The sequence below is a fragment of the Macaca mulatta genome, chromosome 1 (genome assembly GCF_049350105.2).
Source record: "Macaca mulatta isolate MMU2019108-1 chromosome 1, T2T-MMU8v2.0, whole genome shotgun sequence".
Classification (NCBI taxonomy): domain Eukaryota; kingdom Metazoa; phylum Chordata; class Mammalia; order Primates; family Cercopithecidae; genus Macaca; species Macaca mulatta.
Window position 1 is genome coordinate 129,286,406 of NC_133406.1, and position 72,089 is coordinate 129,358,494.

At 39.3% G+C, this 72,089-nt stretch overlaps 1 protein-coding gene across 2 annotated transcripts; it reads right to left on the reverse strand.

Annotated features, from left to right (window-relative positions):
• Positions 1-15,940: 15,940 nt before the first annotated feature.
• CD53 (CD53 molecule) lies at positions 15,941-43,089 on the reverse strand. 2 transcript variants are annotated; one of them, XM_028830501.2, is made up of 9 exons: positions 42,989-43,089; positions 36,054-36,104; positions 24,686-24,765; positions 23,626-23,814; positions 21,779-21,853; positions 21,125-21,220; positions 19,132-19,212; positions 17,966-18,049; positions 15,941-16,742 (listed from the first exon to the last, which is right to left on the reverse strand). In XM_028830501.2, exons 3-9 carry the CDS (start codon positions 24,746-24,748, stop codon positions 16,671-16,673), a joined length of 660 nt encoding a protein of 219 aa, XP_028686334.1. In that variant the 5' UTR covers positions 24,749-24,765; positions 36,054-36,104; positions 42,989-43,089; the 3' UTR covers positions 15,941-16,670. The 2 variants fall into 2 exon arrangements, with proteins under 2 accessions (XP_028686334.1, XP_015003517.2); XM_015148031.3 differs by lacking the exon at positions 36,054-36,104.
• Positions 43,090-72,089: the final 29,000 nt, after the last annotated feature.

Genomic DNA, 72,089 nt, shown 5'->3' on the forward strand with positions numbered 1-72,089 from the left:
CATTCTTATTTTTTGTTCCTGTCTTACTACACTGTCCTGATCTTCAGGACAATGCTGAGTATTAGTGACAGCACACAATCTTATCTTGACACCAGTCTCAAAGGGAATTGTTCAGCGCTTCATCGTTAAACAAGGTGTTCGTTGCAGAGTTTAGGATTTCTTTTGGTTTTGTATGTGTGTGTATTTATGTTTGTGTAGTGGAGGGAAGGTAGGTGTTTTTAGGTACTTTTTATAAATTTAAGAAAGCCCATTTAAACGATAATTTTGTTAAAAGTTTTTATTATATTTTAAATTTCATTCAATGCATTTCCATATATTAAGATAATCATACATATTTAATCTATCAACAAATAAAATCATATTTAATGATTTTTAAAACTAATATATTTAATTTCTGAGACAAAATTATTTGAGCATAAAACACCATTTATATGTTGCTGGACAAATTTTGTTAGTATTTTGTTTAGGATTTGTATGTTTTGAATAAGATCGTGCTATAATTTTCCTCTCTCATATTGTTCTTTGCAAGTTATAGACCTCAAACTAATTCCAGTCCCTTACCTATATTACCCCTGAGCTGATCTAATTTTTTCCATAGCACATATAACTTTATAACATACTATAGAGTTTAACTGTTTACTTCAGCTTTTTTTTATGTTGACCTCTCTCCAAAAAAAAAAAAATATATATATATATATATAAGCTCCTTAAGGCCAGGGATTTTTGTTATGTGCATTGATATATGTCAAGCACCCAAATTCCTGGCATGTCATAAATTTTGAGTAAATATTTTAAATAAATTAATTGAAGACAGAGATTGTGGTACAAATTACCCTATGCCCCCAATTGTGGTCAATTTCTGCAAATGTTTCATGTGCACTTGAATATACAAATACACAGATAATTTGTTACATAAATTTTACTTACACAATTGTGGGAGATGGTTAAACAATCTCTGAAAAGACATTGTCTTCCTGTCTGATGTTAGAGCTGAAAGTCTGCAGGGTAAGCAATTGGGAAGGAAAGTTGGATGTAAATTGGGAGAGAGTGGAAACAAGTAGGAACCAACTAATGTAAGCTGGAATTTGTGAGAATACACGAACCCCTGTCAGTTCTCACTGCTCCAATAATGGATAATGTAGGTGTCCTGCGGGAGAAACTTTGTCCTGATGCTAAACATAACCCTAGCTCAGGAGTAGGAGAACCTGAAGGAGGATCCAGGAGAAGGGGAAACAGTTGCAGGACTGGCTGCTGCCCACACCCACAAGGTGAGCCAGCAAATATGGTGACTCTGCCCTGAACTCACTAGTGTAAAAAAACATGACTGCAGTTTCACTGTCATCCTCCAAATCGCATATGGAAATATGTCTGTGGCACACCCTAAGCAAGAAACATAATTTAGTTTAGATAAGTTGGACAAAGTCACAGCAGGAGTTTAAAAATTTGAAGTTTTATTTTTTTCCTTATGAGTTGACAATGTTCTCATTATAAAGTGACCCTCTTTATTTCTATAAATGCTGTTTGCCTTGAGGTCTATCTAATACAGCTTCACTGGTTTTTATTTGGTTAGTGCCTGTAAGACATATTTTTCCAACTATTCACTTTCAATTTCAGTATCTTTATATTTTAGAGCTATCTCTTATAAACAGCATATAGTGGAATTTATTTTTTAAACAGACAGTTTGGGGCAAGTTTTGTCTTTCTTATTTGTACATTTAGAATATTTACATTACTTATAATTACTAAGATGTTAGTGTTGACTCTTCTTATTTTTATTGCTTTCTATTTTCCAATCTTTTCAATATTTCGTTTTTGGTATCATTTTATATTACTTTGACTGAATTAGGTTTTACTTTTTATCATTTTTGAGTTTTATATGTTGTTTCTCTGCATTTACTGATTAGTTCATGTAACCACACATATTTAATGTTAGTTGATGTAATGTTATTCAACCCTACAAGTCTAAAATGAATCAATATGTTCGTCTTCTTTCCAACAATGAAATTACATTTAAGCACTTTAACTTCATTTGCCACCTTTCCTGTGTCTACAATACTCTTGACTTTGCAAGACATTATTATCACTGTTTATAAAGTCAAAATATATTTAGATTATTTATATATTTATCATTTTACTAGGCTCTTCATTTTTTTCTGGTTTCAGACTTTTCATCTCGGATCACTTTCTGCCTAAAGTACATATTTTAGAATTTCTTTTAGTGAGTAAAGGAAATTCCTTTACCTGCTCTTGATAAACACGTTCAGTTTTTGTTTTTTGAAGGTCTAATTTCAAATACATGCTAAAAGATATTTTCCACTACGTATAAAATGTTACATTGACATTTATTTTCTCCTACCACATCAAAGATAGGCAACAGTCATCAAAGATGTGCTGTTGTTAATCAGATATCTACTATTAGCTGTTGAGAAGACAGTTGACAATCTGTTGCTTTTTAAAAGTTAATTTGTCTTTTTATTTTCACAGCTTATATTATTTTTTAAATTTTTTACCCTTGTGTGACATAATATCTAAAAAACGAGTAAGACATAAATAACATTTGAACAAGTAGTGATAAAAGAAACACTGGCCTGTGTATAACACCAAGATCAAGAATGAAACATTACTGGCATCCCAAGAGTTTCCTGCATATTCCTTCACAATTACCACTTGTTCTACTCCTCCATGGATAGTCACTGCTCTGACTTTATGATAATGACTTTTCTTCCTTCACTTTTGCTGTTGGTGAAGGTATCCCTAAACAATATGGTTTTGTACATTTTTGAACATAATTAATAAATTTATTTTTATAGCCTTTTTATAGTTTAATATTTTATTTGTAGGATTCATCTATGTTGTTAGAAATATTTGTAGCTTATTTTTTACTATGTACTATAATTCCTTATGTGGCTGTACCATAATTTATTTGCCCATTCTAAGTTTATGATAATGTAGATTATTTCTAGTCACAGGTAGTTAAAAATAATGCTGCTACTGACATTCTTATACTTTCTTTTGGTGCACATAAACATGCACTTATGTTGAGTATATACTTAGGAATGGAATTGTTGGGTCATATCTTCAATTCTACTATATAATGACGTACTGTTGTGAAACATTGTTGTACCAGGAAACATTTCCACCAGCAGTTAATCAGGTTTCCTGAGGCTCCATATCCTTGGTAAGATCTGTATTATTTATATATCTGATCTTTTAATTATTTTCTAATAATTATTTTCTAATCTGATCAGTATTTCTTTTTTCTTTTTTTTTTTTTCTGTAATCCCGGCACTTCGGGAGGCTGAGGCAAGTGGATCACCTGAGGTCAGGAGTTTTAGACCAGCCTGGCCAACATGGTGAAACCCCATCTCTACTAAAAATACAAAAATTAGCCAAGTGTGGTGGCTTATGCCTGTAATCCCAACTCCTTGGGAGCCTGAAGCATGAGAATCGTTAGGTAGAGGTTGCAGTGAGCCAAGATCGTGCCACTGCACTCCAGTCTGGGCAACAGAGCCAGACTCGGTCTATAAATAAATAAATAAATAAAAGAAATGCTATTGATTTTTTACATTGGTTTTGCATCCTAAAACCTTACTTGTTTACCAATTCTAGGAGCCTTTGGGCAGAGACTGTGAATTTTTCTAGGTACAGAATTATACTGTCTATGAAGAGAGATAGTTTGACTTGCTCTTTTCCAGTTGGTTGTCTTTTATTTCTTTCTCTTGCCTGATTGCTCTGGATGGAATTCCAGTACTCTGTTGAATAAGAGTGGTGAGAATGGGCATCCTTGTCTTGTGCTGGTTCTCAAGGGGAATGCTTCCAGTTTTTGCCCATTAGTATGATATTGGCTGTGGGTTTGTCATAGATAGCTCTAATATTTTAAGGTATATTCCCTCATTGCCTAGTTTGTTGAGGGTTTTTAATATGAAGGGGTGTTAATTTTTATTAAAAGCCTTTTCTGCATTTCTTGAGATGATCATGTGGTTTTTGTAGTTCTGTTTATGTGGTGAATCACATTTATTGATTCATACATGTTGAACCAAACCTTTTATCCTAGGGATAAAGCCCATTTGATTGTTTGGTAGATTACCTTTCTGATTTGCTGCTGGATTCAATTTGCTCGTATTTTGTTGAGGATTTTGTGTTTGTGTTCATCAGGTATATTGGCCTTAAGTTTTCTTTTTTCTTTTTGTCTTTGCCATGTTTTAGTATGAGAATGATGCTGGCCTTGTAGAATGAGTTAGGAACAAGTCCCTCCTCCTCAATATTTTTGAATAATTTTAGTAGAATTAGTATCACGTCTTCTTTACACATCTGGAAGAATTAGCTGTGAATCTATCTGGTCCAGGGCTTTTTCTGGTTGATAGGGATTTTTTAAAAAATAGCTCATTCAATTTTGAAACTCATTAATTGATCTCTTCAGGATTTCAGTTTCTTCCTACTTCAGTCTTGGGAGGCTGTATGTTTCTAAGAATTCATCCATTTCTTTTAGGTTTTCCAGTTTGTGTGCATAGAAGTGTTCATAATAGTCTCCAGAGTTTTTTTTTTTTCCTGTGGGGTTGAGGGTAGTGTAACCTATGTCATTTCTAATTGTATTTATCTGTATCTTCTTCTTCTCATTTATTAATCTATAGTGAGCTATTGTTCTCGTTTATTCTTTTGATGGACCAACTCTTGCCTTCATTGATGTTTTGTGTGGATTTTCACATCTCAGTTTCATTTACCTCAGCTCTGATTTTGGTTATTGCTTTCCTTTTGCTAGTTTTGGGGTTGATTTGTTCTTATTTTTCAGTTTCTCTAGGTGTGATCTTAGGTTGTTAATTTAAGACCTTTCTAACTTCTTGATATAGGCATTTAGCACTATAAACTTTCCTCTTAACACTGCTTTGGCTGTGTCCCAGAGATTCTGGCATGTTGTATTTTTGTTTTTATTCATTTCAAAGAACTTTTTCAATTTTTGCCTTAATTTGATTCTTTACCCCAAAAGTCATTCAGGAGCAGGTTGTTTAATTTTCATGTAATTATGTGGTTTTGAGAGATCTTCTTGGTATTTATTTCTATTTTTATTAAACTGTGGTCTTTGAGAGTGTGGTTGGTATGATTTTCAGGTGTTTTTGTTTTGTTTTGTTTTTCTGAGACAGAGTCTCACTCTGTTGCCCAGGCTGGAGTGCAGTGACAAGATCTTGGCTCACTCCAACCTCTGCCTCCTGGGTTCAAGCAATTCTCCTGCCTCAGCCTCCCAAGTAGCTGGGATTACAAGCATGTGCCACCACGCCCAGCTAATTGTTTTGTATTTTTGGTGGAGACGGGGTTTCACCATGTTGGCCAGCCTGGTCTCGAACTCCTGACCTCAGGTGATCCACCCACCTCAGCCTCCCAAAGTGCTGGGATTATAGGCATGAGCCACTGTGTCTGCCCCAGGGATTTTTTTTTTATTTTTGAGAATTGCTTTAAGGCAATTGCATGGTTGATCTCATAATATGTGCCATGTGTAGATGAGAAGAATGAATATTCTGTTTTCAGGTGGAGCATTCTGTTGATGTCTGTTAGGTCTGTTTTTTTCAAGTGTCAAGTTTAGATTCTAGATATCTCTGTTAGTTTTCTGCCTTGATGATGTGTGAAACTGTCAGTGGAGTGCTGAAGTCTCCTACTAATATTATGTAGTTATCTAAGTCTCTTGGTAGGTCTCTAAGAACGTGCTTTATGAATCTAGATGCTCCAACGTTGGGTGCATGTATATTTAGGATAGTTAAGTCTTCTTGTTGAATTGAACCCTTTTTCATTATATAATGTCCGTTTTGATTGTTGTTGGTTTAAAGTCTGTTTTGTGTGATATAAGAATAGCTACCCCAGCTGGGCGCGGTGACTCATGCCTGTAATCCCAGCATTTTGGGAGGCAGAGCTGGGCGGATCATTTGAGGTCAGGAGTTCAAGTCCAGCCTGATCAACATGGAGAAACCCGTCTCTACTAAAAATACAAAAATTAGCCAGGTGTGGTGGTGCATGCCTGTAATCCCAGCTACCTGGGAGGCTGAGGCAGAACAATCACTTGAACCTGGGAGGGAGAGGTTGCGGTGAGCTAAGATCACGCCATTGCACTCCAAGCTGGGCAGCAAGAGCTAAACTCCATCTCAAAAAACAAAACAAAACAAAAACAAACAAACAAATAACAACCACCAAAAAAGCTACCCCTGCTCCTATATGTGTCATTGCATGTGAGATGAATCTCTTGAGGACAGTATGGAGTTGGGTCTTGCTTCTTTATTCAACTTGCCACTCTGTGTCTTTTAAGTGGGGTGTTTAGCCTATTTACATTGAAAGTTAATGTTAATATGTGAGAATTTTATTCTATCATGTTGTTGGCTGTTTGTTATGTAGACTGGTTGTATAGTTCCTTTACAATGGCAGTAAGCTCTATGTACTTAAGTGTGTTTTTGTGGTGACAGGTATTAGGCTTTCAATTTTATGTTTAGCCCTCCTTAAGGACCTCTTGTAAGGCAGGTCTGGTGGTAATGAATTTTCTTAGCATTTGCTTGCCTGAAATGGATTTTATTTCTCATTTGCTTATGAAACTTAGTTTGACTAGATATGAAGTTCTTGGTTGGATTTGTTTTTTCTTTAATGATGATGAATATAGGCCCCCAACTTTTTCTGTCCTGTAAAGTTTCTGCTAAGAGGTCCACTGTTAGCCCTTGTACATGACCTGCCCCTTCTCTCTAGCTGCCTTTAAGATTTTTTTCTTTCACATTGGCTTTAGAGAATCTGATGACTCTGTGGCTTAGGGATAGTCATCTTGCATAGTATCTTACAGGGGTGGTCTGAATTTCCTGAACTTGTGTGTTGACCTCTCTAGAGATGTTGGGAAAATTTTCATGGACGATATCCTTAAATATGTTTCCAAAGTTGCTTGCTGTCTCTCAATCTCTTTCAAGAATCCAATGAGTTTGGTCTCTTTTACATTATTCCATATTTCTTAGAGGTTTTGTTCATTTTCTTAAAATTATTATTGTTTTATATTTATCTGCCTGTGTTGATTCAAAAGAATGGTCTTTGAGTTCGGAGATTCTTTGAGTTCTGAGATTCTTACCTTAGCTTGGTCTATTCTGATATTAATGCTTCCAATTACATTATGAAGTTCCTGTGCTAATTCATTTTGGAAGTTCAGTTTCGTTCTCTCTTAAAATGAATATGTCATCTCTCAACTCTTGAACCATTTTACTGTTTTCTATGGATTGGGTTTCAACCTTCTGTATCTAAATGAGCTTCCTTGACATTGAGATTCTGAATTCTATGTTATTTCAGTCATTTCAGTCTGGTTGAGAACCATGGCTGGGGAGCTAGTGTGATCATTTGGAGGTATGAAGACACTCTTGCTTTTAGAGTTGCTGGAGTTACTGCACTCGCACTTTCTCACCTGTGTAGGCTGATGTTCCTTTAATCTTTGAAGTTATTGTCTTTTGAATGAGGTTTTTTGCTTTTATATTCTTCACCATCATGCCCAGCCTCCCCAAAGCTTTCTATGTTTGTCTTTTACATCTAAATATTTAATTCACTTGAAATTGATTTATAAATTGTTGTGATGTGAGATAGGAATCAAAACTTGTTCTTTTTATATAGAATTTCTGTTTTCCCAGGAACATTTGTTGAAAAGTCCCTTCTTTTATCATCTCTCTGAAAGGTCACTGTGATATAAATCAAGCATCATATTAGCATTTTGAAATATAAACAAGTTGGGCACTAGTTAAAGCAGTAAAGGCAAATTGTATTCAGTAATAACTATTGCAATAGGGGAGAGAACCATGTGTCATCTGAGTTCAACTCTGTTGAAACAAAAGGCAAGATATTTTTTAGCATCTAGAGTATGCTAATGGTAAGGTGCTGAAGGATATTAAAGTGGGTTGGTGTGTGTGACTAGGCCATCTGGGTTTACTAATTGGCACTTACTGGAAAAGAAACAAACTTCTCAAATCTTTTTTTTTTTTTTTTTTTTGAGATGGAGTTTCACTCTGTCACCCAGGCTGGAGCGTAATGGTGCCGTCTCACAATCTCAGCTCACTGCAACCTCTGCATCCTGAATTCAAGCAATTCTCTGCCTCAGCCTCCTGAGTAGCTGGGATTACAGGTGTGTGCCACTAAGCCCAGCTAATTTTTTTTTTTGAATTTTTAGTAGAGAGGGAGTTTCACCATTTGGCCAGGCTGGTCTTGAACTCCTGACCTCATGATCCACCCACCTCGACCTCCCAAAGTGCTGGAATTACAGGCGTGAGCCACCATGCCCAGCTCAAATCTTAGTCACAAGAGGCAATGGTGGAAGTTGGAGCAAGATGACCACCAAAATTAAGTCCTTATCCTCCCACAGAGACTGACAGCAAGTTATCTCCCTTAATGTTTGCATTTCTAAAATCTCTGAGAAGAAAATTCTGGTAGAACGTTCACATTTCAAAGGGTAGCAAAAAATATATAATTGCAAGCCTTCTAAAGTTAATGTTTTTAAGAGGAGGTTCAGGGATCTACTTACCTATCACCAGGTTTTGGCTGGAACAAACAGGAAATTATCCCATCAGTTTTGAGCTTTCTTAAAGCTCAAAAGGGGGATTCGGCTATTTTTCAAGACACGACCTTAGGCTGCTAGAAGCCATGCTAGAGTGTGGTCAGGTCTCTTAGTGCAGGGGTTTGGACTGAGTTGTTATATGCTGAGAGTTCTTTTGTACTTCTCAGCATAGGGCCTCTTTAAGAACTCTCTAATATATTCTACTGGTCTGTTTAACCTGTCCCTGAAACAAAATAAACTATTATAATTTCCATACTATTGTAATAACTTTAAAATATGTATCAATATTTTTAAAGTAAGTTCTCCAACTTGGTGTTTTTTCTTCAAGAGCATCTCAGTTGTTTTGACCTTTTGTATTTACATGTAAATTTTAGAATCAGCTTGTTCAAGTTCCGTTAAAAAAATCTGTTGGGATTTTTTTTGAGACTGCATTGAATCTATAACCCAATTTGGAAAGATTGGACATATATAAAATATTGAGTCTTCCTATTGGTGAGTATGGTAGTTTCCTGTGGGTATTCATCTTCAGGATATAGCTCTCTTCTTTAGAATTCCAATCAAATTAGAATATTTTCCGTGTAAAGGTCTTATACATCTTTTTCAGGTTTATTTATTTATTTTTTTGCTGCAGTCATAAATGTTCTCTCTTTTGAGACAGGATCTCACCCTGTCACCCAGGCTGGAGTGCAGTGGTATAATCATGGCTCACTGCAGCCTTTAACTCCTGGGCTCAAGTGATCCTCCTGCCTCACCTTCCTGAATATCTGGGACTACAGGCATGAGCCACCATGTTTGGCTAATTATTTAATTTTTCTTTGGTAGATATGGGGTCTCACTATATTGACTAGGCTGGTTTCAAGTACCTGGCCTCAAGCAATCCTGTGCTTCAGCCTCTCAAAGTACTGGCATTACAGGCATGAGCCACCATGTCTACTCTGTTATCTCTTATTTTATGTTTCTGGTAAGTAGAAATACAGTTGGCTTTAGTACATTGATTTTATATCCAATAACATTGCCAAAATCTCTTATTAATTCTTATAGTTTATCTGTAAACGTTTACATTTTATCTGGTTGTTTTGTGGTCTTCTCTTCCTTCTTTCTTTCCTTCTTGTCTTCCTTTAGTGAAAAAGATTTTTCTCTGATGACATGATTTAGTTTCTTGCTTTTTATTCTTTGTGTATCCATCATATGTTTTTGCATGAGACTTGCAAATACTATCTTATATCCCATTATTTTAACCTGATAACAACTTAACATTGTCTGCATTTTTAAAAAAGCAAAAAGAAAACTAATAAAAACTCTGTGCCTTAACTTCATCCTTCTGCTCTTTAACTTTTTGTTGTTTTTATTTATATCTTATTGTACTGTCTATGTCTTAAAAGTTATTATAGTTATTATTTTTGATTGGTTCATTGTTTAGTCTTCCTACTTAGGATAGGAGTAGTTTACACACCACAGTTATAATATTCTCTGTTTTTCTGTGTACTTACTATTACCAGTGAGCTTTGTACTTTGTACAGTGTACTTTGTACAGTGAGCTATGATTACTTATTGCTCATTAACATCCCTTTCTTTCTGATTGAAGTACTCCCTTTAGCATTTCTTGTGGGACAGATCTGGTGTTGATGAAATCCCTCAGCTTTTGTCTGTCTGGGAAAGTCTTTATTTTGCCTTCATTTTTGAAGGATATTTTTGCTGGTTATACTCTTCTAGGGTAGGTTTTTCTCCTTCAGCACTTTAAATATGTCATGCCACTCTCTCTTGGCTGGTAAGGTTTCCACTGAAAAGTCTGCGGCCAGATGTATTGAGCTCCATTGTATGTTGTTTGTTTTTTTTCTCTTGCTACTTTTAGAATCCTTTCTTTGTGCTTGAACTTTGGGAGTTTGATTATTAAATGGCTTGAGGTAGTCTTCTTTGGATTAAGTCAGCTTGGTGCTTTATAACCTTCTTATACTTGGATATTGATATCTTTCTCTAGGTTTGGGGAATTCTCTTATATTATCCCTTTGAATAAACTTTCTACTCCTATCTCTTTCTCTACCTCCTCTTTAAGGCCAATAACTCTTAAATTTGCCCTTCTGAGGTTATTTTCTGGATCCTGCAGACATGCTTCATTGTTTTTTATTCTTTTTTTAAATCTCCTCTGACTGTATTTTAAAATAGCCTGTCTTCAAGCTCACTAATTCTTTCTTCTTCCTGATCAATTCTGCTATTAAAAGACTGATGCATTCTTTAATATGTCAATTGGATTTTTCAATTCCAGAATTTGTTTGATTCTTTTTAATTATTTTAATCTCTTCGTTAAATTTATCTGATAGAATTCCGAATTCCTTCTCTGTGTTACCCTGAATTTCTTTGTGTTTCCTGAAAACAGCTATTTTGAATTCTGTCTGAAAGGCTGCATATCTCTGTTTCCCCTGATTGATCCCTGGTGTCTTCTTTAGTTTTTTTGGTGACATCACGTTACGTCATGTTTTCCTGGATGGTGTTGATTCTAATAGATGTCCTTTAGTGTCTGAGCATAGAAGAGTTAGGTATTTATTGTTGTCTTCACCATCTGGGCTTATTTGTACCTGTCCTTTTTGGGAAGGCTTTTCAGACATTCAAAAGGACTTGAGTGTTGTAATCTAAGCTGTATCTGCTTTAGGGGCACCCCAAGACCAGTAATGCTGTGGTTCTTAGGGACTCATAGAGGTTCTACCTTGATGGTCTTGGATAAAATCTGGGAGAATTCCCTGGATTACCAGGCAGAGAATCTTGTTCTTTTCCCTCACTTTCTCCCAAACTAAGGGATTCTCTCTCTCTCTGTTCTGAGCCACCTAAACCTGGGGGTGGAGTGGCACAAGCGTGCCTGTGGCCACCACCACTATGACTGTGCTAGGTCATACCTGAAGCCAGCACAGCACTGGGTCTCACCCAAGGCCTGCTGTAACCACTCCCTGATTACTGCCTATGTTCACGTAATGCCCTGGGGCTCTACAATCAGCAGATGGCAAAGCCAGCCAGGTGCCAAGTTCTTCTAGACCCTGGGTGGTTCCAGAGGTGCTGTCTGGGAGTCAGGGACTAGGGTGGTAAACCTTAGAACTCTAGCTGGTATTCTGTTGTACTGTGGCTGAGCTGGCATTCAAACCACAAGACTCAGTCCTCCCCACTCTTCCCTCCCCTTTCCAAAGGCAGAGGAGCCTCACCCTGTAGCCACCACCATCACAAGCCATAGGGAGTACTGCCAGACTACTGCTAATGTTCCTTTAAGGTCCAAGTACTCATAAGTCAGCTTGTGGTGAATGCTGCCTGGCCTGGGACTCACCCTTCAGGGCAGTGGGCTCCCTTCTGGCCCAGGACAGGTCCAGAGATGTCATTCAAGAGTCGAGTCCTGGAATCAGGGACCTCAGGAGCCTACTTAGCGCTCTATTCCCCTGTGCCCATGCTGGTACCTAAGGTGGAAGACAAAGTCCCCTTTACTTTTCCCTCCGCTTTTCTCAAGTAGGAGTTTCAGCCAATAACCACCACAGCTAGTAATGTGCTGAATCTCACCTGAAGCCAGCAAGTCTCAGAGGGTCACCAAAAGCCCTCGACATAGTAACTTGGTTTCACTGCTGGTTATTCAGAGCCTGAGGGCTTTTCACTTAGCAGGTAAAGAATGATGCTAGGACTGGGTTCTTCCTTTCAAGGCAGTGGATTCCCTTCTGGCCCAGAGGTTGTCTAGAAATGTCATCCAAGAGCTAGGGCCTGAAACAGGGGTCTTGCAACTCTGACTGGTGTCCTATCTGCTGTGGCTGACCTGGTATCCAAGATGCAAAACAAGTCCTTCTCTCTCTTCCCTCCCCTCTCCTTAAGCAAAAGGAAGGTGTCTCTTTTGGAGCTGTGAGCTGTGCAGCCTGGGGTTAGGGGAGGGGTGATGCCAGCACTCCGTTAGCCACCCCAGCTGGTGTTTTAGTAGGTCACATGCCCCTCCCAGTCCACTGTCTCTGGGCCTGGTTCAACGCTAGGACTTACCTAAGATTTGCCATCATTATGGCCTAGACTGCCTTTCAAGTTTACTTAGAAACACATAGCACTGTAGCCGTTGGTGATGAGGTTTGCAGGAACTCAAGTTTCGACAATTGGGATTGGCAATTTCCCTCTGGTTAGGGCTGATTTAAATGCTCCCTCCATGGGTAGGCGCCAGCAGAGTTTGGTCCAGTTTCCTTTCTGCTCTAATGGGATGGCACTGAGTTCAGTGCCTCACAATTGCTGTGTTCTCCCTCCCGCAGCACCCAGAGACGCTCTCCGCATCATGCTGCTGCTGCCGAGGGTCGCATTAGAGATTCAAAACTGTTTTACTCACCTCTCCAGCGTGCCTTTCAGTGATACAAACTTAACAGCAGGTCCTATGAGGACTCCCCTGATTTTTGTTTTTTGTAAAGGTGTTTTTTTGTGTGTGTTAGATAGTTGTTAAATTGGTGTCCTTGGGTGGGGAGGGGAAACTGGTATTCTATTCCACCATCTCGCTATACCTTCTATCTTTTGTTTATATTCAAGGAATACATTGTTATAACTTTTATAAAATCAGTGGTCATTTATATTTTCCACGTATTTACCTCTTCTCTTCTCTTTGATCCTTCTTGTGTTTCAGACTTTCCATCTGCGATCACTTTTTTTAATGCCTGAAATTTATTCTTTAGAATTCTTTCTTCTTTCTCCCTTTCAGTCTGTACTTCTTCTTTCTTTTTTTTTTTCTTTTTTTTTTTTTTAGTGATTGATTTGGTTTGATTTGTTCGCTGTAAGCAAGTGGGAGCATGCTATTAAAGGATGTTTCTTGCCCTTGTTCACAAAGCCTTATTATGAGAGGTTTACATATACCCATTTAAAATGTAAATCTAAGCATGCTTCTTTTAAGATGCACTATGTGCTGTATTCTCTTGGTGAGTAAAACAAAGTGAGAATGGCAAGAGGAAGGCTAGAGAGCTAAGAGTGGGCCATCCCCTGTAGGGCTTGACAGCTATAATCAATAAAAAAAAACTAGACTTTATCCTAAGAACAACAGAGTCATTGAAGAGTTTCAAGCATAAAAGTGTCATTACTACATTTATGTTTTAGAAATATTACTTTGGCTGCTATATGCAGAATAGTGTAGATAAGGGCCAGTGGTGAATACTAGAAGAGCAGATAGTAGACTGTTGAAGGAATACAGGCAGTTAATGAAATAGGGAGAATGAGTGAATTTAATGATACTTGGTGGGTGAATCCTTAGAGCTTCATGACTGATGGTGACTTGTTTTTGGGAGTAAAAGACAGGCTAGAGTTAAGGACAAAGCCTAGGCTTCTGGCTAGGAAAACTAGGTGGGTGATGTTATCACTCACTAATATGGGGAACAAAGAAGAGAAGCAGATTTGGAAGATAGAATGATAAGTTTCATTTTGTGTATGTTTAATGTGAGATACTTTTGAAACTTGTGACAATCAAGAGAATGTCTCACCATGGACGGTGGCTCACGCCTATAATCCCAGCACTTTGGGAGTCTGAGGCAGGTAGATCATCTGAGGTCAGGAGCTCAAGACCAGCCTTGCCAACATGGTGAAACCCATCTCTAGTAAAAATACAAAGATTAGCCAGGCGTGGTAGTGTGCACCTGTAATCCCAGCTACTCGGGAGGCCGAGACTGGAGAATTGCTTTAACTAGGGAGGCGGAGGTTACAGTGAGCCAAAATCAGGCCTCTGCACTCCAGCCTGGTGATAGAGTGAGGCTCCATCTTAAAAAAAAAAAAAAAAAAAAAAAGGCTGGGTGCGAGGTGGCTCACCCCTGTAATCCCAGCACTTTGGGAAGCCAAGGCGGGCAGATCACAAGGTCAGGAGTTCAAGACCAGCCTGACCAACATGCTGAAACCCTGTCTCTACTAAAAATACAAAAATTAGCCAGGTGTGGTGGCGTGTGCTTGTAATCTCAGGTACTCAGGAGGCCGAGGCAGGAGAATCACTTGAACCCAGGAGGTGGAGGTTGCAGTGAGCCAAGATCACGCCGCTGCACTCCAGCCTGGGCAACAAGAGCAAAACTCTGTCTCAGAAAAAAAACAAAAACAAAAACAAAAAACAGCGAGAGAGAGAATGTCTCCTCTGCTACTTCTTTGTCTCAGGAAAATGCAAAAGTTGTAGGCTTTTCTATAGACTACCACTGAAATGACTAATTTTTTTAAAGGGGGAGGGGAGATGATACATAAAACTTCAAGAACAGAAACCAGTTCTTCTCTATCCCTTTCTCTGCCTTCTCTACATTTGGCTGGCTATTAAATGTGGTCTTATTTTCTGCCTTACAAAGTGTAGTTATATGTAGATAATTAAATTTAGCTTATAGACAATTCAATTTAGCTTCTTTTTTTGACCAAACAAATATGGTGGGGTTGGCAACCTCTTAGATGACCTCCAATGATCTCTCTCCACTACAGATTTACACCCTTGTCTATAATCTCCCTTTTTTTTTATTTGAATGTGAGCTGAACATTTCAAGTCACTTTTTTTTAATTTTTTTTTTTTTTTTTAGTTATACTTTATGTTCTAGGGTACATGTGCACAATGTGCAGGTTTGTTACATATGTATACATGTGCCATATTCTCACTTTTTAAAAACAGTATATGGCAGAAATGATATGGTGGCACATCTGAGGTTATAAAAAAAACTGTGACGTGGCTCACGCCTGTAATCCCAGCACTTTGGGAGGCTGAAGCGGGTGGATCACCAGAGGTCAGGAGTTCAAGACCAGCCTGGCCAACGTGGTGAAACACCATCTCTACTAAAAATACAAAAAAAAAATTAGTTAGGCATGGTGGCACACACCTGTGGTCCCAGCTACTCAGGAGGCTAAAACAGGAGAATCACTTGAACTTGGGAGGCGGAGGTTGCAGTGAGCCAAGATTGCACCATTGCACTCCAGCCTGTGACAAAGCCAGACGCCGTCTCAAAACAACAACAACAACAACAAACTGTGGCTTCTGTTTTGGGTGCCAAATCTCATGCTCTTTCTTGGATGTCTTTAAATGCGGGGAAGCCAGCTTCCATGTCATAAGGAAGCCCTGTGGAAAGGCACAAGTGGCAAAGATCTGAGGCTTGACAACAGCCAGGTGAGAGAGCTTGAGAGTAGATCCTCTTTCAGTTGAGCCTTAAGGTTACTGCAGCCCAGGCTGACATGTTGACTGCAGTTACATGAGAGACTGTGAACCAGAATCACCCAGCCAAACTGCTCCTAGATTCCTGACCCACAAAAACCAGGAGATAATAAATGTTTGTTGTCCTCAGCCACTAAATTTTGGAGTAATATTTTATGCAGCAGTAGATAATATACACCTGGCTTGGTGCATTAATCAGGGTAATCAGGCTGGGTCATGGAAGGAGTGTTTGATATATAGGAATATTGTGATTCAGATAATAAACTGTTTTATTTATTGAAGAGTAAAATAGTACATTAACAAAATCTTATCTGATAGAGAGATAATACCAGAAGTCTTCTTACTGTGATTATCAGCTAAGTTACTGGTTGAAGTTAGGATATAAATCACTGGATAGTTTTTGTCTGGAAAGATTTAGAACACATCAATAAGGCCCTCTAATAAAGAAATTGAAATGAGATCTTGCCCTTTGGAGAAAGAGAACTGTGTAATTCCTGTAGCCAGGGCTCTTAGTCAAAGAGAAACAGAAGGTTGCGACAATGGTCCAGTGAGCCTGGCCCCAGAATTCCCTTCAACTTGTCTCTTGCTTGACGTTGGGGAGAAGACTGGGCATGATTTAGAGGCTGGAGACTAATTCGACAATGGGAAGATGCAAAAATTCATATCCTGGGTTCACCCTTTGATGTTGGGCCATTAGATCCAGTTTCTCTTTGCCTCTCATGTCTCAAAAATGCTCAGATATTAGTTTCACCACTTTGAGAGACATGGTTGCTGCCATCAGTGGGTGAAAGATTGTCTTGCTGCCTGAGGTGGGATGTGCATGGCCAACACCCATTTCTCTGGTTGTATAAGACAGGGACCTAAAAAGGGAAAGGCTGGGAGGAGGATCATCCAGCAGGTGATCATTTAGGACTTCATGCTATAAATGGTTTTGCATTTCCAGAGATGAAACAAGTCTCTTCACCACAGGACAACTGCAGATCATAGCCCTATGCTCTGACTGGTTTTATCAATCTGGCAGTTCAGGGTCAGTGCAAAGGACATCCCCAACACCTGTGAAAAGAGTTGGGAAAATTTGAAGTCTTCATAAGAAAAGCCATTTCTTTCACAATTCTGGGATTGGCCTCTGAGAAAAAGAATGTATCCATTACACTGAAACCACCCTTCCCACCATTACTTTCAAGTCTCTCTCAGGAGCTCTTTCCTTTAGTTAAAGAATAGCAGTGGGGAGAGAAACGGGGTCAATGATGACAAGATAATAGGCTGTAAAGTACTGGAGCATGTTTTATCTTCTGAGGAAGTCACAGAAGCCCTGCTACTAGGATGGTCATATTCTGCTCACTGAACACTGTGCAATGACTTATCTCTGTCCATGCTCTGTGCCTCCTTTGTTTCCAAGCAGAGAAAAGTCATTTTCTCTGAGCTTCCTGGTTGAGTTTTAACTAATCTATGATATACCCAACACTTGGGTGGAAAAATGTTAGAAATATCACATTATTTTTGTCCTTTTTTATTAAAAAGGACAAAAAACTACCCTCAATTCACCCATCACTTGTCAAACTAAGCACAGAAACAAAGAGGAAATTGATTACAATTTTCATCATCAGCCCCTTAACATGCAAGATCAGGTTTTCAAACGAAATACTTTATCAATTCGTCTTTTTGAGACCAGCTGAGGAAGGATCAAAGTGGGAGTCTGCTTGTTGGCTTTCTGTTTGACTGCGAATCAGGTGAATCACCCATATCTCTGAGGAATAAATTGACCAGAGAGATGTTCTTTTTTTTTTTTTAGGAGACAGAGTCTCGCTCTGTCGCCCAGGCTGGAGTGCAGTGGTGCGATCTCGGCTCACTGCAAGCTCTGCCTCTGGGGTTCAGGTCATTCTCCTGCCTCAGCCTCCGGAGTAGCTGGGACTACAGGCGCCCGCTACCACACCCGGCTAATTTTTTGTATTCTTAGTAGAGACGGGGTTTCACCGTGTTAGCCAGGATGGTCTCGATCTCCTGACCTCGTGATCTGCCCGCCTTGGCCTCCCAAAGTGCTGGGATTACAGGCGTGAGCCACCACACCCTGCCAAGAGATGTTCTTACAGCACATTTTCTATATACCTTAAAGTAAATTGTTAATTACATTATTTGCTACTTGGCTGGGGGAATTCAGATACTAGTAAAAATAGCTAACATTTATTGTGTAAATACTGTGTACCTGGTACTATTCTGAAACCTTTCCTGACTTAACTCATGTAATCCTCACAGTAACCCTGTGATTAAGCGCTTACCTCGATCACACATACACAGATGGTGATGATTCCGATATACAGGAAATTGGAATGAAACCACAGTCTTGCTTTCGCGTAGCAACCCTAGAAAACATTTCAGTTACAAATGATGCCACTCTAAACATTTCAGTTACAAATTCCACCATATCAAGAGGATTATTTGGAAGATACAGTGCTTTGCATTTTGCTTTATGTAATACAAAGAGACTTAGGTATTATATTTTTATTTTCTTTGCATGAATGAAGAAACAGGCATAAGGTGGGAAATATTAAACTAGAGACTTTTCTGGTATTGTTATCATTACAGTGGTACCTAATGTAGAAGTCCTAGATCCTTACCTGCTGAGTTAAACTAGCTTCTAAGAGGCAGGTCAGCAACCGACATCCTACTGTCTTTGAACACTCAGTGCTGATCAGAGATTAACATACGGCATGCAATACTAAAATTGGTTTGCATTTCACTTTCTGCTTCAACATTCAGTAAATCCATCATAGCCCCACCAAGCACCAGGGCAGCTGCTGGTCAGTGCGTGTCCTAGTCTTTCTCCACAAACCTGAAAAATCCTGGAGATTTCCAAACCCCTTCAGGAACAGATAACAGGAGGAGACAAGACCTCAGGGATTTGGTCTAGTTGGAAGATAGTTATGGCTTCTTCTCAGAGCCTATTCTGGAGATCCAAATTAATTGGACAGGTTGTTTCAGTAGTTCCACTAACTCTGTCTCCCTCAACTCCTTACTCCTTCACTTATGATTCATTTCCCTAAGGGGCTGGATTCTGCCATCTCCAAGGAAGAAGAGCAGAGAAAGAGGGAGAGGGGGAAACTTTTCTATCTTGACCTTATTCATTTCACTTTTAACCATAAGGAGACCTACTTCTTGCTTAAGAAATATCTAGACACAACCCTCTGCTACTTTCACACAAACTGTTCCCCTCTAATGTAATAGTCTAGTGTAGCAAGATCAATCATAGTCTCTAGTCTAAATGATTTTGTTCCTATGTTTTTCTGACTTTTCTAATTACCCAAGGTTGTTGCCTTGGCCTCTCTTTTATTCAAGGTCCCCTGTTTCTCGATAAAAAGTCTAGGTCTTCTATGACTGCAGTTTCCAAGGTAATTAAACATTTAAACAAAGAGGTCAGTAACAGAAACATTGCTAACAAAGTTACCTCCACATTTGGATCTGAGGGGCAAGATGCTGGTGGGCCACTGGTCCAATCACTCGTGCCATTTATACCACAGCACTGGAGCTAAAAGCCAAACCCCCAAAATGATGATGGTTAGAAAGTCGACAGTGAAAAAAAGCTGTGGACCTTAGAGGAAATGGTGGGCCCTTCAGAACTGACTCTATAGCAGAAGTCCAGAATTGGTCTGATTACTATGGGCTCCTTGAAACAAAGTGCTTTCTAATCTGTTATACCATTTCATTCCCATAAGATCCCTGTGGAGTAGAGACCCCTGTGCTTAATCTAGTCACATTTTACAGATCAAGAATAAGGCACCCAGGGACTGCATAGTGGAGGGATTAGGCTGACCACCCTTGGACTCACCAGACAGTCTTAAGATCACAGAAAGTAGGACCATCAAACATGATGTACCTGCTTACATGATGCAATAGGAAGTGACGGCTATTGCAATCTTATCACAAAACAAAAACCACATCAAACTTTTAAGTTCACGGGGCTTACGGGAGACAGAGACTCCCTGATACCAAAATACTCGAGGAAGCAACTAGCCAGATCTAGAGAGTGGAGAAGTCTAAAGAACAAACAGCCTAATTTCTTTCCACAAAAAGCAAGAACAAAGAGGGGTACTATTATAGATTAAAAGATAAATAGAGAGACCTATCATTCAAATATAAACACATAGGCCTTGTTAAGATCTTGATTTGAACAAGTCAATTAAAATTTTTTGAGAAAATTAGGGAAATTTAATTATATGCTTTATTAGTGGTATTAAGAAATTACAAAATTTTAGGTGTATTAAAAAGAAGTTCTTTTATATTTAGTGGGTGAAATAATATATTGTTGCCGGGCGCGGTGGCTCACGCCTGTAATCTCAGCACTTTGGGAGGCCGAGGCGGGCAGATCACAAGGTCAGGAGATCGAGACCACGGTGAAACCCCGTCTCTACTAAAAATACAAAAAATTAGCCGGGCGCGGTGGTGGGCGCCTGTAGTCCCAGCTACTCAGGAGGCTGAGGCAGGAGAATGGTGTGAACCCGAGAAGCGGAGCTTGCAGTGAGCCGAGATCGCGCCACTGCACTCCAGCCTGGGCGACAGAGCGAGACTCCGTCTCAAAAAAAAAAAAAAATAATAATAATAATATATTGTCTAGTATTTGTTTTAACATATTCTAGCAAAAAAAGTGTGGGGAATTAGAGGAGATGACACTGGAAAATATTAATTATTGAAGAGTTGAGAGATTCATTTTTCTGTTTTTCTCTTTACTTTCGCATATTTCTAAAAATTATATAATTAAAAGTTTTCTAAACTGAATTGAAAAAATAAAGAATTGGAGATCTAAAGAAGTTAGGGGACTTCCCCAAGGCTACCCAATTGTGGTCTCCAGGTTCTAATTCCTGTGCCATTTCTTCTACTCCACACTAAGCCAGCGTGCAGTCATAGTGGTACTGTTTTGAGACACAAATAGTTTATACCGGTGCAAGGCTCCATCTTTATCTCCCAACACATCACATCAGGAACGCAGAGCTTGTATATGCTGTACATATACATATACATGTTTGTGGGTGGAAACAGCGCATGAGGAATGGGGTGTTGGTGGGCTATGTAACAAGCCTGATTTGGGCAACTCAGGAATTCAATGGCAATTTCTTGTGTTATACAATGCTGTTTTCAGTAAAATTTTGGAAAATACATAAACTAATCCAGTTTGCTGTGTTTGGGTCTTCTTCACATCCTAGTAGAACTTAGATAATAAACCTATTCATGTTAGAAAAGGATGAAAGAGAGAATGTAGAGAACTTTGTACTAATCAGACTAATTACTGGGCTCCCATATTTGTGATAGCCAAGGCATTATTCTGGGATTCAGCAGTGTGGACCTTAGATTCTGAAACTTCCAGAAAAAGGAACTAGCCCCCAGGGTTTTAGACTTGAACATGAAGTCTGGGCTGATCTGAAGAGGATTCCACTTGTACTCACAAATGACTGGATGGAGTCCCACGCTGCCTTGGTGCTATTGTCTGAGTGGTAACGGTGGATGCTGTCGGTCAGACCCTTAGCCACATACTCATTCAGCTGGGCAGGCACATTCCAGCAGAGGAGACATGGTAAAAAGCAGGTGAGTTCAAGGAATAAGGAATTTCCAGTATAGGTTAGTGGTTCCACTCGCTCTTCCCTTCCAAATGGTCTCCTCAGAACTAAGGGTGAGGGGAGGCTGTTTATCTATGGGCATACATGCTGAGCATGAGATGACATTGAAAGAAGAAGTATTTAGTAGGCTTGCTTCCTTCTAGAGCTCTGGCTTTACAAGGGAGGAAAAGGGGCAATTAAAGCAAGGACTATCCTTAGGCACTGAGGCAGACATTCTCTCCTGCCAAACATACAGAGGAAAGCAAGTAGAGGAAGAGACACTTGTTTTACTGTTCTTTCCAGGCACCCCTCAAGATACCACTCAGATACAATCTCTTTCATACAAATTTTTTCTGCCCCCAATTACAATTACTCTCTCTTTCCTCTATCCTTCCATTTCATTTCTATATTATAGGACTTATTTTGTAATTTTGTAACAACTTCTCCACTGCATACTCCCCACTTTCAGTATTAAGACAATGAGTTGTGCTCTTTATAACTTACCTTCTGTTCATATACAAAGAGCAGGATGGCCAAGATCACCTCGGCAAGGAGGATAATCAGCAGCAGGATGAAGAACTGGGACAAAGCAGATACATTCTCACAGCACTGATCCCCATTCTCGTCCCACTCCCACTCAGCTCTGGGAGCATCCAGGAGTGTTTGCACATGTGCAGGATGTTCCTGTTCTGCCTCCTCAGGCCTTTGTAAGCCTTCTTTTGTTTTGTGAAAATATGTGTTTTTTTTCTACAATTAGACTCTAGAGGGCAGATCAGCTGTCTTCTTTGTTCTCTCCTACCTGCTGTGTCTATCAGAGCACGATATGCGTAATACATACACAACACCATTTGTTGAATAAGTTAAGCAATTTTGACATCTACCTATTGAAGCAGTTAAGTAAAAGCTCAATAAACTAGATCATTTGGGGCCTGGTCCTTTCTACAAGATCAGGATACCTCTGTGTGGAGGACTGCTGGTAGTGGCTGAGAGGAGCCCTATACAATGGTGAAAAGAAGGGTCCTAGCCATGGTTCTAACTCATATTTGTTTCCAGCTTCCGATGCTTACTCCCTTTATGCTAATAACACACAACAGAAAACATTTTCACTTATTCCTTCTCCTTTACCTTTTTTACCTCAACATTAATTTTGACTGCTTAAAACATTTACCTTACCCCATGTCTGCTATCTTCCATCCTTTGCCATTAGTCTGAGAACTATCTGAGAAGAGGGACTTTTTTTTATTCCTTCTCTTGGCTGCAGTTTAAGAGTTGACCCATAGCGACTGGGCGCAGTGGCTCACGCCTATAATCCCAGCACTTTGGGAGGCCAAGGCAGGCAGATCACATGAAGTCAGGAGTTAGAGACCAGCCTGACCAACATGGAGAAACCCTGTCTCTACTAAAAATACAAAATTAGCCGAGCATGGTGGTGCATGCCTGTAATCCCAGCTACTCGGGAGGCTGAGGCAGGAGAATGGCTTGAACCCGGGAGGTGGAGGCTGTGGTGAGCCGACATCGTGCCATCGCACTCCAGCCTGGGCAACAAGAGCGAAACTCCATCTCCAAAAAAAAAAAAAAAAAAAAAACCACGAAAAAGTTGAACCATAATGGAAAAAAAGATTAACCAGATGACTTAAGGAAGAGCCAAGGTGATTAGAAACCCACATCTATTGGTAGAGTGGCACTGTTACACCAAGCTCTGTTCTGGGAACACTAGAGAAATGCAGAGCTCAGTGTTCTACAGGCACTGTGCTTACAGGCAAAACCTAAGCCTTAACGTACTCCTCGGGATAGTACCTGATAGGCAATATGCAAAAGGCTCTAGCATCTCTCACATTAGACCTCAACGGCTGCAGCCAGAGCCCTCAACTAAGTTGGATCTCTATGGAGTATCTTGTGCATATATGAGTTAAGGAAGCATCCTCTGGCATTTGGGGAGGAAAGAATCTAGAAATTATTTTTCCATTAGTTAGTGACTCTGAGTCAGATCCTGAAAGTACATAATAATAGCTAGCATGAGGAGGATTTTGGAAGATAGATGACACCTGGTTTCATCCAGACATAAAGAAAAAATAAAATGCTATGAAGGGGAATTATAATAATGACAAAGGTCATTATTAGCAGTGTAAAATGGCTACCAAGGGGGATAGCAATGCCCTCTCTCACCTGTCCATGGGACCTTAGTCATACATAATATACTATTGGTCTGGGCAGACTTGGCTGATCTGAGGTACCAATCTCATTTTCCTAAGATCTTTCTGTGCCTATAAGTGACCTACCAAAAAACATCTTGCCTGGGACTTAGGCACCATCTCCCTTACTTGGGGCACCACATCTCTGTAAGGACTCACCGACATAAGCAGGCACTTGTTTTCCTTGATAGAGCCCATGCAGCCCAGGAAGGCAACTACCATGATAATGGAGCCCACAATGACAAACACATTGCCCAGCGTGAGGGAGGGGAGGTTATGGAAGAGCACTCCGAAGTTGTTGTGGATCAGCAGGTAGATCCCAAAGCCCAAAATGCAGCAGCCACAGATCTGAAAGGAAGAATCCCACAACATCCTGAAGCAAAATGTGGTTCTTGGGTATCTCCTCATATTCTCACTTCCTTGAGATCAGAATCACTTTATTTTTAACTGGCTCAATCAGAGTCTCATGAACAATTTTTTTACCAAACTTTTCCATGCTTACATTGGAGAGGCAATCTCAGCTTTCTCATGTGGAGACCTACTCACAACTCTTCCTACCCATTTCGAAATACCAAGGAAAAAGCACTCCTGTGAGCCGCACAATATCTTCACTATATATAGGTCTAACTTCCTGTTCCTTATTTCAGTCACTCACACATGGCTTTCCCTGTGGAAACCATGACCATGTAGAGAAGATGTCCTGCTTGAGGAAGCTCATCTTGCTAGGCAGAAAACTAGAGAAGCCAAACTTATAATAATCTTCTCATATACACAAGTACCAACCCATCCTGTATCTGAAATTCAATTGCTGAATTTTGTACAGTGAAACCTCCCCGGAAAGGGTGACTTTCCTTTCATTCACTTATTGTTTCAAGGAATCTAAAAAAAAAGACAAGAAAAACAGAGGCACTCAATACCCAAAGCACACAGTCTCAGGTTTCTCACCTATATATATGAGCTATAAGTAGTAGTAAACTAAAGCCCTCAGAGAGAAACAGCACCTCCATTAATAACTGCACTAGTACCTTTCAATTTTGCAGGTTTATTCTGTGGCAGGAAGAGGGGAAAAATTATTATTCCTTTGTTTCTAGGATGGTTGTGCTGGACATGACCCAAACATGCATGCATTTTACCCCACACCAGCCTCTTCAGTAGAGGAGAGAGGAGAGCTTAGCTGGGGAAAGGTGAGCTTAACCATGCTCAGAAGAGACACACTTACCCAAAAGAGCAAGTTGAAGAAAAACAGGACATACTTCAGCAATTTCAAGCTACTCATGCCCATGCTGTGATATTCTTGCCCTAAGGAATAAGGAAGAAGAAATTAAGTTACCTGGCTCTGTAAGGTAGCCAGAGATCAGAGTGCGCAAATGTTCAGGGATCTCTAGCATTACCTTGGGGTTGAGCTGTGGCTCTCCTCTGGAAAGTTTCCCCAAACTCTCCACTTTCCTAGTTTCTGAACTGAAATACCAACTGGCTCATCTTAGACATTCAGTTTTTGTCCAATTCAGTAAGTCAACAATGCTTAACATTGAATTAAGCACTGTAGAAGAAAATAGAGCCATTCTTAGAAGAGGATGGGTCACAGTGACAAAGACCAGGCCAGTGCTTCAGCTCTATCTGCAGCATTAGCAACTAGTGTCTGGGCACTTACTTAAGCCCTTGAAGTCAGGGATGAACTGGTCAATCAGCCATCAAGAAAGCCAACAGCTTGATGGGCCAGTTTCTTAAATACTCTATGATTCATGTACATACTACATTTGATAGTAAACTTCTCCACATGAAAGTGGGGAGAACATAGCCACGCCTCATTTATTCTTTTACTGCAGAAACATTTATAATGTTTTCTGTTCTAGATGTTGTGGAAAACACAACTGTGACTAAGCAGTAGCTATCCTCCAGAAGATAACAGTCTTACAGCAGAGATAAAACAAGCCAACAAATATGCAATGGGGAAGTAAAAAAAGATAGCAATGTAAGTTTTATTTTTTTTTTAAACTAGAATATCATTTTCTTAGTGAGGACATCAGTTTCCAATGTCTGGTCCTCAATTCTAGAAATCCAGATACAGAATTTTGACCTCCCCTCCCCTCCCCTCCCCTCCCCTACCCTCCTTTCTCTCTCTCTCTGTCTCTCTCTCTCTCTTTCTTTTTTTTTTCAGAGTCTCAATCTGTCACCCAAGCTGGAGTGCAGTGGCACAATCTCGGTTCACTGCAACCTTCGCCTCCCAGGCTCAAGTGATCCTCCCATCTCAGCCTCCCAGGTAGCTGAGACTAAAGGCATGAACCACCATGCCCGGATAATTTTTGTATTTTTAGTAGAAAGGAAGTTTCGGCCGGGCGCGGTGGCTCACGCCTGTAATCCCAGCACTTTGGGAGGCCGAGGCGGGCGGATCACAAGGTCAGGAGATCGAGACCACGGTGAAACCCCGTCTCTACTAAAAATACAAAAAAAAATTAGCCGGGCGCGGTGGCGGGCGCCTGTAGTCCCAGCTACTCAGGAGGCTGAGGCAGGAGAATGGCGTAAACCCAGGAGGCGGAGCTTGCAGTGAGCCGAGATCGCGCCACTGCACTCCAGCCTGGGCGACAGAGCGAGACTCCGTCTCAAAAAAAAAAAAAAAAAAAAAAAAAGAAAGGAAGTTTCACCATGTTGCCTAGTCAGGCCTCAAACTCCTGACCTCAAGTGATCCACCCACCTCGGCCTCCCAAGGTGCTGGGATGATTACAGGCATGAGCCACCGTGCCTGGCCAGAATTTTGAATTTTCTGTCAGAGGTAATGATATTCTATAAAGTGACTCATTTTTAAAACTGTGCACAGGACTGATATTTAAAGCAGAATGTTGAGGCAGTGTTCCATTAAAATTATGCCTTTTCCAGTGCATGGGTCACTTGTGCAATCCATAGTATCTTCTTTGCAGTTTCAAGGTACCCGGGAATCACATGGTCTTGAGGGAATAGTTCATCCAGGCTGTAGATAACCCTGGTGAGCTACTTCTCTTCCACAATAAAGTGAATTTCTCTGTTGTAAACACCAAAAACTTAGATCTATTTCATACCCTTTTCCTTTACTTTGTGCTTTTTTCCCCCTTTTTCTTCTTGTCTTACTCCTCAGGATTATCCTTAAATCTACATCATTACTTTAATAAAATTAAAATAAAATTAATTGGATTACAAATGCATTTGAATATATATCAAGAGTCAAATGTGATGATTTACTACCCAGGCTTTGAGGTCAAACTCGAATTTTCCTCTTACATATGCCATTAAACAGCTTTGTGAGAATTGGACACCAAACTTAACAGTTCTAGTCATAAGTTCTTCCTACCTATGTAAAACGGGCCAATACTTATCCCTCTTAGGGTGGATGTGAAGATTAAATGATCTTATCACACAGACTGTGATACAGCAAGACCGGTACTCAGTAAATTGAACCCATGATTATTTAGTCTTTTTTTTTTTTTTTTGACGGAGTTTTGCTCTTTAACCGAGGCTGGACTGCAGTGGCATGATCTAGGCTCACTGCAACCTCCGCCTTCCGGATTCAAGTGATGCTCCTGCCTCAGCCTCCAGAGTAGCTGAGATTACAGGTGCCCGCCACCACATCCAGCTAATTTTTGTATTTTTTTTTTTAAGTAAGGACAGGGTTTCACTATGTTGGCCAGGCTGGTCTCGAACTCCTGACCTTGTGATCTACCTGCCTCAGCCTCCCAAAGGGTTGGGATTACAGGCGTGAGCCACCGCGACCTGCCAATTATTAAGTCTTAAAGAACTATTCTGTTTATCAGGAGTAAATGATGAATTTGGGTGTTTCCCAGCCCTTTATCAGTATCAAAGTACTCAAGAAACAGTGATAAAAAGAAAATCTTAAAACAACCAGGGGAAAAAAGACCTGTTAAGGAATAAGGAACAATTGTAAGGATAATAGCAGACTTCTTACTGGAAAATAGGCAAGCTGGAAGAAAGTGGAGCAACACATTTAAAATACTAAAGAAAAAAAAATTGTCATCCTAAAAATCTATACCCAACAAAAATACATTTTACTAACTAAAAAAAGGACTTTAAGATATATAAAAGGTGAAAGAATTCCACACCAGTAGATCCATACTACAAGAAATGTTAAAGGCAATCCTCTAAGTAGAAGAAAAATGAGACCAGATGGAATTACAGATTTACACAAAGGAACAAAGAGCACCAGAAAAGGTGGCTACAGGAATAAATGCACAATACTTTTTTCTTTTTATTTAAATCTCTTTAATTTATTTTTATTTTTATTTATTTATTTTTTTTTTTTTGAGACAAGGTGTTGCTCTGTGACCCAGGCTGGAGTGCAGTGGCATGATCTTGGCTCACTGCAACCTCCGCCTCTCAGGTTCAAGAAATTTCCATGCCTCAGCCTCCTGAGTAGCTGGGATTACAGATATGCACCACCAAGCCCAGCTAATTTTTTGCATTTTTAGTAGAGAGGGGGTTTCACCATGTTGGCCAGGCTGATCTCGAATTCCTGACCTCAGCTGATCCGCCTGTCTCAGCCTCCCAAAGTGCTGGGATTACAGGCTTGAACGACCGCACCTGGTCTTAAATCTCTTTAAAAGATACTGAACAGTTCAAACAAAAATAATAACAATATTGCATTGCATTAATAATAAATGTAAAAGTAAACTTTACGATAATAATAGTGTAGAGGCTGGGAAGGGAGAAATGGAAGTATACCATTGGGAGCTTCTTATATGTGAAGTGGTAACCTCACTTGAAGGTAAAAATCTTTAAAAATACTAGATTAATCAAAAGAAGCCAGAAAAAGAGAAAAGGGGGAACAACAGATGGGAAAAATAAAGAACAAATAGAAAAATGGACAAATAAAAAACAAATATGCTAAAATCCCAACCATATCAACATCACAGTAAATGAAATGGTCTGAATACTTAAAATATGAAGCAGGAATAAATAGATGAATTATAAAAACAAGACCCAATTATGTTGCCTACAAAAAATGCATTTAAAATATAAAGAAGCAAATACATTTTAAAGTAAATCGACAGAAAAAGATATACCATACTAACACTAATAAAAGGAAAAAAAGGCTGGAGTGTCTATATTAGACTAAAACAAACACTATTACAGAAAAAATCATCAAGGATAAAGAAGATTATAATTATAAAGGGACTGATTGAGCTAAAGAACATAAAAATCTTAAGCGTTTTTGCACCTAGTCAAAATCTGAGACAGAAATGAACAGAACTGAAAGAAGAAATAGACAAGTATACAGTTATACTTGAATAGTTCAATATCCTTCTCTTAATAATTGATGGAATCAGTAGACAGAAAAGCAGTAAATATTTGAACAACAGCACCAATCAACTTAAACTAACTGATTGTGATAGAACACTCCACCCCACAACAGCAGAATATACATTCTTTTCAAGGTTACATGAAACATTTACCAAAATAGACCATTCTGGACATAAACCAAGTTTCAATAAATTTAGAAGGAATTGAATTAGAAATCAATAACAGAAATATCCCTAGAAAATCTCTTCAAATTGGGAAACTAAATAGCATACTTCTAAACAGTTCATAGATCAAAGAAGAAATCAAAGAGAATATTAGAATTCTGAATTGAGAAAAACTTTAAAAACATGTTGAAAATGTGTGAATGTCACTAAAGCAATATTTCGGGGTGAATTTTAGTGCTAAATGTCTATAGCTGAAAGGAGAGTGGTCTCCAATTAATGACTTCCGATTGCATCTTGAGAAACTAGAAGAAGTATAACAAATTAAACCCAAAATAAGCAGAAGGAAGTAGGTAATAAAGATAAACACTGAAATCAATTAAACAGAAAAACAAAACAAAACAAAAAAAACCTCACAAAAGTTGGCTCTTTTAGAAGACTGATAAAATTGATAAACTTATACACAGGTAATCAATTTTAAAATAAAGAACAAAAATTATCAATATTAGGAACGAGAGAACAACACTACAAATTCTATAGATATCAAAAGGATAAGTCAATATAATAAATGACTTGATGCCAATACAACTTAGATGAAATAGATGAACTCATCGAAAGGCACAAATTATCAAATCTCTCTCAAGAAATAGATAACCTGAATAATCCTATCTCTAATAAGAAACTGATTTTGGAGTTTAAAAATCTTCCCATAAAGAAAACTGCTAGTCCGGATGTCTTATTGATGATTTCTACTAAATATGTAAGGCAGAAATAATACTGATTCTATATCAAATCTTCCAGAAAATAGAAAAGGAGGGTACAGTCTCTAGCTTATCCTGTGAGGCCAGAATTTTCAGTTACTAAAAGCAGAAAGATATTACAAGAAATAAAACCACAGACCAACATTCCTCAGAACAAGATGTGAAAATCATAAACAAGATTTTAGTAAAAAACATCTAACAATATAGAAAAATGATAAGAAATTATGAACAAATGGGGCTACTCTCAGGAATGCAGGGTTATTTTAACATTGAAAAAGGTACTTAATCATATTAACAAACTGAAAGAGAAAACAAATTATCTTCTGAATAGATACAGGAAATTTATTTGACAAAATTCAACATCTATTTCTGATAAAAACTTAGCAAACTAGGAATAGAAGAACACTTACGCAAACTTATAAAAGGCATTTATGAAGGGCATAGAATTAAGAACATCATACTTAATGGTATAATACCAAATGTCTTACCCTTATATAAGGAAGAAAATAAGTCTGTTTACTCTTAACTACTCTATTTGGCATTGTACTAGAGTTTCTAGGCAGTGCAAATGAAATATGAAAAGAATGGCATCCAAATTGGAAAGAAAACGAAAGTAAAACTGTCTTTGTTCACAGATATCATAAATGTCTTTGTAGAAAATCTAAATAAATCTACAAAAAAAACTACTAGAACTAACAAGTAAGTGTAGCAAGGTTGCTAGACACAAGATTCAATCTACAAAAAATAATAGCATTCTATGCACTAGTAACCATTAGAAATCAAGTATTTTTTTAAAGTATCATTTATGATAGCATCATATATGAAATACTTAGGCATAAATCTGACAAAAGTTGTGAAATAATTGTACGCTGCAAACTTAAAAACAAACATTGCTGAAAGAAATTGAAAAGATGCAAATAATGGAGAGATATACCACATCCATCTACCAGGAATTCAATATTTTTAAGATGTCAATTCTTCCAAATTTATCTATAGATTGTAATCCCAATCAATACTACAGCAGAATTTTTTGTAGACTTCAAGCAATTAATTCTAAAATTCATTTGGGAATGCAGAAGACTTAGAATAGTAAAAATGAGTTTGATAAAGAACAAAATTGGAATACAAACACTACCTAATTACATTACTTTCTATAAAACTACAACAATAAAGACAGCATAGCACTGGTGTTAAATAAATATATCAGGAGAACAGAATAGAGAGTCCATATGTATATGGACAACTGATTTTCAAAAAAATACAAAATTAATACATTAGAGAATGAACAATACTTTTTTCAACAAATGGTGCTGGGAACAATTGTCTATTAATATGCAAAAAATGAACTTGCATTTATACCTCTCTCCATATGAAATCATAACTAGTAGTGAATCATAGATCTAAAGGTAAAATCCAAAACTATAATTCTCCAGAAGGAAATTTAGGAGAAAATATTTGCAACCTTGATTACACAAAGAGTTCTCAGATAAGACACCAAAAGTACAATAAGTTGATAAATTGGACTTCTTCAAAATTAAAAACTTCTGCTCTTCAAAAGACACTGTTAAGAGAATGAAAAGACAAGGCACATAAGGCAAAAAATATTTCCAAATCACACAGAAGATAAAAGGCATGTATCCAGAGTATAAAAACAACTCTTGAAACTCAATGGTAAGAAAATAAACAATCCAATTTTTAAAATGGGCAAAAGATCAGAACAGACACTTAAAGAAAGAAGATATTATATGGATGGCAAATAGCACATGAAAAAAAATCTCTACTTCATTAGTCATTAAGGATATGCAAATTAAAACCATGGTAAGATACCACTCCACATCTCCTAGAATGGCTAAAATGTTTTCAAAACCTGACCACACCAAGTGTTGGCGAGGATGTGGTGAAACTGGAAGTCTTACACACTGTTGGAGGGAATGTAAAATGCTATAGCTATTTTCAAAAGCAGTTTGCTGGTTTTGTACAAAGTTAAACATATACTTATCATATGATCCAGCCATTCTACTCCTAGGTATTTACCCAAGAGAAATGAAAGCATATGTCCATACAAGGACTAGTACAGGAAAGTTCATAGTTTTATTTGTCATAACCCAAACTGGAAGCAACCCAAATGTCCATAAACAAGTGAATGTATAAATAAAGAGTGGTATGATTTTACAATGGAAACTACTTAGCAATTAAAAAGAATGAACTATTGTTACACTCTACAGCATAAGTGAATGTAAAAATAATCATGGTGAATGAAAGAGGGTAAATAAAAAAGAGTATATTCTGTATGATTCCAGTTATATAACATTTTAGAAAATGAAAACTAATCTATAGCAACAGAAAGTAGATCAATGATTGTCTGAGGATGAAGGTAGGGGAGGGTAGGAGGTGAATAGAGGGAGCAGGGAAGGGTGAGAGAAAGGGATTACAGAAGGTCACAAGGAATCTGTAGTGACTGATGCATATGCTCAGTGTTTTGACTGTGGTGATGGATTTATGCATGGGTACATTTACGTCAAAGGCCCCTCCTAATTTACTCTTGTCCATCAATTCACACTCATGGCAACACCCCCTGTATTATACTTTAAACTTTAGCAAGCAATATTGAATCCTTGTCTTAATGTTTCCTTCTTTACTTTGCTAATGTGTTTCTTTGCTGAAATTTCCCCTTTTCTTTATGGTCTCTTATTCTAGTTAGTTACTGATCATCCTAATGATTCAGCTCAAGTGTCACTTTTCCAGGAAGTCATCTCTGTTTATGTCTAAGTGTTCACACCCAACCCTCACTTCTCCTAAGGAGTATCTGTAATACCTGTGTACCTCTGCCATTGTACTAACCATTCTGTTTTATAAATGACTATTCCCTCACTAGAATATGAGCTCCTTGAGGGTAAGATCTATGCTATTCATCTTTGGATTCTCAAAGCCTCATTACCTCAGAATTATCTGATGTAGTGGAATGAACATGACACTGCAGAGTCAGGAGCCTTGGGCTTGAATTTTTAGTCTACTAATAAACTGATGTTTTGGACATAGGCAAATAACTAACTTACCCATCAGTAACAGAAAGGAATTGAGCCAGATGCCTCCTAGAATCACATCAGCCCCAACATCCTGGTATCCTATGACAATTAGTTCAGGCCCCTGTAACCTGATTGTCCACAGAGCACCAACTGGCTAGGTGCCCAAACTTAGGGACATTCCTACTGATTCTTTCCTTCACAGACAGGAAGAAGAACCTCTTCTTCCTTCCTCTCCCACTTTCTACCTTTCCAGACTCAGACCAAATTGAGTAAGAAAATCTTCTCACCTGGTGAAGATTGTCACTACTTTTGCCACATGCCATAAGGGCCCCAGAGAGAATGCTGCTCCATTTCCCTTTCCCCTTCTTCACTGCTACTGGGCAGTGATTAAGCCTCCCACCCCTTCCAACTACCATCTAGAGGAACTGACACCCCTCCCACAGTCAAAGTCTATGACTCTCAGCTCCATGACTCATGGTTCTATGCAAAAACCACCAACATCAGTTTCCAGGAAATCTGCATGACCAAACTACACTTAGCTGTGGCTACCTTCCACAACTCAACATGGAGGTTAGGGATTAACTTTATCCTTTAGTTTCCTCCAATGGGCTTGAGCTGGTAGACCTGTGGATTTCTAATTCCATCCTGTCTTTTTTTGACCTGGACTAACAGCACCATGTAATCTACTCTTGAATTTAATCAAGCTTAGAAGTGGTTAAGGTTGGATAGAGGCTTCAAGAACCTCTGGGAAGTTGAGGTGGGACGAGCCCTTGAGCCTAGCAGTTCAAGACTAGCCAGAACGACATAGTGAAACCCCGTCTCTATTTTAAAAAATTTTTAAGTTAAAAAAAAAAAAAAAACCTCTATCAGTTCTTCATCTTCAGCCTTATCTGATCCAATGTTACAAGCTGGTCTGGAGCCACAGTAAGACAGCTTTGGTGCTACATAGACCATTACACTTATGAGATATTAATAAGTGCTCTTCAAACAAAAGCCAAGATAAAGAAAAAAACAGTGTAAGAGAAAAGCTTCTTATATGCTAATGTGCGCTGTGAAAAGAGAAACATATATAACTACAAACCTATTTTTATGTTGGAGATTACTTATTAACAGCTCAAAGAATATAGTATTCCGTGGAACACAGTTTGATAAACACTAGCTTTGGAATCAGACAGGTCTAGTTTTGAATTCTGGTAGTACTACTTATCAGAAGTGTGATCTTGGGCAACTTGCTTAACCTGTCTTTCACTATATCTTTGAAATAGGGCTATTAATACTTACCTCAGAGGTTGTTCTGAGGGCTAAATGAGATACTATTTCCAGGATGGCCCAGTCCCTGAGTATCTGCCTTATTCAGTGAATACTCACTGAAAGATCAAGTTCAGAGCTTACCTACCAGTCCATTCCTAAGGGTAACCCTTAGCTTCTAATAGATTTTTAGGAATAAAATATACATGGGGCCAGAATAATCCTTTGCTTGTTTCATAACTTTTAAAAAGAGATTTCTTGTGCCATTTGTAAAAAAATTTTAAAAAATCAAACAATAAAGAAAAGTACATGTTTCTTTCTCCATTTGTACCTATTAGGACAAATTGAAAATTTCAAATTTCAGTAATAAAAGATAAATAAATAAATGTAAGTATAGTTTCTGTAAGACTTCCTTTCAGTGAAGAAAAGTGTTTAATAGAAAAACACCTTTGTATGCTAAGATTGAGAATACATTATTAGAACACATTTCTTTCTCCACTGAAATCTGTTAAGACATGTTGGGAAATCCCAGCAATAAAAGGCAAATGTAAGCACACTTTCTTTAAGATGCATAATTATTTTCTTTCAGTGAATGGAAGAATTTGGTAGAGCAACACCTTTGTAAGCTAAGAGTGAGAATATATATTATTAGAACACATTTCTCACTCCATTGAAATCTATTAGGAAAAGTTGAAAAATCCAGCAATAGAAAGCAAATGTAAGCATGCTTTCTTAAAGAAAAAAAAAAATCTACATTTAAAAAATAAAGAAAAGTATAAAGAAGAAAGCATAAAGTCTTCTGAAATCCCACCTCCCAGAGATAACCATCATTAGCATTTTGGCAAACATCTTTCCAGACACTTCTCCATATACATTTCTCTATATACAGATTTGTCAATTTACATACAAGAGCATTTGCGAGGTAATTATGGCTCCCTATCCCTTCCTACACAGAGCCTGTAGCACTCTTTGTTCCTTAGCAAAGAAAATTGAGGCTGTGATTAAGAAAATTTTTTTCTAAATAGGAGCGAAAATCTGTTCCCAATGAGGGCTCCCAAATTTAGGCTTTCTTGCTCAAACAAATTTAGATACATAATAGATAGTTCACTGAATCCCACAAAATACTGAGTTCCTCATAAATGTCTTATTTATAATCCTCAAATCAGCCTGACAACATAGGTGTCATTAGCCCCATTCTGCAGAGAAGTCAAGGACTGGCACAAGGTCACCCAGCTAAGAATCATCAAAGGCAGGGTGAAGGCCAAGGTCTTTCAGCCTCCAAAGCCCAAGCTCTTTCCACTATCCCAGGCTCTGGTTTTGTGCCTGCTACTTCCCAATTCATTTGGTGCAATGTGTTGAGCATCCAGGAGAAGGCCTTCCATTTTTCATCAGCTTGTGCCTCTGCAGTTTGAACTCCTATGAGCAGTGGCTGAGATGCAATCAGAGTTATGGCTGTACGTCCTTTTGAAGAGCAATAAGCAGTTGTAGCGAAAGAAGCAGGAGTAAAATAAAACAAAGCCAAAGCATCAACTCTCATGTATTAGTGTCGGCTCATCTCTCCATCAACTTATCAAGGAATGTCTGTTACCTTATTCCTTCCTAAAATTGTAATCTGGTAAAAATTTTGTTTCATCTAGGCCACTGTTAGGGGAGGAGATTTGGTGATTTATAGAAGAAGAGAGAAATAAGGAAGAAGAAAAGAGGAGAGAAAAAATGAAGAAAGACAAATCCAGATGATCTTGGAAGCTCACTTCCTCCCATTTGGGAGCTTAGCAAGACACTACTAACAGCTGAAGTGGGACAGGGACTCTTCTAATAAACTTACTCCCTAAATCAGGAACAATCACCTAAAACAGTTAGCACTGTTACAGAGTCAAGAGACCAGAGGTTCTCTTTCCTCCTATGTAGAAATATGCAGAACTTTACAGACAGGGTCGCTTGGCTAGAGCCCTGTCCATGGCTGTGCTCAGATTAAGCAAGACTCTTTGTGGGATAAGAAAAGCCACTTTGTTGGTATTCCTATCAAAAATTTAAATAACCTGAATCTAATCATGAGGAAGCATCAGATAAACTCAAATGGAGAAACATTCTAAAAAAGAACTGACCTTACTCTCCAGGAATATCAATGGCAAGAAAAACGCAGGAAGTGTTCCAGACTAAAGGAGACAAAAGTTAGAGTTGAAGGCAATGCATGACTAGAAATTTCCTTTTGCTATAAAGAATATTAATGAGGTAATTGGTGGAATCTGAATAAAATCCATAGATTGTTAATTATATTGCATAAGTGTTAATTTCCTGGTTTTGATCATTGTAAAGTGGTCATATAAGAGAATGCATTTGTTTGTAGAAATATACACTAAGGTATTTAGGGGAAAGGGCATCAATCAAGTTACTAATTACTCTTAAATGAGAGAGCCAGAGAAGAATAAACAAATGAAGTAAAATGTTAACATTTTGGAAATCTGGGTGAAAAGAATTTAGAAATTTTTAATAATATTTTTTCAACTTTTTTATCAGTCTGAATTTTGTCAGAATTTTTTTAAAGAGTTGGAAAATAAATAAATGATCTAAGGGATTCTCATCTCAAAATCATTACAATTTAAGTCTTCTATGTTATAAATATTGAGATTCTACAATAGTTATTTTAAGAAGACTAAACCATGGAATAATTCTTGAATGCCTTTATTTGCTCCTGATATAGAGTAAGCCATAAGTTCAAATTTACTTTAACAAGTAAACTTTAACAAGTTTTAAAAGATATGAGGTGTTAAAATCATTTCTTACCCCTATTCCTCAATCTAGTTCTCCTGAAATAGAAAAGGCCAAACAAAAATATTTGGAAAATAAAATATATATTTAGTTTTTCTAGTGTTTAGTTTTCTAGCATAGTGGCTTAGGATCAATTACATTTACAAGTAAGCTGTATTTTTATGTTTGTTTATGTTAAAATGCACTAAGAATTTATGTAAACGAAGAATAGTCTAATGATGCCTACTTAATAAAAAATCTCTTAGGAAAGGGACTATAGTATAATATAGAAGCAAGAGCATGCCATAGAGAATCAGAAGACATTCTAAATAACTACTAAGTAATTTTATGATTTTGGACAAGTCATTTTACTTGAAAAGTAAGCAGATTGGACAGTTGCAACAGCTCACATTTATTGAGCTCTCATTATGAGTTAGATACTTTATTTGAATCTAAATAATCTCTAACATCACTTTAAGTACCAATATTCTAATTCTTGGAATATAGCACTCTCATTTTAAATGATTATAAAAATGTATCCTTGTGGCATATTTGCTTTTACAACAATTCTTGGTCATAGCTATGAGGTATTGATGCTATTGCTTGGGTAGAAATTCTGCTGTGTGCTGGTTTTTTGAAAATATCAACAAAATTGATAGATCGCTAGCAAGACTAATAAAGAAGAAAAGAGAGAAGAATCAAATAGACACAATAAAAAATGATAAAGGGGATATCACCACCGACCCCACAGAAATACAAACTACCATCAGAGAATACTATAAACACCTCTACGCAAATAAACTAGAAATTCTAGAAGAAATGGATAAATTCCTGGACACATATACCCTCCCAAGACTAAATCAGGAAGAAGTTGAATCCCTGAATAGATCAATAACCGCCTCTGAAACTGAGGAAATAATTAATAGCCTACCAACCAAAAAAAGTCCAGGACCAGACGGATTCACAGCCGAATTCTACCAGAGTTACAAGGAGGAGCTGGTACCATTCCTTCTGAAACTATTCCAATCAACAGAAAAAGAGGGAATCCTCCCTAACTCATTTTATGAGGCCAACATCATCCTGATTCCAAAGCCTGGCAGAGACACAACAAAAAAAGAGAATTTTAGAACAATATCCCTGATGAACATCGATGCAAAAATCCTCAATAAAATACTGGCAAACCGAATCCAGTAGCACATCAAAAAGCTTATCCCCCATGATCAAGTGGGCTTACTCCCTGGGATGCAAGGCTGGTTCAACATATGCAAATCAATAAACGTAATCCAACATATAAACAGAACCAAAGACAAAAACCACATGATTATCTCAATAGATGCAGAAAAGGCCTTTGACAAAATTCAACAGCACTCATGCTAAAAACTCTCAATAAATTCGGTATTGATGGAATGTATCTCAAAATAATAAGAGCTATTTATGACAAACCCACAGCCAATATCATAATGAATGGGCAAAAACTGGAAGCATTCCCTTTGAAAACTGGCACAAGACAGTGATGCCCTCTCTCACCACTCCTATTCAACATAGTGTTGGAAGTTCTGGCCAGGGCAATCAGGCAGGAGAAAGAAATAAAGTGTATTCAATTAGGAGAAGAGGAAGTCAAATTGTCCTGTTTGCAGATGACATGATCGTATATTTAGAAAACCCCATTGTCTCAGCCCAAAATCTCCTTAAGCTGATAAGCAACTTCAGCAAAGTCTCAGGATACAAAATCAATGTGTAAAAATCACAAGCAGTCCTCTACACCAATAACAGACAAACAGAGAACCAAATCATGAGTGAACTCCCATTCTCAATTGCTTCAAAGAGAATAAAATACCTAGGAATCCAACTTACAAGGGATGTGAAGGACCTCTTCAAGGAGAACTACAAACCACTGCTCAGTGAAATAAAAGAGGACACAAACAAATGGAAGAACATTCCATGCTCATGGATAGGAAGAATCAATATCATGAAAATGGCCATATGGCCCAAGGTAATTTATAGATTCAATGCCATCCCCATCAAGCTACCAATGACTTTCTTTACAGAATTGGAAAAAACTACTTTAAAGTTCATATGGAACCAAAAAGGAGCCCATATTGCCAAGACAATTCTAAGCCAAAAGAACAAAGCTGGGGGCATCACACTACCTGACTTCAAACTATACTACAAGGCTACAGTAACCAAAACAGCATGGTACTGGTACCAAAACAGAGATATACACCAATGGAACAGAACAGAGTCCTCAGAAATAATACTACATATCTACAACCATCTGATCTTTGACAAACCTGACAAAAACAAGAAATGGGGAAAGGATTGCCTATTTAATAAATGGTGCTGGGAAAACTGGCTAGCCATATGTAGAAAGCTGAAACTGGATCCCTTCCTTACACCTTATACAAAAATTAATTCAAGATGGATTAAAGACTTAAATGTTAGCCCTAAAATCATAAAAACCCTAGAAGAAAACCTAGGCAATACCACATAGGCATGGGCAAGGACCTCATGTCTAAAAAGCAATGGCAACAAAAGCCAAAATAGACAAATGGGATCTAATTAAACTAAAGAGCTTCTGCACAGCAAAAGAAACTACCATCAGAGTGAACAGGCAACCTACGGAATGGGAGAAAATTTTTGCAATCTACTCATCTGACAAAGGGCTAATATCCAGAATCTACAAAGAACTCAAACAAATTTACAAGAAAAAAAAATGACCCCATCAAAAAGTGGGCAAAGGATATGAACAGACATTTATCAAAAGAAGACATGCATACAGGCAACATGCATACAGGCAACACATGAAAAAATGCTCATCATCACTGGCCATCAGAGAAATGCAAATCAAGACCACAATGAGATACCATCTCACACCAGTTAGAATGGCAATCATTAAAAAGTCAGGAAACAACAGGTGCTGGAGAGGAGGTGGAGAAATAGGAACACTTTTACACTGTTAGTGGGACTGTAAACTAGTTCAACCATTGTGGAAGACAGTGTGGCGATTCCTCAAGGATCTAGAATTAGAAATATCATTTGACCCAGCCATCCCATTACTGGGTATATACCCAAAGGAGTATAAATCATGCTGCTATAAAGACACATGCACACATATGTTTATTGCAGCACTATTCACAATAGCAAAGACTTGGAACCAACCCAAATGTCCATCAATGATAGACTGGATTAAGACAATGTGGCACATATACACCATGTAATATATGCAGCCATAAAAAAGGATGAGTTCATGTCCTTTGTAGGGACATGGATGAAACTGGAAACCACCATTCTCAGCAAACTATCACAAGGACAGAAAACCAAACACTGCATATTCTCACTCATAGGTGGGAGCTGAACAATGAGAACACTTGGACAAAGGAAGAGGAACATGACACACAGGGGCCTGTCATGGGGAGGCAGGAGCGGGGAGGGATAGCATTAGGAGATATACCTAATGTAAATGACGAGTTAATGGGTGTAGCACACCAACATGGCACATGTATACATATGTAACAAACCTGCACATTGTGCACATGTACCCTAGAACTTAAAGTATAATTTTTAAAAAAAAAGAAATTCTGCTGTGTGCTTATGAAATGGATAATGAAGAGAGAGCACTCACCTCTAACTCTCAGCATAGAGATTCCTGGCCTTTACTCTGAGTGGTCATTCACTGACTTTGCAAATGCATGTCTTTCTCTTTTCCAGAAGCTACCTCCAGTCAGCCTTCCCAAACTGGCCACCCAACCTCCACCTCAATCCTTCCCTCCTCTGCCCCAGCAGCCATGCTGTCCTGCTCTGCACAGCTGTCTGGTTTCTCTGAGTTACTTTGCTTCAGTGCCCTGCACCTGCAGTGGCAGATGGGTCCTGGGAGCTTCCTGACGACAGGTGCCCAGTCTCTAGGGCCCAGGGTGATTTACACATAGTGGATGCTTGCTCAGTACAAGAAGTGCCCTGGGCTGACTAATCTAGGAACGCAAAACAAACCACTATAACTGAATCAGTGCAGTACTTCCTGGAACAGAAGCTAAGCTGAAAACAATGGCTGTAACCTCACAAGAAGCTCCACCCTTCCTTCTGCTCTAAGTGAAAATCTAGGTTGAGGAGGGAAAAACCTGCCTCTTCTCCCTCATTTCAACCCCACATCCCATCAATTCTGTCGTGTGAACATGGTGGGCATAGCCCCACCCAGAGCTGGACCTAGGACCTGCCTGGTCAGCGATCTTGCCCTCCACTTTCTGGTGCCAAGTAGGAGAAAGGACTTTCCACTTCATGTGACTCTGTAAGCACGGTGTGTTACACTGCAGTCTCACTTGCTCGCTCTCATTTCTAACATGCCTGGAGGTACACACTTCTTTGAATTTGAATATACAGCACCCTTGGTCTAGAATGTCTCCATAGCAAACCCATACTTCTGTGAAAGTGAACCCACCAGTCACCTCTCCAGGGATTCTTTGGCACACTCCTAACTCCTCCTACAGTTTGTGCACATTCTCCATCTATTATAGAAAAGAGCACATTGCACTGTATTTGTATATTGCTGTGATTGTAGTCCACAATAAACTGTACAACTCCTTTCAGATGATAATCTTCTCTGTTATCCTGTATCTCCAGCACCAAGTGCCATATCTGGCCATGGGGTAGGAGTGGGAAAGGAGAACCGCAGTCCAAGGGCCTCTGTGCAGTCAGGGGTCAATCAGAGGGCATAAAAAAGGAAGGACTGACAGACTTCATCCTTTCCAGTTTGTGCCTCTTGTCAGTGAACAAAGGTGAGGTCATTTAGGTGGTGGTAACCATAGCTGTGAAGGCATGGACTCGGAATCATTCCTCATGAATGTAAAGGTACCCAATCCTTTCATTTAAAAGTTAAATGTTCTTAACTGACCCACACAGGAAACATCACAGGAAATAATGTTTCAGTTCAGTCTTTGCTCCCATTCAACCACAATTTCAAAATAGTACAGATTCTCCTCAAGATTGAGAAAGCAAAACCTCTTTGTTTATCCAGCAGCTAGGAGTCTGCTTTTTCTCAGCTTTCTTCCAAAGCACATGCATAGTATGATATCTCTTATCTCCCATGGGAGTTCCTTAAGAGTAGGACTGTTTGCTAGATAAATATTCTCCTTCTACCTTTTCATCTCCCTCCCCCACAATTCCCAAAGCACAGTGCCTGGCCTCAGGAGGCACCTAACACTTGATTATTAAGTGTTTTTTCTTCTAAAAGCCACTTTTAGTGTCTTCTAAAAGTGTTTTAGATGACTGCTTTTTATTTTTTAATTCAAGGCTCAATAAGCTCTCAGGTGTTTTGGGAATCTAGAACCCTCTCCCCTGTCCCCACCCCTCTTGGAAATCTAGAGCCCTCTGCCCTGTTCCCAACCCTCATTCTTAGATGGGTGGGTGTAGTCAAAGAGAACTTTCTCCTTTCTGCTCCAGGGCGTACTCAAGTGAAATTCTCACAGGTCTTGGAAGAAGAAAGCTCTTATATAGAGTTTCCTATGGTGGTCACAGAGTCAGGACCAAAGCTCTGCTATCACTTTGCTGAGTTCATGCAACCTCAGTCATTAGTTACAGCACATGATTGGAAATTACTGCAGTATCAAGTTTTGGGGATTGCATTTATACGTGCATCAGTGGTCACGTTTTGTACACCAAGGATAATCTGGAGAAATGCTGAGGATCACAATGCGCTTCCTGCTCCTTAAAAGCCAACAATCTACACGTCCTTTAGAGGTGTCTAAAGGACCTTTTAAAATACAGTTACTGAGCACATCCTGGTGTTTTGATTTTTAGCCACCTTTCTATTTAGTGGCTTTGAAGAGTCACTAACTTAACTTTAGAAAATTTCTCAAATGAAAAAGAACTGTGTCTTCTAGCTGTCTTTCTAAAGACAGCTCTGGCTGTGGGCTCTTTCCTCACTTTAAAATCACAAGGCCAATTTTCTGAAAACCAGAGCACATAGGAAATCTCCCCATTGTCATCTCGCAGAGAAAGCTCCAGGCATCAGGAATTACTACACAGAGTAATTCAAGCTCTGTAGCAATTAAGGCGTGTGAATGCCTCAACTCAGAGATTTAGATACCGGGAACCTGATTAAGTAAAAGCATTTCTGGCCTGATTGCCTTTGGGGATGTTACTAGTATCTTGCTAATCTGTCTTACTTTGTGCACTTAATATTTGCGAAAGAGAAGTTGCAGGAGATTTTATGGTTACTAACGAGGTATATGGAGACCCCTAAGAATACGCCCTACCCCACATTAGACAGCAAACCAGGTTAAAATGTCATCAACCTTACCTTTTCCAGACACCGTTCCTCAGTCCTTTAGGCAGAATTTAGTGATTATCCTTGAGGTGGCTGAGACAAGGCTGGTAACACGGGTATCCGGGGCTATTTGTGTAAAAGGAGAAGTAAAGGGCGAAAAAATATGATCGTGCTGTGACGACAGGAAGCCCAGATGAGAAGAAGGAGGAAGTGAGGCTGAGTCCGCCCTCTTTCGCCTCAGAGACTCAGTCCTTCCCCAGTGGCTTTTTAGAAACTTCCTCCCACAGCCCACCCTAAACTAGTTTCGTGAAACAAAGGAAAACTTCATAACCAAGTTGGTTCAGGCACAGATCTCTGAGCAGTGGTGGATTCTAGGGTAATTTTGGCGATGATTTTTGCTTAGAAAAGGACAGTGCTTCTCAATCAAGGTAGCATCTCAGAATTAACTGTTTATTTGTTCAAAAATAAGCATGCCTGGCCCCACCACCAGTTTCCTATTCAGGTAGACAGACTGGAGGGGAACACAAGAAACAATATTTCTAAACATTTTCTAGGCCTGAGACTTCGGAATGTCTTTCTGAAGATTCTCTGCTCCCTCCTCACACTCCCTGTCTGGCTTCAGCCAGTCTCTAGACTTCAGTTAATTGGACACCATTTGCAGACTTCTCTGTCTCAAGAGCAAGATTGTCTTAAGGTGAGTCCCCAAGGCATAATCCCAGGGGCACTGGTAGAAATGATTTGGTTAGTACAGGAAACACCACATTTGGAGCCAAAGATCTGAGTTTCAGTTCCAGCTTTATCTCTTTTAGCCATGAGATCTTGAGCAAGTCTCAATCTGTCAGCCTCAGTTTATTAATGGTAGCATCTAATAATAATCCTACTAGTTACTGTTACATCCTTATTTATATACAAGAAAACAGGGGCTCAGAGAGGTTAGAAAATTTGCCCAAGCTCATACAACTAAGACATGTCAGAGCTAGGATTCAAATTCCAGGTCACGGAGAATGCCTTTTGAGAAACACTGTGATCAATGTATTTTGAAAAATGTGTTTCTACTTTCACTATGCTGCATCACTGGAATTTCCTTAGACTGGGTCAAAGGAGTAGGTGACAACCCAAATACGTCACTAGCTAACTGTGAAACCTGGAAGCAATCACTGAGCCCCAGTGTTTTCATCTTATAAATGAACAGATAGATGACACTCTTTGTGATGCTGACTTGGAAGCATGCCTCTGGGAAAGCTAGCTGTCTCCCGCTTCCTTCACCCTGAGACATTCAGATCCAGAGTAATCTCCAGCCAGGGCTGTCTTGTGGAGAAAACTGAGTTAAATGATGGTAAAAAGGTATTTACTGCAGAGCTTGTCAGTCCTTAATATTCTCTAAGCAAGGGAAATAATATACAGATTTCCCCAAACTTATCTGAGCATCAACTCCGTGTGTGTGTGTGTGTGTGTGTGTGTGTGTGGTTTCTGTGTGTGTGTGTGTGTGTGTGTGTGTGTGTGTGTGTGTGTGTGTGGTTTCTCTTAGGGAACAATTTTTTCAGTGTGACTACACTTTAGGGAATGCTATTAAAAACTTTCTGCTCCTCAGCTGGAATCACTGCCCGTCACTCAGGGCTGCTGCCATGCTGACAGATCCCTGAAGTGGTGGGGCTGAGAAGAGGCTCTGGCTGAACTCATATTTTCCTAGTTATCTCACCCATTCTGATGACTCTAATTACTCTGTCTGTTCCAAAGATTCACAAATCTATATGGATGCCATGATCTCTCATTTGAGCTCCACTCTCTCCCAGGCACCTCAAATCCAATATCCAAATTCAGTTTGATGAACTTGGCATCCCCACACTCAAGCCTGCTCCTCCCACCATGTCCACCATCTAGGAAAGACCTGACTGGCCTTTCAGCCACGTTCATGAGAAACCAGGTATCTTCTTAAGCTACTCTGTCTCCCACACCACCACCTATTATCAACCACCAAGTCCTGTCAACTATGCTTTTACCTAAATATTTCTCAAACCAGACCACCTGTTTCCAACCCCATAGACGTTACATTAGTCCTTATCTCTTACCTGTGTTACAGGATGCCAGTCTCCTTCAAGACCAGCTTGGACGTTTCTTCACTCCGTCCTCAGGAAGAAGGGAGGAGAGCCTTCTAAAATGCAAATTTAATCACATGACTCCCCAGCTTAAAACTCTCAGCTGGCTATTTCTTCCCTGGCCCCACCCCGGAGATCTCCTCACACTGGATAACACTGGATGTGGAATTCCTTTGAGTTGCTTAAACAAATCAATCTAGTTCTGTCTCACGTGTTCTCTCTAGAATATCCTCTCACCTGTTCACCTAATTCCTTACTCATCCTCCATCATAGCACTAGAAAGCCTTCCAGGCAGGGCCAGTTACTCCTGCTCTCTGCTCCCATTGCCCACAGGCATCCCTCCACCCTCTGTCATTCCTTGTTTTTCATTGTTTTTCCCCACTAGACTCAAAGCTCTGTAGGTTCTGTGTTACTCTGTATATGTTAGGTGATCTTGCTCATGACTGTATTTTTAGTGCCTGGTATTGGGTCTGGCACGTAAGAGGTGTTCTATAAATATTTCAATAGTTTCAGGTAATGTGAGGCCTGAAAGTTAGGGGAACCAGAATTTTGGGACAGGCAGAGAGAGTAAGGGGAAAAAAGAGATAGGTAGACTGAACGTCTGCAGAGGCAGAAGTGATAAATTAGGGGGAATCTTAGCAATATCAGGAAGACTATCTCAAGACAAATTGTTCACAGCAGAATAGATGACCATTTTAATGGAGAACATTTTTCCTTAAATGTGCCTCTTTCCATCATTTCACTGGGAAGAGTTGTTCAAAGTGCCAGACAACTAGAGGTGGCTGTTTCCTGGGATTAGGGCTTTGGTAGAGAAAAACATGCCCGCTTATACCCACACCTATAAGATTTTATTGAGAATTAATTCTGTTTCTGACCATCAAATATTTAGAATTCATTTGCAGGGACAAGAACAAAAACAACTGGAGAATAAGACAATGTCAGGGAACTCCATGTTATTGAATAACCCAAAAGAATGCTCAAAAACTTTGAACAAACTAGTTTAGAAAATGCATTTAGCAGAAGCTCAGACTCATGGCTTGATCTTCTCAATACAGGGTATATTGATCACCATCATAGATGATAATAGAACCTGAGAGTTTAGGAAACTTGAACTTGGCTAGATGAATAGTGGGAATACAAATTATGAGTACTCCACTATTACGCAGTCGTACTGGCCAAAATACATTCTGAATAGCAAAACCTCTTATGGACATTGTGAATTGAGTCCCCATTTAGACCTTTTTCAAAAGCCTTCTAAGTGAGTAGTTCTAACTGTTTTATTATTGGAAGATAATCACTGTTGAAATATGAGAATACAGATAGAACTTCCAAGTTTATTTCAGAGTTATTTAAGTACATAAGGATATTAGAGTTTAGGAGGCATAGATTTTGTGAGAATTATAAGATTGGAAACTTCAAACGAGAGATTAAAGTTAACTAGTAGTACATTGGATTTTGTTTATGGGCTCTAAGAGTAAAGTTTTGAAGAAAATGCAATAGAACATCATTCTTAACTTTCATTTTAGGTTCAAATGTACATTTGCAGGTTTTTTTTTTTTGAGACGGAGTCTCGCTCTGTCGCCCAGGCTGGAGTACAGTGGCCGGATCTCAGCTCACTGCAAGCTCCGCCTCCCAGCTTCACGCCATTCTCCTGCCTCAGCCTCCCGAGTAGCTGGGACTACAGGCGCCCGCCACCTCGCCCGGCTAATTTTTTTGTATTTTTTAGTAGAGACGGGGTTTCACTGTGCTAGCCAGGATGGTCTCGATCTCCTGACCTCGTGATCCGCCCGTCTCGGCCTCCCAAAGTGCTGGGATTACAGGCGTGAGCCACCGCGCCCAGCCCATTTGCAGGTTTATTATATAGGTAAATTGCGTGTGACTCGGTTTTGGTGTACAGATTATTTCATCACCCAGGTGATAAGTGTAGTGACCAATAGGTAGTTTTTTTATCCTCTCCCTCCTTCCCTGCTCCACCCTCAAGTAGGCCCTAGTGTCTGTTGTTCCCTTCTTCGTTCCCATGTGTACTCAGTGTTGAGCTCCCATGTATAAGTGAGAATATGTGATATTTGGTTTTCTGTTCCTGCATTACATTTTTTTAGGATAAGGCCTTCTACCTGCATCCATGTTGCTGCAAAGAACATCATCTCATTCTTTCTTATGACTGAATAGTATTCCATGGCATATATGTACCACATTTTCTTTATCCATTGATGGTCATTTAGATTGATTCCATGTCTTTGTTATTGTAAAGAGTGCTATGATGAACATACACATGTATGTGTCTTTATGATAGAGCAATTTATGTTTCTTTAGATATGTACCCAGTAATGGGATTGCTGCGACAAAAGGCAGTTCTGTTTTATGTTCTTTGAGAAATTTGCAAACTGTTTTCCACACTGGCTAAACTAATTTACATTCCCACCAACAGTGTATAAGCATTCTCTTTACTCTGAAACCTCGCCAGCACCTGTTATTTTTTGGCTTTTTAATAATAGGCATTTTGACTGGTGTGAGATGGTATCTCACTGTGGTTTTGATTTGCATTACTCTAATAATTAGTGATGCTGGGTATTTTTTCATATGCCTGTTGGCTACATGTGTGACTTCTTTTGACAAATGTCTATTCATGTCCTTTGCTCACTTTTTAATGGAGTTGTTTAGTTTTTGCTTGTTAATTAGTTTAACTTTCTTATAGATTTGAATATTAGACCTTCGTCAGATACATAGTTTACAGATATTTCCTCTCATGCTCTAGGTTGTCTGTTTACTCTGTTGATAGTTTCCCTTTCTGTTCAGAAGCTCTTTGGTTTAATTAGGTCTTATTTATCAATTTTTGTTTTTGTCACAATTGCTTTTGACATCTTCATCATGAAGTCTTTACCAGGGCCTTTGTCCAGAATGATATTTCTTAGGTTATTTCCCAGGGTTTTAAAAATTTTAGGTTTCAGATTTAAAATTTCATCCATCTTGAGTTGATTTTGGTATATGGTATAAGGAAGGGGTCCAGTTTCAATCTTCTGCACATGGATAGCCAGTTAGCCCAGTACCATTTATTGAATATGGAGTCCTTTCCATATTGCTTGTTTTTGTCAGTTTTGTTGAAGATCAGATGGTTATAGGTGTGCAGCAATATTTCTGGGCTCTCTATTCGGTTCCCTTGGTCTATGTGTCTGTTTTTGTATCAGTGCCATGCTGTTTTGGTTATGATAGCCTTGTTGTGTAGTTCAAAGTCAGGTAACGTGATGCTTCCAGCTTTGTTCTTTTTGCTTAGGATTATCTTGGCTATTTGGGCTTGTTTTTAGCTCCACATGAATTTTAAAATAGTTTTTTTCTAGTCCTGTGAAAAATAGTGTAGGTAGTTTGATAGGAATAGCATAGAATCTGCAAATTGCTTTGGGCAGTATGGTCATTTTAACAATATTGACTCTTCCAGTTTATGAGCACGGAATGTTTCCCATTTGTTTCCATCATCTCTGATTTCTTTGAGCAATGTTTTGTAATTCTTATTGCAGAGATCTTTCACCTCCCTGGTTAACTATATTCCTAGGTACTTTATTCATTTTGTGGTGTTTGTGAATAGGGTTGCATTCTTGATTTGGTTCTCAGCTTGGAAGTTGTTGATGTATATAAATGATACTGATTTTTGTACATTGGTTTTATATATGTTGAAACTTTACTGAAGTTGTTTATCAGATCTAGGAGCTTTTGAGCAGAGACTATGGGGTTTTCTAGGTATAGAAGCATATTGTTGGCAGAAAAGGATAGTTAGACTTCCTCTCTTCCTATTTGGATGGCTTTTATTTTTTTTCTCTTGCCTAATGGCTCTGACTGGGCCTTCCGGTACTATTTGAATAGGAGTGATGAGAGTGGGCATCCTTGTCTTGTTGAAGTTCTCAAGGGGAATGCTTCCAGCTTTTGCCCGTTCAGTATGATGTTGGTTGTGGGTTTGTCATAGACGGGTCTTATTATTTTTAGGTATGTCCCTTCAATGCCTAGCTTGTTGAGGGTTTGTAACATGAAGGGATGTTGAATTTTATCAATAGCCTTTTCTGTATCTTTTGAGGTAATTCTGTGGTTTTTGTTTTCAGTTCTATTTATGTGATGAATTGCATTTATTGATTTGTGTATGTTGAACTAACCTTGCAACCAAGGGTTAAAGCCTATTTAATCAGGTGGATTAGCTCTTTGATGTTCTGCTGCATTCAGTTTGCTAGCATTTTGTAGAAGATTTTTGTGTCTCTGTTAATGGGGGATATTGGCCTGAAATTTTCTTTTTTGGTTTTTGTTTCTGCCAGGTTTTGGTATTAGGATGATGCTGGTCTCATACAAGTAGTTAGAGTGGAGACCCTCCTCCTGAATTTTTTGGAATGGTTTCAGTAGGAATGGTACCAGCTCTTCTTTATACATCTGGTAGAATTTGGCCATAAATTCATCTGGTCTTGTGCTTTTTCTGGTTGATAGGATTTTTATTACTGATTTAATTTTGGAACCTCTTATTGGTCTGTCCAGGCATTCAATTGCCTCCTGGTTCAAATATGGGAGGGTGTATGTTTCCAAGAATTTATCAATTTCTTCTAGGTTTTCTAGTTTGTGTGCATAGAAGTGTTCATAGTAGTCTCCGAGAGTTTGTGTATTTCTGTGGAGTCATTGGTAATGTCCCTTTTGTCATTTCTGATTGTGTTTATTTGTATCTTCTCTCTTTTTTTATTTATCAGTCTAACAAGCAGTCTGTCAATCTTATTTATCCTTTCAAATAACCAGCCTTTTGATTTGTTGATCTTTTGTATGATTTTTTTGCATCTTAATTTCCTTCAGTTCAACTCTGATTTTGGTTATTCCTTGTCTTCTGCTAGCTTTGGGGTTACTTCACTCTTGTTTTTCTAATTCCTTCAGGTATGATGTTAGGTTGTTAATTTGTGGTCTTTCTACCTTTTTGATGTGGGCATTTAGTGCTATAAGCTTTCCTCTTAATACTGCTTTAGCTGTTTCCCAGAGATTCTAGTATAGTGTATCTTTGTTCTCATTAGCTTCAAAGCATTACTTGATTTACACTTTAATTTCATAATTTACCCAAAAGTCATTCAGGAGCAGGTTGTTTAATTTCCATGTAGTTGTGTGATTTTGAGTGATTTTCTTCATACTGATTTCTATTTTTATTGCACTGTGGTCTGAGAATGTGTTTGGCAAGATTTTGGTCTTTTTAAATTTGCTGAGGGTTGTTTTATGATCAACTGTGTGGTTAATTTTAGAGTATGTGCCATGTGCAGATGAGACAAATGTATATTCTTTTGGTTTTGTGTGGAGAGTTCTGTAGATGTTGTTTAGGCCCATTTGGTCAAGTGTCAGGTTCAGGTCCCAAATATCTTTGTTAGTTTTCTATCTCAATGATCTGTCAGTGAGGTGTTGAAGTCTCCCACTAATATTGCGTGTTTGTCTAAGTCTCTTTGTGGGTCTCTAAGAACTTGCTATATGAATCTGGGCGCTCCTGTGTTGGGTGCATATATATTTAGGATAGCTATGTCTTCTTGTTGAATTGAACCCTTTACCATTATGTAACCCTCTTTGTTGTTTTTGATCTTTGTTGGTTTAAAGTCTGTTTTGCCTGAAATTAGAATAGTAACTCCTACTTTTTTCTGTTTTCTGTTTGCTTGATAGATTTTTCTCCACTTCTTTACTTTGAGTCTGTGGGTGTCATTGCATGTCAGATGGTCCTCTTGAAGACTACATACAGTTAGATCTTGCTTCTTTATCCAACTTGCTACTCTGTGCCTTTTAATTGAGGCATTTTATCCGTTTACTTCCAAGGTTAATATTGATATGTGAAGATTTGATCCTGTTGTCATGTTGTTAGCTGGTTATGCAGACTCGTTTGTGTGGTTGTTTTATAGTGTTAATGGTCTCTGTGCTTAAATGTGTTTTTGTGTTGGGCTGGTAACAGTCTTTCATTTCCATATTTAGCACTCCTATAAGTGCTCCTTGTAAGGCAGGACTAGTGGTAATGAATTCCCTTAGCATTTGCTTCTCTGAAAGTGGTCTTATTTCTCCTTTGCTCATGAAGTTTAGTTTAGCTGGATATGAAATTATTGGTTGAAATTTCTTTTCTTTACAGATGCCAAATATAGCCCCCAATGTCTTATGGCTTATAGAGTGTGGGAAAAAGAAAGAAAGATCAGACTGTTACTGTGTCTATATAGAAAGAAGTAGACATAAGAGAGTCCATTTTGTTCTGTATTTGAGATACTGTTAATCTATGACCCTACCCCCAACCTTGTCCTTGCAAGAGACATGTGCTATGGTGACTCAAGGTTTAAAGGATTTTGGGCTGTGCAGGCTGTGCCTTGTTAAACAAGTGCCTGAAGGCAGCTTGCTGGTTAAAAGTCAACACCATTCTCTTAATCTCAAGCACCCAGAGATACGCACACTGCCAAAGGTCGCAGGGACCTCTGCCTAGGAAAGCTAGGTATTGTCCAAGGTTTCTCCCCATATGACGGTCTGAAATATGGCCTCGTGGGAAGGAAAAGACCTGATCGTCCCACAGCCTGACACCCGTGAAGGGTCTGTGCTGAGGAGGACTAGTACAAGAGGAAAGAAGGCCTCTTGGCGGTTGTTGGCAGTTGAGATAGAGAAAAGCATCTGTCTCCTGCCCATCCCTGGGCAATGGAACATCTCGGTATAAAACCCAATTGTATGTTCTGTTTACTGAGAAAGGAGAAAACCGCCTTAGGGTGAAAGACAGGACTTGCTAGCGCAATGCTGTTCTTTATGCACTGAAAAGGTTTATGGAGATGTTTACATATGCATATCAAGGCACAGCACTTTTCCTTAAACTTATTCATGTCACAGGGATCTTTATTCATGTGTCTTACTGCTGACTTTCTCCCTACAATGATCCTATTATCCTTCCACTTCCTTTTCTTTAAGATGGTAAAGATAATTATCAATAAATACTAGGGAACTCAGAGACCGGTGCCGGCGTGGGTCCTCTGTATGCTGAGCGCCGGTCCCCTGGGCCCACTTTTTCTTTCTCTATACTTTGTCTCTGTGTCTCATTTCTTTTCTCAATCTCTCGTTCCACCTAACGAGAAACGCCCACAAGTGTGGAGGGGCAGGCCACCCCTTCAATAGGGTTTCTGCTAAAAGGTCTGCTATTAGGCTGATGGGATTCCCTTTGTAGGTGTCTCCTCCCTTCTCTTTAGCTGCCTTTAACATTTTTTCTTTCATATCATCCTTTGAGAATCTGATTACTTTGTGACTTGGGGATGATCATCTTATATAGTATCTCACAAGAGTTCTCTACATTTCCTGAATTTAAATGTTTTTCTCTCTAACAATGTTGGGAAAACTTTAATAGATAGTGTCTTCAAATATGTTTTTCAACTTGCTTGTCTTCTCTGCCTCTCTTTCAGGGTTGCCAATGAGTCATACATTGATCTCTTCACATAATCCCATATTTCTCAGAGGTTTTGTTCATTCTTCCTTATTGTTTTTTCTTTATTTTTGTCTGACTGAGTTAGTTTGGAGAACTAGTCTTCAAGCTCTGAGACTGTTTCCTCAGCTTGGTTGATTTTTTTGTTAATACGTGCATTGTATTATGAGATTCTTGAAATGAATTTTTCAGCTTTATCAGATGAATTTGATTCTTTCTTAAAATAGCTATTTCATCTTTCATCTTCTGTATCATTGTATTGTATTCCTTAGATTCCTTAGATTGAGTTTAGACTTTCTCCTGTCAATGATCTTTGTTCCTATCCATATTCTGAATCCTCTTCCTGTCATTTCAGCCATTTCAGCCTGGTTAAAAACCATTTCTGGGAAACTAATATGGTTATTTGGAGGTAAGAAGACATTTTGGCTTTTTGAATTGCCGGAGTCCTTGCATTGGTTTTTTTCTCATCTGTGTGGGCTGATGATCCCTCAGTCTTTGAAGATGCTGTACTTTGGTGTGTTTTTTTTGTTTGTTTTTTCTTTTTTTTTTTTTTGGCTTTTATCTTCTTTGATGCCCTTGGGGATTTGGCTGTAACATGAGGTGGGTTCAGTCGACTGAATTCATATCTGGAAAGTTTTATAGGGTGAAGGCTCAGCTCAGCACTTCTGATCTGCATGCTCTAACTCTGGGGGGCTGGTACTCAGCCTCTGGCTTTGTTCTCTAATCTCTCAGGGATGGGAACCTGCTACACTGGTGGGCCCAAAGTGTTGCTAGTGTACTGGCCACAACACTCCAATGGGTGGTTCTAGCCAAAGTGTTTTATCAGGATCTATGTTCACTCATGCATGCCAGCAGCCATGACAGCATGGTGGAATCAACCAGCACATTTCCCGGCCTCCATATGTTCTGGAGTCTTTTCTATGGATCTCCTCCCAGTATCTGCAGGTCACAGGATGACAGACAGAGGCTGCAGTAGAATCACTCAGAGACTCCTAGAACAGAGAAGATGGAGCAATGGAAATAACAACTAAGCTCAGTGCCAGAACATCATCTTCGGTAAAAAAATGTATCATATAATTTCATTTCTATTATTACTTTGTCTTAGAAATAAGCAAAAGTGCTTAAAAATTCTAATATTTGTCTTCATATAATCTGGATATTTCCGGAGTTTAAAAAAAAATTCATTGGCTGTGGGACAACAAATGGTTTTTCAAAACTCCAGAAACATTATATTGAATGGGCAAATACTGGAAGTATTCGCCTTGAAAAACAGCACAAGACAAAGATGTCCTCTATCACCACTCTTATTCAACATAGTATTGGAATTCCTAGCCAAAGCAATCTGGCAAGAGAAATAAATAAATGGCATCCAAATAGGAAGAAAGGATGTCAAACCATCTCTGCAGATTACATGATTCCATAACTAGAAAACCCCATGGTCTTAGCCCAAAAGATCCTCAAGCTGATAAACTCTTCAGCAAAGTTGTACAATACAAATATCATTAGCATTCTTATACACCAACAACAGCCAAACCAGAAAGTAAATTCCATTCACAATCACCACAAAATGAATAAAATATCTAGTAATCTAGAGAATAACTACTCAGGGAGGTGAAAGATCTCTACAATGAGAATTACAAAACACTGCTCAAAAAAGTCAGAAAAGACGCAAACAAATGGAAAAACATCCCATGCTCATAAATAGGAAGACTCAATATCATTAAAATGGCTATACTGCCCAAAGCAATTTACAGATTCAGTGCTATTCCTATCAAATTACCAATGTCATTCTTTATAAAACTAGAAAAATCTATTTTAAAATTTTTAAAATTCATATAGAACAAAAAAGAGCCCAAATAGCCTAAACAATCCTAAGCAAAAAGAACAAAGCTGGAGGCATCATGTTGTTCACCTTCAAAGTATACTATAAGGCTATAGTAACCAAAACAGCATGGTACTGATACAAAAACAGACACATAGACCAATGGAACAGGATAGAGAGCCCAGAAATAAGGTCACACATCTACATTCATCTGATCTTCCACAAAGCTGACATAAAAAAGCAATGGGGAAAGACCCTGTATTCAATAAATGGTACTGGGCTAGCTGGCTATCCATAAGCAGAAGATTGAAACTGGACCCCTTCCTTACACCATATACAAAAATCAACTCAAGATGGATGAAATATTTAAATCTAAAACATAAAACTTTATAAAACCCTGAGAGATAACCTAGAAAATACCATCCCAGACATGGGAATGGGCAAGATTTCATGACAAAGACACCAAAAGCACTCACGACAAAGGCAAAAATTGACAATTGGGACCTGATTAAGAGCTAAACTTAAGAACTTCTGCACAGCAAAAGAAACAGTCAACAGAGTAAACAGAGAACCTACATAATGGGAAAAAAATATCTGCAAACTATGCATCTGACAAAGGTCTAATATCCAGAACTATAAGGAACTTAAACAAATTTACAAGAGAAAAACAACCCAATAAAAAAGTGGGCAAATGACATGAACAAACACTTCTCTAAAGAAAACATACATGTGCCCAACAGGCACGTGAAAAAAAATCTCAATATCATTGATCATTGGAGAAATGCAAATCAAAACCACAATGAGATAATATCTCACACGAGTCAGAATGGCTATTATTAAGAAGTCAAAAAACAATAGATGCTGATAAGGCTGCACAGAAAAGGGTATGCTTATACACTGTTGGTGGGAGAGTAAATTATTAGTTTAACCATTGTGGAAAGCAGTATGGCAATTCCTCAAAGAGCTAAAACCAGAACTACCATTCAACCCAGCAGTCCCATTACTGGGTATATACCCAGAGGAATATAAATCATTCTACTATAAAGACACATGGATGCAAATGTTAATTGCAGCACTATTCGTAAGAGCAATGACATGGAATCAACATAAATGCCCATCAGTGACAGACTGGATAAAGAAAATGTGTTACAAACATACCATCGAATACTATGCAGCCATAAAAAAGAATAAGATTATGTCTTTTGTGGGAACGTGTATGGAGCTGGAGGCTTTTATCCTAGACAAACTAATGCAGGAACAGAAAACAAAATACTGCATGTTCTCACTTGTAAGTGGGAGCTAAATGATAGGCGCTTATGAACACAAAGAAGGAAACAACAGCCCCTGGGTCTACTTGAGGGTGGAGTGTGGGAGGAGGGAGAGAAGCAGAAAAGATAACTATTGGGTATTGGGCTTAATACCTGGGTGATGAAATGATATGTACAACAAACCCCCGTGACATGTGTTTATCTATGTAAAAAAACTCCACATGTATCCCCAAACCTAAAATAAAAGTTAAAGAAAATTATATTAAATATGAATTAAAATCTGGGTTTCAGACATTGGGTATGTATTGCCAAGAGCCCATATCATTACTAGGGCCTAATTCAAGTTATGCGTAATATGTCACAGATTACATAAAAAGTACCAAACTATTTGGCAGTATGGCATCTGGGACAATGGTACCAGCATGCAGCTACCATGGATGCAAGCTTTCCAATCTGTATCACATTGGATTAAGCCCCAAAGATAAGGCAGTATTTTTTTTTCCTTTTTTGAGACGGAGTCTCGCTCTATTGCCCAGGCTGGAGTGCAGTGGTGCGATCTTGGCTCACTGCAAGCTCCGCCTCCCAGGTTCACCCCATTCTCCTGCCTCAGCCTCCTGAGAAGCTGGGACTGCAGGCGCCCACCACCACGCCTGGCTAATTTTTTTTTTATTTTTAGTAGAGACGGGGTTTCACCGCGTTAGCCAGAATGGTCTCAAGCTCCTGACCTCGTGATCCGCCCGCCTCGGCCTCCCAAAGTGCTGGGATTACAGGCGTGAGCCCCCGCGCCCGGCCCATAAGGCTGTATTATGACTGATTATTGTAACTGTCATTAAATATATATATTTATATATAGCTATAATTATATACATATATATATAAAAAACTGCGTATATGTATGAATTCTATTTCTTTCTGTCATTTCATCCATTTTGGTCTGGTTAAGAGCCGTTGCTGGGGAACTAGTGTGGTTGTTTGGACGTAAGAAGGCATTCTGGCTTTCTGAGTTGCCAGAGTTCTTGAGTTGGTTCTTTCTCATCTGTGTGGGCTGATGTTCCTTCAGTCTTTGAAGTTGCTGTACTTTGGATGGAGAGATATATATATGTATCTCCAGAAGAAATATATATATATATTTATATATATATCTCCAGAAGAAAAACACTGAATTATGAAATCTTAGAGCTAAGAGTATGATGTAATGGAAATAAATAATGGAAAGTTGGGAACCTGAAGGCATTCACAGAGACATTTTGTGAAAGTTGTTTAGCATCTTTGAGTCTTAGTTTTTTCATCTGTGTCATGGGGTTGGTTTCTACTTTACAACTAAATGAGGAGCACATGAGTAGCTGTGTGGAAAAGTTTTATAAAGTTTAAAATAAAATATAAATATTAGTTATTATTATGTTCCTTAGAAAACACCTAGCCAATATTCCTGGTTTTTCAGATTTGGAGTCTGAGCCCCAAAGCAGTTAAGAGACTGGCCCAGGTCTGTCAGCTACATAGGAACCATCACAACCTTGACTCACTCAGCGGTTGAGGGACAGGTAGGTCCCAGGAGGATGTACAAGAAGTGGTCTCCTTATGCTGCAGACTCTTGATTTCAGCTTGAAAGCTGTGACTCTCTTGTTTAGGTTTCATCTTCTTTGAGCTCAGATGGATATGGATAGGTGAGAAGCAACCAAGACTGGATGACACCGTAGCCCGACTAGATGGGCTTTCTTGTCCCAAGAGGGAAGAGTGAGAAGTCTCTCAGGAAACACTGCTACATCCTGTGATGACTGCAGTGGCTATGTTATCTCCCATGCAGTTCTCCAATCCGACCTTGACTGTACATCAGTATCCTCTCCCATTTATCACCAAAGGACTGCCAGCTATGAGCAGTAATTTATAGATCATGATGTAGCATTACTCCCTTTTCTTGTCCTCAAAAGTAATTTGACTGTCTGTGGATGACAAGACACTCCTTTTGAAGTCCATCTCACACCTGAGCTTCAAAGAACAAATATGTCAGGGTGTAGCCAGGTTAACTGGGGGTATCCTGTGCCACACAGGGATGGGCATCCTTGACAAATCTGGAGAAGGCATTGGCAAGTGTTGTTTTAAGACTCAACTTGTAGAAGAAAAGTCAGTTACAGAGATTCAGAAGGCTTAAAAAGGTGTAGTGCTTGTAATGGTGATGTACAAAATTATCTATAGAAGCTGGTCATTCTCTAGGAGCTGTAGCCTTCTCCAGATACTCTCTCCTTTTTCTCCTCTCAGCCAGGGCACACCAACTGTCTTTGAACTCACAGGAGATAAATTAAGCCAAACATGACCCTTGTGTTTTGCATGTTTTCTAGCAGAAAAATAAGGTAAGCTCTAAAGAAAGAAAAGGCCTAGCAAAAAGATATATGTGTGAAAGTGTGTGGGCATGCATATATGGCACCAAAAGTCTTTATTCAAATGAAGTTTTAAACGGAATAGCAGTAAACAGGATAGATAAAAGCAGAACTGCTCAGGGAGCACAGGGGTGGGGCTCAGAGACTGCCCAGCCACTTTTCTCCTTTGGTGGCTTCTTAGGCACCTTTGCCCAATTCTCAGGATAGAAAACCACTGGTCCAGGGGGTCACTCTTCTGGGTTCCTTGCCAGTGTTGGAATTTCTTTTCAGTTGTGAGACCAGGGGTGTGGTTCCTCCAGTCCTACATCCCTCAGTGACCTGGAAGAAGACTCCCCAGCCTTTGTGCTTCATTGTCATGTCACAATGAAAATAAGCCAGTTCTATACCCAACATTTCCCCTTCCCTGTTTAGAAGGCTGGGAGTTGTGGCTTTTTTGCAGAAAGAATAATGGGAATATCTCTCAGGTGATAGAGGTTTGCTCACCACAAACATTCGAGGCCATGTTACCTAATTCAAGGTTGTGACTTTGTAGAAGGTACAACGTGGAGCTCAGTGCTGGCAGAGGATGTCAATGGCGCTGGCATGTGCTGTGATACACTGCACTCTATCCCTGCCAAGCGTAACCAAACAGTGATCCTAGAGGCAATTGTGGCATATGCAGTAGTCTCCTCTTATCTGCAGGGGATACCACATTTCAAGAGCCCTTGTAGATGCCTGAAACCACAGATAGCACCAAATCCTATATACACTATGTTTTTTTACCTATGCCTACATGCCCCTGGTAAAGTTTAATTTATAAATTAGGCACAGTAAGATTAACAGCAATAACTAATAACAAAATAAAACAGTAGTAACAATATACCAGTCTCACTACTCTTGCACTTAGAGTCCATTATTCAGCAAAATAATGGTTACTTGAACACAAACTCTACGATGCTGAGACAATTGCTCTGACACTCCAGAGGGCTACTGAGTGACTAATGGGGCAGGTAGCCTATACAGTGTGGATACACTGGATAAAGAGATGATTCACTTCTGTGCAGGACAGAGTGGGACAGTGAAATATTTTTAACATGCTATTCAGGAGAACAAGCAAGTTAAAGCTTATACATTTCTAGAATTTTCCACTTAATATTTTTGGAGCATAGTTTACTGAGGGTAACTGACACCTTGGAAAGCAAAACCTCAGATAAGGGGAGCACTACTGTGAAAGGGAAGTTTGTTAGGTGCCTCTGGACAGAGAGAGAAGCCACTGAGTTGGTAGGTGGTGTGTCACTGGGGAAGAGGCCTAGATTTGGAAACAGAAGCACTGGATTCTAGCCTTTGTTATATAATTATCCAGGAAAAGTCCACCTAAAGTAGGAGATCACTTTTCTATCTGTGAAATAATATAGACTAGGTAAGCCATATATTCTCTCTGCACCTTAAAAATTCTGAGCATTGGCCGGGCATGTGGCTCATGCCTGTAATTCCAGCACTTTGGGAGGCCTAGGCGGGCAGATCACCTGAGGTTGGGAGTTCGAGACCAGCCTGGCCAACATGGTGAAACCCCATCTCTACTAATAATACAAAAATTAGCCTGGGTTGGTGGCACATGCCTGTAATCCCAGCTACTCAGGAGGCTGAGGCAGGAGAATCGCTTGAACCCCAGAGGCGGAGGTTGTGTTGAGCCAAGATCGCACCATTGCACTCCAGCCTGGGCAGCAGAGTGAAATTCCATCTCAAAGGAAAAAAAAAATTCTGGGCATTTATCACTTTATAATATCAAAAATAATTCTTAGTAGAGCATATTTTTGACTAGGATTTGGTGCAAAAGGTGCAATCTAGAAGAATTACAAGAGCTCTTCATTTACTGAGCTTTTCCTGTGGGCCAGACCGTGAAATGGATATGTTCTTAGCAGTATGAGATAGACATGACAGGCAGGGCACGGTGGCTCACACCTGTAATCCCAACACTTTGAAAGACCAAGGCTGGCAGATCATTTAAGGTCAGGAGTTCGAGACCAGCCTGACCAACATGGTAAAACCCTGTCTCTACTAAAAATACAAAAAAAAAAAAAAAGCCAGGTATGGTGGTGCATGCCTGTAGTCCCAGCTACTCAGGAGGCTGAGGCAGGAGAATTGCCTGAACCTGGGAGGTGGAAGTTGCAGTGAGCCGAAATCGCACCACTGCACTCTAGCCTGTGGCAGCAGAGAAGATGGAGTGCTGGAGATTCTGTCATAGGTCCTTTGTCTAGCATATTTCCCCAAATCTTCATTTTCCCACTTCTAATTTCAAGAGTACAAAGGACTAGAAAATGCTTTTCCTAGGCAAAATCTACTCCAGAGAGACTGAAGTCTTACATTCTTGATATGCAATTAACATCTATAATAGTTATTCTTTTTAAATTGATTTTTAAGAGCAGTTTTAGGTTCACAGCAAAATTGAGCAGAAAATACAGAGGGTTTCCACATACCCTTCACCCTCACACATGCACAGCCTTCCCCACTACTGACATCTCACACCTGAGTGGTACATTTGTTATAATCAATGAACCCACAATGACACATCATCACCAAAGTCCGTAATTTACATTAGAGTTCATGCTTGGTGTTGTACACTTAATAGGTTTGGACAAATGTTTAATGGCATGTATCCACCCCTATATTATCATATAGAGTAGTTTCACGGCTGTAAAATTTCTCCGTGCTCTGCTTTGTGCTCTTATTCCTCCCTCCCTCCTAGCTCTTGGCAACTACTAATCTTTTGACTTCTTCCCATAATTTTGCCCTTTCAGATGTTTCTTTTTTTACTTAGTAATATGCATTTAAGGTTACTTCATGTCTTTTCATAGTTTGATGGTTCATTTCTTTTTAGCACCAAACAGGATTCTATTGTCTGGATATACCACAGTTTATTTATTCATTCACTTACTGAAGGACATCTTGTTTGCTTCCAAATGTGGGCAATTATGAATAAAGCTGCTATGAACATCCATGTACAGGTTTTTGTATGGACATATGTTTTCAACTAATTTGGGTAAATAGTAATGAGTGTGATTACTGAATTTTGTTGTAAAAGTATATTCAGTGTTGTGAGAAACTGCGAGTATACTCCAAAGTGGGTGTACCATTTTGCATTCCCACCAGCAGTGAATGACAGTTCCTGTTGCTCCACATCCTCACCAGCATTTGGTGGTGTCAGTGTTTTGGGTTTTGGCCGTTCTAATAGGTGTGTACTGGTCATCTTCTTATTTTCAATTTTGAATTACAAGTACAGTTGTATGTCATATATGTAGTTTTATATTCATTACTTGATTAATGTTTTTCTCCCCATAGACTGTGAGTTCAGTGAAAGCAGGGACTGCCTCTGTTTTTGCCCATCACTTTATTGCTTATGTCCAACACAATGCCTTGAGCATAACAAACCCTTGATGAATATTTTAATGAATGAGTGAACACGCTTACTGGCTCATTTTGAATATGGGCTTCTACATAAGAATCCAAGTCTACGGGAGATGATGGAGCACACTCTGACCTGCATAGACCGTATCCTGGGACAGCAGTTTACCTGGGGCTGTCATAACTCAGTAGAGGTGTCTGGCCATCTGTTTTAGGTAGCTCCTCATTTAGGAAATTGTGTTTCATGTAGAATTTAAATGACTCAACCCAGCTCATCAACATTTAGACAAATACAACTTTTTTCCTTTTCGTATTATCTAGGGCAACCTAACTTCTTCCTCAGGCACTTCTTGAGAGCTTCATGGATGTCTTTGTTTCTCAGGCTATACATGATGGGGTGAAACAAGAGTGTCGGGATGATGTAGAGCAGAGAGGACCCTTTGCGCAAGAGTCAGAATGAGTTGGCTGAGGGCACAAGGTATGTGGCAATCAGTGTCCCATAAAACACCATGACCACAGTGAGGTGGGAAGAGCAGGTGGAGAAGGCCTTTTTCTGGTCTGTGCCAGATGGAATTCTTAGGATAGCAGAAAGGAAGCAGGAGTAGGAGGCTACAATGAGGATAAATGGGACCAGAGTCACTGCAGAAGAGGTGACAAGTTCACCAGGAAGAAATACTAGGGGTGTGGAGGTGATGGCTGACCAAAACTAGAAGGACAATGAGGATATTTCCAGAAACAGTTAAGATGTAGAAAACTAAAATTATCATAAAAAGGAAAATACTTAGCTGTCTGATGGAAGAGAATCCTCGAAGCACGAATTCCACTCTCATCATTTGGTTTTCTCATGACAGGATCACCATGCCTCAACTTCACTAGAAACAGAACACCCAATGATAAAACAAGAAAATGCAGAAAGTTCTAGCTTACATGAAGAACACGGACAGTGAAGGGTTTTTAATCCCCACTCAGGTTTTTGGAAGGTTTCTTATTTGAGTGGAGAGAGATCATCTTTTCATTTCAAGGTCTAAAATGGGAAAGAAAAAAAATTGGAATAAGAACCTATGATTTCAATCTCCTCTTTTCTCTTATCTCGTATCTTCACTTCCTCAGGAGCAATGTCAGTCTTTGAGGAAAACGGAAACAGAGGAATGCAAAGGGGGAAGGAGGACAAAGAAAGAGAGGAAAAATCACCTACTATATGCCCTTCCTGCATGTTCTGTATTCATCTGGTGAGTTATGAAAAGGAAGGAAGAAGATCTGAAGGGAGGTGGGACCAAGAACAGGATGAGGAGCACATTCTGGAGGATTCGAGAACTCTCACACAGTACCTAGAGAGTCATGGATCCAAGACAAAGAACTCCTCCGCCCTTCCCTCCTGCCTCAAGCATTGTTTGTTTTTAGTGAAATGGCCCCATCCTATCAATCATGTATCCTTTACTTTTCAGTTTTACTTTTCAGTTTCTTCCTGAGTTGGGAAGGAAGATTTTTATTTCTGTTTCAGTTTCTATGGCACTATCAAGAGAAAATCATGTGAATGTGAGGTTTGAGATTCTCTGATTCCTTTTTTTTTTTTTCCCCGAGACAAAGTCTCACTCTTTCACCCAGGCTGGAGTGCAGTGGTGCAATCTTGGCTCACTGCAACCTCTGCCTCCCGGGTTCAGGCGATTCTCCTGCCTCAGCCTCCCAAGTAGCTGGGATTACAGACACGTGCTACCACACCTGGCTAATTTTTGTATTTCTAGTAGGGACAGGGTTTTACCTTGTTGGCCAGGCTGGTCTTGAACTCCTGATCTCAAGTGATCCACCCGCCTCAGCCTCCCAAAGCTCTGGGATTACAGGCATGAGCCACCATGCCTGGCTGAGATTCCCCAATTCTGAGGTCAGCGTGCAATGCTGGTATAACCCAGGAATGCCTTCTATTGCAATTTTAAATAGATAAAGTCAGATCATTGGAAGTATTTTATTTAGGACTGCAGTAAATGGGAAAATAAGATTCAGAACTAACTGGCCTAACACACTGTGTGCAAACAACCAATTGAGTGTAAGGTAGCCTTGGGTTATTTTAAGTGAGTTAAGGAAGCCCAAGTCTCATCTTCAGTACCATCTTGGTTAAAGCTAACCACACACTCAACCAAAATGCTCGGGATGGATAGACAATCTCCCCCAATCCCCCCCCAAAAACTGCTAAGGCCACAGGCAAGGTCTGAAGCTGAACCCACTTTAGTATCCTCAGCTCCCTTGTGCTGGATCTGCACCTACTTAAGGTAGTTTTAGAGGGACCATTGGCTGCAGGAAAGCAAGTGGAGATGGGACACACACAGGCACGGAAAGCACTGTGTGGCCATAATAATGAGGTAGCTACCATGAGTAGCCAGAGAGTCCCAAACAAAGCCAGGAGCTGTTTATGCATCATACTTCGAGCAAGTTGTTTAACAGTTTGCCATAAACTATAAAATGGGATATAGGACTGGAGGACTTAACATGTGCTAAATATGTACAAAAAGCATATAACTGAAAAGACTGGGAAATCGTTGGCTATTCAGGGCTGCAGACATTACTTAAATTTACCAAGGAATTGCTTTTACTTTGAAGGGAGCACTGGAAACAAAGCTCAGTCTCCTTTGCAGTATCCTGTACTCTGTGTGTGTGTGTGTACGTGTGTGTGTGTGTGTGTGTGTGTGTGTGTGTGTGTAGCTGCATGAATAATTAAGCTGCTCCTGCTATCTGTTCTCATACCAATAGCCTTTGGTAATACACTGATCGCATGTTTAAACTGATCCAGTGGGAACCATTTTGTGGAGCATCAGTTCTAGCTTTCCAGGTGGCTTATAGAAATAACCTGCCTGGCAGTCCTGGTGCCTAGAGGATGCCCTGGTGCCCAGAGGATGCCCAGCAACTGGTGATTCAGACCCTGAACACATTGAGTGGAGTATGGGGAAGGTGCAAAGAGAAAACTTCTCTCCAGCCCCTGCAAAGTACAAATTATGATCTGAGATCTCAAAGAGAGGGCTTCAGTTCTGACAGAACACAGCCAAACTCCTGGCTGGGGCTGCTGCTAATGATGGTGATGTTCTCTATCCCAGGCACTGTTCTAAGTGCTGAAAATGTAGAACTAAATATCATCGTCACAACAACCCTATGTGGTGAGTACTTTTATTACAGATGGAAGCACACTTTACGTGGAGTCACAGAGATGTTAAATAACTTATCCATGACAATCATCTAAAAAATGGCAAAGATGAAACTTAGACTCACTCTACATCTCTCGTACCTAACCGCTAACACTGCCCATCATGGAGCCTGAGTACATTGGCTCGTGTGCATCATCTCACAGCGGTAGGAAGATAAAAGTTTTCACAGGGCAGCCTTTCATCCTGGTTTTAACTTCAGCGAAAGTGAGGCCTGCTTTGTTGCTTGGTGAGAGTACAATCCCATAAAGAGTCACACTCTCTGACAACTTTCTGTATCATCTCCTGAATTTGCCTTCATGCTGCTACTTTTATGTGCACAGGGCATTACCACTTCCCCTCTACCAGGCAATTACATTTCTGCTGCGGGACTGCCTCACCACTTGGATGCAGGGCAGAGCCCCATGATGGAGAATGGAAGGCCAGGTGAAAGTAGGAGAGAATTGACTAGAAAGACAGTGAAGCCTGTGAGAGCACGGGCTGTAAAACTAAACAGGCTGGCTTCAAACTGCTGCTCAGCGACAAAGACATTCAGCAAAGGCAAGTTTGATAACCTTTAAGGGAAAATCAGTTTTACTGTCTCCAGATCTGAGTAGAAAGAGGCCTTCAAGGGCAGCAGAGAAGCCAGTGATACTGACCTCCCACCCTAGCATGCAGCCACTATCTCCTCCCTTATCTCCTCAGCAGAAGTGAGTAAATTTTAAAAGAATATTATTGAAAAAGCTAAAGGTGTGAACTCTGCTAACATGCTCTTATGTTAACTCCGCTCACATAAGGCAGCTTGACTCTAGAGCCACAGCCCGGCAAATTGCACGATATGTCTGTAAATGATGTTGGCACAGGGCTGAGCCCAGGGAATGTGCTCAGTAAGTGGCAGTGCTTTTTCCTCATCCTCTCCTCTCCAGCTCTTCCTCCTCTACTCCCTCCTTTCCTTCCAAATATGCCCAGCACAGTTAGTATTGTCTATAGGTAAATGGACTCTTTCAGGAAGGAATCTGCTCCCCATCACTGGAGATGTTCAATGAGAAAAACATGTGAAGACAACTAAAGGAGACTAAATCAGTAGAGAATTATTTGGATCTGACGATTTTTAACGTTCCTTTCAAACTTGAGATTTTTTTTTTTCCTAATTGAGAAGCATTTCATTCCCCTAGGACACACACATAAAGCAAATTTAGACAAAATATAAGACGCTTATCACAAAGCCAAGAAAAAACACAAGTACTCGGTGAATTATCCTGGGCTTTGTAACTTCCACTAGCAACAACAAAAAGCAGAGGAGGAATCGGGGCTATATGAATAGGATCTACCCTCTTAGCTGAATTAAGTGGTCAGTGAACTAACCAATCCATTCAGCCAACATCTAGCTGATGGTAAGGACAGTTGACTCATGCCAAGTGCTGGTCAGTTCAGGTGAACAATTGGGCAATTGGACAACCATGTAGGCAAATAATTTTATTTTGCCACCAAACCAATATGGAATACTTTATTTAATACAGTAGGCAATTGTATACACGGACTCATCTAGCAAATTGCGGACTCAAAACAGGAAAAATTCAAGTGTATACCAGAATGGATGAGCTTTACCTGTCAGTGCCTTACAGGAACCCTCTCCCATTTTGGGGAGCCAGGCCACAAATACTATGGCATGTACACCTCCCCTGGATTTGTAGAACTGGGCTAGATATCTGGAATCCAGCTTTTATGCAGAAATATGCCACGTGGTGCACTTGACAAAAACCATGTCAGAGCTGTCTCTCCCCATGAACGTAGGAGGATACTTGAGGTTGGCCCTCATTTATCAGCCTTCTTTTTTCCATATAAACTTGAATCCCTCTGTGGGCAAAGCCCCTGATACTGGTGCTCATGGGCATTTCCCAAATGACTCTGGTGGGGAATTGTTGTTTACCTTACAAATTCTATGAAACCAAGGTACCTTCACCTTAAAGAAAATGTCTTTTTCCTCCTTGCTTTGCATTAAGCTTCTACTTTGATAAAGACTCTTTTTACTTATACGACCTTTACAAAGCGATTTAATTGAAAATGAGTGATTATGTTGTGCTTTAGGGGAATGGATTAAAATAATATTTTGAAGGAAGCATTCAATTTGTTTCTACCTCCTGAAAGAAAAATCACTGTGCATCTCCTTATTGTCACACGTTTGGTAGGGAACCAAAACAATTATCTGCAATAGTAAACATTTATTGTCAAAGCCATCAATTAAGATTCTAAAGAACTTGTGTCCTCCTGGATTCTTGTCATTGATTAAAAATAGTGACCGAGGGGCTGGGCGCAGTGGCTTACGCCTGTAATCCCAGCACTTTGGGAGGCCGAGGCGGGTGGATCACGAGGTCAGGATTTCAAGACCAGCCTGGTCAAGATTGTGAAACTTCGTCTCTACTAAAAATAAAAATAAAAAAATTAGCCGGGCTCAGTGGCAGGCGCCTGTAATCCCAGCTACTTGGGAGGATGAAGCAGGAGAATTGTTTGAACCCGGGCAGCAGAGGTTGCAGTGAGCAGAGATCACACGCCACTGCACTCCAGCCTGGGTAACAGACTAAGACTCCGTCTCAAAAAAAAAAAAAAAAAAGTTACTGAGGCTAGTTCTGTTCTAGGAAATGTGAGTTTGTGATGGAAACCTTATGGAATTCAAGTTCTTATTTATCGACAGGCATTGGCAAACTGGAGAGACATTTGCTCAAACTAACAAATTAATACAGCTCTCCAATAAGTGAAACAAATGAAACTGATGAAATAAACACTAAATTGAAACTATCTCATTTGTTCTTTAGAACTAAATTTTTTTTTTGTTGTCTATGCTATAGTATACAGACTTCCTGCAATCTTGTCCTTATTGATATCTATTTACTAAGTATCTAATGTATGCCAGTTTAACTATCTATCATCCTCACAACCCCTCTATATTGCCAGTTTGACAAATGAGGACATCCAGGCTCTGAGAGAGTTCCTCATTGAGAACTGTCCAGGCGGAGGACTGTGAGGGAACTGGGAACAAACTGCATGTCCCATGAAGACGTGCCTGCTCATTACTACCCCATACTTAGGTCCTATCTTGGAGCCTGTCACATAGCAAGGGCTTTAAGATTAATCAGTTAGAGGAATGAACAAATATGGAGCAAATGTCTGACTCCTTCAAATCTAGTGTCCTTTCCATTTTAGCAGACTGCACAAATGGTATTGTCAGCAAGTCAGTTTAGAGGAAGGACTCTAGAGCCTGAATTGAAGCTGAATAGGTGTTAGAAGCAGTAATGATGCTAAAAAGATTTTATATGCCAAATGATACCTCTTAAAAGTCAAAGAACACTGATCAAAATACAAAGATTATTTTATTTAGAGCAAGACCATTTCAGATAAGCCTGTTTCAAGCATTTCAGCTACTTAATTATTTTGCAGAAAGGCTAATTTTCAATTTCTAAGAGATCATTCTACTTTTAGAAATAAGAGATATTTATTTTTTGAGATCAAGCCACTAATACAGGTTTATTCAGGAATAGAAACTTCAAACATATTCTGCAGAGGGTAAGATTCATGTAATACTTGACTCTTAACCCATATAGCACAATACAAGAAGCAATTATAACTCTGATCCTTTGACTTCAGGAAAGATTACAATTATAATCTTTACATATTGGTAGTCTTTAAAAGGTGAAAGAAAATCTAAAAAGAAAATGTAAAAGACTGAAATAAAAGGATTTTTGAGCCTAATATGTCAACCTCAGAAATTCACATGATTGTGAATGTGACTGTGTTGATATAAATAAAAGTTAACTATTTTCGGCTGCCTATTAGTTTTTTTTTTCTCTTTTGCCTCATCTTGTAAGAACACCAAGTCCTATTTTATCTCAGAGAATTTGTAATTGTTGCCTCTGCCTAGAGCATGCCCTGCTTTTATTTCGGCATGGTGCATATCATTATTTCCAAGCATGTTTTTTATTTCCTTGGTAATTGACTGCACCTACTACTAGACTGTAATCCCACAAGAGCAGGGAACTCTGCTTTGTCTGATACCGTATCCCAGTGCAAAGAACAGTATCTGTCACATAGTAGATAATAATTATTTGCAGGAAATAATGAGAACAAAAAATCTATGATATTACCATGAAGTTTGCAGTTGTTCTTAAGAATTGGGTTCCCAAGGTCAGCTGTTAGGAGTTGGTTATCTTCCTCAGGGACTTTGCCTTCAGGGGAGAAATTATGTTTCTGTGCCTAACCAGCCAAGCTGTCCTCAAGTGCATGTCACAGGACAGGCAGTGTGGACCACACAATCCTGCTTCTTAGCTTTTCAAGAAAGCATTACTTTAAAATAGACATATGAATATTAAGTAAATATATTACTCACTTTGTACAAATTTTACCTAGAGATAAATATTTTTAAAGAGTATATACAAACACCAGCTACAGATTAGTTTCTCAAAGATTATTTTAGTTGTTGTCTGGGCCTCAATAGCAAAGTTAACCTGAATCTGCTTAGAGCCAGAGCACTGTGGGGAACGTAGACTGTTCTGGCACTTGAGCTTCAGTATCCCTTGATAAGTGGTTCTAGTTCAGTCTCACTTTGCTGTTTATGTCCTGTGACAGAGAGTTACTAATTAACTGTTCATTGACTTGTGAGCATTGCCATACCCAAAAGATAACAGATGGAGAAAGGAAGGCAAATTTCTTTTCGCTTTGTAAGACTTCATGTCTTTTTGCTTTGTAAGGCTTCATTTCAAAATTTGTCTTAATCTTTATTTCTTGCTATTTTCTTGTGAAAAGGAAGAGGACACCGAACTATTTCTCAAGGTGACTCCTTGAGCCGACATGAATTGGTTGGTCTCTTCCAATCAGGAAAGACTTTCCTGGCAACCATGGCTCTAATTCATTTGTTCCAAATTTATCTTTCTTTTTTTTTATTTTTTATTTTTTTTTTGAGACGGAGTCTCACGCTGTTGCCCAGGCTGGAGTGCAGTGGCGCGATCTCGGCTCACTGCAAGCTCCGCCTCCCGGGTTCCCGCCATTCTCCTGCCTCAGCCTCCTGAGTAGCTGGGACTACAGGCGCCCGCCACCGCGCCCGGCTAATTTTTTGTATTTTTAGTAGAGACGGGGTTTCACTGTGGTCTCGATCTCCTGACCTTGTGATCCGCCCGCCTCGGCCTCCCAAAGTGCTGGGATTACAGGCTTGAGCCACCGCGCCCGGCCCCAAGTTTATCTTTCTAAACCCATTCTCCAGACATTGTACTTAAGAGTTCTGAGGGAAGGGATCTGCTTGCCTACATAATTATTAGATTTTAGGGTTCCATTTGGGTTATGTCTTCATTCCTTTATTGACTGTGTGCACTGTGCTAATTTGATACTGCAGACAGAAAATTATGAAGGTACACTTGCTTGCCATCCTGTTATTTATAGTCTAATTAGGGAAGTTGATATACAAACATCTAGATAATAAAAGGAGAGATTAGTACAACCATTTTAAAAGGAAAACTGAAACATAGTAAGTTAGAAAAAAAAATTGTCTGAGTTCACCTGTTCCATCATCAATAGAACTATAGAACCCAGTTCTGACTCCAGCTTCTGTATGATGGACACAAGATTACAGATAACCAAGGAATTTACTAGTCTTCTTATACACTCTTTACCACCGGTTTCCTTTCCTAGAAGTTGTAGAAATCTTTGCCACAGGGAAATAGTAAAACACTCTCCCCTAGTTTCTTGCTCCTGTTTGGTAGCCAGATCCAGAAAGCAGAGTGGAAGTAGAGCTCCAGAAGGTCCTGGCACAATCACCACCTCTAGGTCCCCCTTCCTGACTGCTGTGCCCTGACAGGATGGTGGGGCTACAGTGCACAATTGCCTTAGCCAGCCTGGCCTTCTACCTCCAAGTTACCACCAGATAGCAAGGACTTCACCATAGAAGCAAATAAGATTTTTCTTTATTATATTTTTACAAAAATAAAAAGCCCGTACTACCCAAAGTGATCTACAGATTCAATTCAATCCCTATCAAAATACTAATGACATTTTTTACAGAAATAGAAAAAACAATCCTAAAATGTGTATTAAACCACAAAATACACTAAATAGCTAAAGCTATCTTGAGAAAAGAGAACAAAACTGGAGGCATCACACTACCTGACTTTAAGATATGCTACAAAGCAATAGTAACCAAACAGCATGCTGCTGGTATAAAAATAGTCATATAGACAAACGGAACATAATAGAGTGCTCAATAAATTCACACATTTACGGCCAACTCATGTTTGACAAAAGTGCCAAGAGCACACCTTGGAGAAAGGATTATCTCTTCAATAAATGGTGCTGGGAAAACTGGATATCCATATGCAGAAAGATGAAACTAGATCCCTCTCTCTCACCACTTACAAAAATCAACTCGAAACTGAAAAAAGACTTAAATGTAAGACCCAAAGCTATGAAACTACTAGAAGAAAACATGGCATTGGTTTGAACAAGAATATTTTTTAATAAGACTTCAGAAACAGACAACAAGAACAAAAATAGACAAATGGAATGACATCAAACTAAAAAGTTTCTGCACAGCAAAGGAAACAATCAACAGGGTGAAGAGACAGCCTGCAAAATGGGAGAAAATATTCTCAAACTATGCATCTTACAAGCTGTTAATATCCAGAGTATATAAATAATTCAAATAACTCATAGCAAATGAACAAGTAATTTTTAAAATGAGCAAAAGGTCTGAATAGACATTTCAGATATTTGACAAGACAAACAATCAACATTAAGAAAATGCTCGACATCATTAATCATTGGGGAAATGCAAATCAAAACCACCATATCACCTCCCTCCAGTTAGAATGGCTATTATCAAAAAGATAAAAATAACAAATGCTGGTGAAGATATGGGGAAAGGGAAACTCTTACACTGTTTTTTTTTTTTTTTTTTTTTTTTTGAGACGGAGTCTCACGCTGTTGCCCAGGCTGGAGTGCAGTGGCGCGATCTCGGCTCACTGCAAGCTCTGCCTCCCGGGTTCCCGCCATTCTCCTGCCTCAGCCTCCTGAGTAGCTGGGACTACAGGCGCCCGCCACCGCGCCCGGCTAATTTTTTGTATTTTTAGTAGAGACGGGGTTTCACTGTGGTCTCGATCTCCTAACCTTGTGATCCGCCCGCCTCGGCCTCCCAAAGTGCTGGGATTACAGGCTTGAGCCACCGCGCCCGGCCGAAACTCTTACACTGTTGATGGAAAGGTAAATTTGTACAGCTATTATGAAAAAAAGTATGGAGGTTCCTCAAAAAATTGAAAATAGAACTACCATAGGATTCAACAATCCTACTATTGGTATTTATCCAAAGGAAATAAAAGCAACTTATTGAAGAGATACTGCAACCTCATGCTTATTGCAGCACTATTCACAATGGCCAATATATGACATCAACCTAAGTGTCTATCAATAGATGAATGGATAAGGAAAATGTGACATATATACACAATGGAATGCTATTCAGCCATAAAAAAGAATGAAATCCTGTCATTTGAAACAACATGAATAAACCTAGAGGACATTATGTTAAGTGAAATAAGCCAAGCACAGAAGGACAAACACGCA

Bases quoted from the DNA above. Each gene is read 5' to 3' on its own strand.
- CD53 (XM_015148031.3), bottom strand. From the start codon at position 24,748: ATGGGCATGAGTAGCTTGAAATTGCTGAAGTATGTCCTGTTTTTCTTC. The intron at 23,815-24,685 runs GTAAGTGTGTCT...TCTTCCTTTCAG, and splicing joins TCTTCAACTTGCTCTTTTGG to ATCTGTGGCTGCTGCATTTT. The intron at 16,743-17,965 runs GTAAGCGCTTAA...CTCTTTTCACAG, and splicing joins TCTGTGTATGTGTGATCGAG to GTGTTGGGGATGTCCTTTGC.